Source organism: Arachis stenosperma, chromosome 9 (genome assembly GCF_014773155.1).
Source record: "Arachis stenosperma cultivar V10309 chromosome 9, arast.V10309.gnm1.PFL2, whole genome shotgun sequence".
NCBI lineage: Eukaryota > Viridiplantae > Streptophyta > Magnoliopsida > Fabales > Fabaceae > Arachis > Arachis stenosperma.
Genome location: NC_080385.1, coordinates 30,278,733 through 30,350,821, shown reverse-complemented (window position 1 = coordinate 30,350,821; position 72,089 = coordinate 30,278,733). Strand labels below are relative to the sequence as shown.

At 35.3% G+C, this 72,089-nt stretch overlaps 1 protein-coding gene across 1 annotated transcript; it reads left to right on the top strand.

Annotated features, from left to right (window-relative positions):
- Positions 1 to 45,929: 45,929 nt before the first annotated feature.
- On the top strand, positions 45,930 to 46,775 carry LOC130949326 (uncharacterized). The gene is made up of 2 exons (XM_057878077.1): positions 45,930 to 46,389; positions 46,447 to 46,775. The coding sequence occupies exons 1-2, from the start codon at positions 45,930 to 45,932 to the stop codon at positions 46,773 to 46,775; spliced, it is 789 nt and encodes a 262-aa protein (XP_057734060.1).
- The last annotated feature ends 25,314 nt before the right edge of the window (positions 46,776 to 72,089 follow it).

The window sequence follows — 72,089 nt, the reverse complement described above, 5'->3', positions numbered from 1 at the left end:
GAAGATTGCTATAATTCATATCTCAAAAAAGTGATAACCAGCAAACGATTTCTAATCGAATTATATATAAAACATGTAGTATAAATTTGTCTTTGTTTTCTAACAAGATAATTTGGCATTTGGTCTAAATTAAGAACCTTGTTTTTAAAATATAAAAATAAAATATTATTATATTATTAAAGAAAGTGAACACTCACTTTCATATTAAAATAGTGCATAGAATACAGAAGTCATTCATTGCAAGAAGAAAAAGAAAAAAGAAAGAAGAAGAAAGATCCTTTTAATAATTAATATATATACTCTCAGTGTTTTTTTTTTTTTTTGGATTTGTACTCTCAGTTTTAATATGTTTTTTTTTGGTCCATAGTTTTAATATGTATTTAAGAAATCCCCTATTAACAATAGTTTTAAAAAATGGCCCAAAACCATTAGCACAAAATACACGCAGCCCAATGTTTTAGTAGAAAAATCTAACGTAGGCCCTTCCCAAGAGGCCTAACCTGTCCCGCCAATACTCAACCCAATTCGCAACAGGTAGGATAAGGTGCGACGTGGGTAGGATTTTTGTGCGAATTAGGTTTCAATCTTATTTGACCAATCTGCACCTTATATGTATATAAATATATAAAATTATGTTTTAAGTGAATGTTGAATAAAAAATCTCTTAACCAAATACAAAAGATCTTTAACTACTTGTTTTATTCAAATTTTTGTTCCATTGTTAACAACAAATAAATCAACAATTTTCGAATTTTATTTCACAATCTTAATTCAAGGAGCGGAAACGACTCATTTTGTGGGTGTCTCGAGGTCTCAATTGTAGTTTCGAAAGTAAAATTAAAGATAAAAAAAAACATGCAAGGTGCCGGAGACAAAGTAAAATACAGAAATTAAAAGAGAAAGAAAGAAGAAGATGAAGAAGAACCAATAAAAAGTAAAGAACTTTGATTAAAAATAGAAAATAAAGTATAAGTTTGAGTTCAGACTTCAGAGGAATTACTTAAGATTATCAGTTTTACTCTGTGATGCCAGAGAGGTTGAGAGCGTTTTTGGGTCTCTCAGTGTTTTTCAAGAAGAACTGAACTAATTACAACGTGTTCCTAAAGCTCTATTTATAGACTAGCCTAATCTCAACGGGCAGTTACTCTTTGTACACCACTTGCAGAAAATTTGAATTTCTTGTAACTGTTCTCGCACTTCTTGCTTGATGTTAATTTCAAAATTTAAATAAATAACCAACTATCAAATGATCTAATTTAATTTAAAATAAATATAAATATTACATATAGGAACATTACCAAATAACTAATTATTTATTTTTATAATTTTCTTATAAAAATAATATTTTGTCAAACACTAAGTGATAATAATTTTTTGCCTAACAAGATGCCCCCAAAGATTTCTCACTTGAAGATATGCAATGATTGAAAGTGAGAAAACTTAGTTGTTTATTAACATTTTTCTTATTTTTGATATTGAAAATCAATTGACATTTTAGACACATCCGCTTGACAGATTAAATGCCTACTAGTAATAGACTTAACAGAATTTCTAAGTCTATAAAATTTTTACATTAATAATTTAACTGTCAACGGGGTCTATTCTTTTGTATGAAATTTTTAAGTGTGTCAAATGATATTTGTTCTAATTTCGGCACATTAAATGTGTATCAATTGACCTTTGTTTTGACCTTTAATATTTCAATTAAGAGTTTTTTGACACACACTTTCATTGTTTTAATTGACATAATTTTCCTAACTTCAGAAGTAACAGAATCTTAACTTCGTGAAGTCGTTTCTTTCATATGTTAAACTCTAGGTGTCAATTAAATTTGATAAAATTTCTAATCCTATAAAATCTCCACACTAACATTCTAATAATTTTGACTCCAAGCGCTAATAGACTCAACCGAATTTCTAAGTCAATTAGGTTTTTGTATTTATGAAGTACATACCCAAATGTCAAGAGAGATTATTTTTTTCCATTTCAATCTCTTTTTTCTGTACTAAGAAACCAAGAAAATTTCCTGCACTCAAACCAAAAGCACATTTTAAGGGATTCATTTTCAATTTATGCTTTCTCATTCTTTCAAATACTTTTTTTTAATTTTCTAAATGCTCTTTTTTAGCATTTGATTTGACAACCACATCGTCAACATAAATTTCCATAAAATTTTCAATAAAGTCATGAAAAATTTTATTCATCGCTCTTTGATAAGTTGCACCAGCATTTTTGAGCCCAAATGGCATCAAAACCCATTCAAAAGTTCTTAAAGCACCTGGACACATCTTCCTCAGCTATGTATATTTGATTATAACCTGAATATACATCCATAAAACTTAACATTTCATGACCAGCAGTAGAATCTATCAACATATCAGCTATGGGCATTGGATATTCATCTTTTGGTGTTGCAGAATTTAAATCTCTAAAATCAATGCAAACCCTTAATTTTTCATTCTTTTTCATGACAGGAACAATATTAGAAATCCAGTTGACATACCTTGCTGTTCTTATAAACTTAGCCTTAAGAAGTCTTTCAATCTCTTATTTAATCTTCTGCACGACTTTAGGAGCAAATCTCCTTGGTGGCTGCTTGACAGGTTTAACATTGGCTTTCAATGGCAATTGATGTTCTACTAATTCACGACTCAAGCCTGGCATCTCTGCATAATCCCATGCAAAACAGTCGCAATATTCCTTCAAAAATCTCCACCATTTCTTTTTTTGAAATCATCCGGCAGCATCTTGCTCACATATGTTGGTCTAGGATAATCTCCGTTACCAATATCTATTTCCTCCAGAGGATCCTGCACTTCAACCTTTTTTACAGTGTCAGTATTATTATTTTTTTCAAAACCTAAAGGACCATCATCATATATACAATCATAAGGTACACTGTCAATGAATCCTTCTCTGTCTGCCATATAGGCTGACAGCCGAGCCAGTTAGCTCGTCAAGCTCATCTAAGTTTCTTCTGAGGCCGCATCCGCCCCGGCCTTAAGGACTAAAATAAAATCATTCATATCTATTTTGCACATCTCAATATTTTTAGGATTAAATGCATTGGTGTCAACTGTCAGCGGCTTGCCTCCAGGATTATACATCCTGAACTCCACATGCATCTCATCGTAGTAATAGGTACTATTGTCAGCAAGAACTTCTTCCACTCCTCCATCTTCATTCCAGAAAATCAATTTTTGATGTAAAGTGGATGGAATAGCACCCATTCCATGAATCCAATCACGTCCCAAAAGTAAGTTAAAACCAGCCTTTGAAGGAACCACAACAAATAGAGTTGGCCTATTGACAGAACCAACCTCAATTGACAGCAGAACCACACCTCTAACAGAAGAAGTCTTTCCGTTAAAATCTGTCACCCCAATGCTACTTTTAATCAGATCTTTTTCAGTCTTTCCAAGCCTTCCCATCATTCTTTCAGGCATGAGATTAACAGCAGCTCCCCCGTCAACCAAAATCTTATTGACTATCCTTCCGTCAACACGAGCCTTAATATGCAGTGGACGCAAGTGTTCCTTATCATTTTCAGTAGGCTTCTCAAATAATCCTCCACCACACATATTGTCATCTAGCAATAAGCATTCGCTTCCAGGAAAGACATCATAACAATCATCTTCTAATGACTCTACTTCTTGGACTTGACTATACTCCTCAGACAGTATTGACACCACAGCTATAGGTTGCTTAACACCAAATATTGCTTCTAAGCTGTCATCAAAATCAGTGTCAAAATTATCAGTAATTAAATCTTCATCTTTTTCTTCCTTGTTTTCAACCATTACCCTCTTCCCAACAAGATTCTTCTTGACATTTTTATTGCATTTAGAGTGATTAGAAGAATTGCCTGTTTCTGCAGACTTGGCCATGGTTGGCAAAGGAGGAAAATCTACTCTGTGTCCCTTGTATGGATCCAAAGGAACATACTCAGGTATATTCTCCTTCTACTCAAAAGTTGTAAAAGGAGAATATTTTGAAATATTTTAACAATTTGGCCAAGGAGAATAATTAGGAGCCTGCTGCATGTTAGGATTATAACAAGAATAAATTGGCTTTGAGGGAATAGGCACAGTTTTTGGAATATATGTACTACCTCCGTCTTGTGCATGATTCATGTTCCATAACTGAGACTCATAGTACCTGGGCTTGAAAGGTCTAGGCTTCACCCACTTGTTTTTTTCTCTTGCAAAAGCAGTAGGTTGATTCTGCACATTTCTCACATTCTGGACCCATTTATTGTTTGAGATTTTAGTGGGAGGAACTCTTGTCTTTTGAGAAAATCCATCAGGTCTTCCATCAATCATGACCACAGTCTTCATCTTCTGGTTGACGGGTTGTACTCCAGTGTTGTTGACGCACTTGTTCAAAGGAGTTTGACCGCCCAACTTTTGTTTTCCCTCGGCTATCTTCCGCTTTAGCTCGTTAGTTTCATTTTCTTTTTCAGCAATCTTCTTTCTCAACTCAGCCTTTTCTTTCTCTTTAACTTTGTACTTTTCAAACTCTTTTGCAGCTTCCTTGTCAAAAACAGCATTGCACTTTGGGCACATGGCGATGGTGCTGTCAGATTCTTTAATTCTCAACAAAAAATCTAACAGATCCTCACCAGGACGAGGATAAACTGGCTTCTTATCCTGCTTAAAGACTCTCAGGTCTTTATTTTCATCTTTAGCACTAACCATTGTGGCATCAACTTATACCATGTTGACTGACAAATTGAATGGCTCGACATAATTTGAGTCAGCAGCAAATGGTTCAGTGTCTACCTTCATAGTAGTTTTATCCTCAAACTTCAATCTTCCCTCCTCAATTGCCTTTTGTATCAAGTTCCTGAAACGAACGCAATTGTTAGTGGTATGCGAAAATACCTGATGAAACTTACAAAATTTCTTATTCTTTATTTCATCAGTTGTAGGCATCTTTTTTCCTTCAGGTAAAATAAGCTGCTTATCTTTTAAAAAAACCTCAAATATTTGATCTGCCTTAGAAATATCAAAAGAATAAGTCTTATTTTCAACTTTAGAATAAGAAGAAACTTTTTCTTTTTCTTTAACAGGCTTCAAAGATTTGCATACATAAGGAGGACCTCCACGTAATTCGGCAATATAAATCTCTTTCTCATCTGAATCACTACTATTGGAAAAACAATCAACATATGCAACCTTTTTTGAACCCTTTTTAAAATTTTCTTTTTCTTTCTTAATTTGTTCTATCTGTCTTGCTCTCTCATCTAATTGGGAAAGATATAAAGTATGTTGATTAACAAGTTTCTTCCTAACTCCAAATTCTAGCCCATTAGTAGCCATTTTGGCAACTTCAGATTCTGGAATTGGAGTAAAAAATTTATTCCTCATGTTTCTAAACCGTGCCAAATAAGTGTCAATGGATTCTCCTTCTGCACGCTTGACAGAGAATAAATCTGTAAGACTAACTTTCAATTCACCTCGAAAAAATTGATCATGAAAATTTCTTTCTAACTGCGCCCAATAATGAATAGAATTTGGTCTCAAATTGGAGAATCATGTAAATGTATTTTTTGTTAAAGAAGAAGGAAAGTATCTCATCTTGAGATATTCATTTGAAGCTGCTTCCCCAATTTCAACAGTATATCGAGCAATATGCTCTACTGTAGACTCATTTTCTTCTCCAGAAAATTTTGTAAGAGATTTTGGAATTTTCCAGCCCCTTGGGAGCTCTGCTTGTTGGACACATTCAGGAAAAGCAGACACAAAATATGGCCTATTTAAGCAACCAACATTAAATCCCAAACAGTTTAAAACTTGTTCAACATTTCTTGCTAGATTATAATGCCCCCCTAAGTTGTTTTGCCTAAGTCTTTCTAACATATCATCAGCATTTTGACCATGTCTAGGAATATGGACATCATAATTAGGAATTGCTCCACCATTTTGATTGACATTATCAAATCTTAAACCCTGATTATCATTTTCTTCTAAATTTACCACAGTAGCAATCCTATTGACTTGCCTATTTAATTGTTCAATTCTAGTGTTTGTGTTTTCTAAAAGAGGATTTAAAACTGTCACCATTTGATGAGTTAACATGTTTACTAGATCATGGTGGCTTTCATCCATCTGTTGCCTAATATTTGCTAAAGATCCCATAGTTTGACTAGATTGGTTAACAGGCATTGCTCTTGACATGTCAGGAAATACAGGTCTGGAATTTTCTACCCTAGTGACAGTGGATGTAGTAGAATTAGATGCACTATTATTTCCTGTATTAATAGCATGTGAAAAATTTTGTTGTGATACATGTGAACCTAACACCCCAGAAACAGGTACATTTGACATGCCATATGGATTTTGATAAAGAGGATTTTGAAAAGTTGAGTAGAGAGGCACAGACAATCCTTGTATCACCATAGAGGGGACATATCCCGGTGGCAAGCCATATGGCGGGCACCCCACGGTATTTATGTGAGTTGCATTTAACCCTGTATGGGCATGGCCAACGCCATCATGCCTCACTGACATCAAGGTAGGCTCTGCGTTTGAAATCATAGGAGAATTCCTAGATTCATTTCCTCTAATCTCATCACTAGAAGTAGAAGAAGATGCTGCAGAAGTATTTGACATGTCAACTGACGCTGATTTCCTTGACTCTGGACGCACGAACTTACTACTGCGCAACCACATGCAAATTCAAAACTCTTGATTTTTCTTTTGACAAACTACAATCTATTGACAATGTCCCACCGGGCGTGCCAATTTGTTTTACTCAAATTTTTATTCCATTGTTAACAACAAATAAATCAACAATTTTCGAGTTTTGTTTCACAATCTTAATTCAAGGAGCGGAAATGACTCCTTTTGTGGGTGTCTCAAGGTCTCAATTGTAGTTTCGAAAGTAAAATTAAAGATAAAAAGAAAATATGCAAGATGCCGGAGGCAAAGTAAAATGCAGAAATTAAAAGAGAAAAAAAGAAGAAGATGAAGAAGAACCAATTGATTAAAAATAGAAAATAAAGTACAAGTTTGAGTTCAGACTTCAGAGGAATTATTTAAGATTCCCAGTTTTACTCTGTGATGCCAGAGAGGCTGAGAGCGTTTTTGGGTCTCCAAGTGTTTTCCAAGAAGAACTGAACTGATTACAACGTGTTCCTAAAGCTCTATTTATAGACTAGTCTAATCTCAACGGAGAGTTACTCTTTGTACACCACTTGCAGAAAATTTGAATTTCTTGTAACTGTTCCCGCACTTCTTGCTTGATGTTAATTTCAAAATTTAAATAAATAACCAACTATCAAATGATCTAATTTAATTTAAAATAGATATAAATATTATATATAGAAACATTACCAAATAACTAATTATTTATTTTTATAATTTTCTTATAAAAATAATATTTTGTCTAACACTAAGTGATAATAATTTTTTGCCTAACACTACTAAAAGAAAATCATGAATTGATAATTTAATACATTTTTCTTACATAAAAGTCAGTTCTATTTTAAATTATCATCAAGTTATATAATAATGTTGTATCTTTTTTGTAACGTGCAAATAAGATCGAGTGTCTACGAATTGGATTTAAACTCTATCCTATCCTACTTATTGCCATGCGTATAGGTGACATAATCTATTATCCACAAAGACCTGTACAAGAGTTCAAAACTTCAAATTCTGAGCAAGTTAAAAAAGTAAAATTAATGTGTGTGAGTGTGTATGTGTGTATTGTGTAAAACAACGAAAATAAAAAAGTCACAATGCAAAAATCTCTCTCTTATTTGAAAATCAAGCTTTCCAAACCCCGTAATTTGTAGGTACCACTCACATTCTTAGAAAGAGCTCCTAAAGATTGATTATGAACTCTTTTACTGCATCAAAGTCTTTACAGATATCTAATGTCCAAATTCATATCTTATGCATAAAGTCCAAATATTCCAGTTACAACAGCAACTGTAAAACAATCGTTCTATATATAAAAATTCAGTTATTCACATCCACAATGTGCTTTTGTCCATCAAGCGCGCGTGATTATTCAATTTACAGTGAGAAGGGCAGTAAATTTCTAGTTACTGCTGAGCTGTTTTCCATAACTACTTAATTGTTTTGGAAACTTATGGGTAGGGTTAAAAAAGAGTGCAAGACTAGGCACAAGAAGTCGCAAACCCAATTAATTTCTCTGTCCAAGTCTCAGATTTTTTTATAGAACCGTACCTTCTGCTATGAACATCATCTTTGGTTAGTTGAGCCGTTCATAAATTCCCCAACGGTAATAGTAAATCTTCATAAAAACTTAGTAATTACTTATGGTACGGCCCTTGTGCTACACAGTATATGATTTTGACTTAAGCTACAATAACAATATTACCCTCAAGCGAAGCGCCCCAATGTGCTCCCTGAACTAAGGACAAGAAAGGAACTTAGTTTATTTATTATGTTATATAACTTGACACCTGTGGCTGGCTGGAATCATGGACTTCAATGTACTACTAGCTCGTAGTAATTCTTCAAACAAGAATTTCCCATTAAACTTCATATCTTTATGTCCGTGTACATGATAGCGAGTGATACCTTGATAGAAAAAATTGTTACTTAACACAAACCTTGTTTTTACTACTATAACGACATTCTTCTTGACATTATATTCATAAATATGAAATCAATAATAACATATAAATTTTACACTTATTCTTTAAACAAAGATTTACATATTTCAACACCCATGTCTAATAAATTATACATAATAATTTTTTAGTAATTATCTAAATCAGTCCCCAAATATTATAAAAATAGACATTTTAGTTCTGAAAAAAATTAATACACAAAAATATTTCTAAAGTTTTATTTTAGTAGACAAATCAATCTCCAGTTTATTTTTCGGTAAAATAATTACTCAAATCAGTCTCTAAAAATTTTAAAAACGAACATTTTAGTCCAAAAAAATTAATACACAAATCAATTTCCAACATTTTTTCTGTCAAATATAATAGTATCCCATTCATAAAAAAAGTAAAATAAAACTATTATTATTATTATTATTATTATTATTATTATTATTATTATTATTATACTATACCATAATTTTTTATTTTTTTTGGACAAAAGTGATAATAAATTTATTCATTATATTTTTATGTATATATTTATGATATAAAAAGATTTTTTGTATAAATATATATATATATATATATATATATATATATATATATATATATATATAGTAGTAATATATTCACTCAATAATAATAATAGTAGTAATAATAATAATAATAAAATTATTAGAAACTATTCTGCAAGAAATTTAAAGTTAAAAATATTTAATATTTTGTATTTAATATAAGGAGATAGGCACTATAACATTCACCTTAATATAATCAAAAGATATCCTATTCTAAAAAGCATGTTTGTATAAAAAAAAGTAATTATCCAAATCAGTTCTCAAAAGTTTTAAAAATGAATATTTTAGTCCTCACAAAAAATTAATACACACATTAATCCCCAATTTTTACTTTGGCAGACAAATCAGTTTCCAATCTATTTTCTGGCAGAGTAATTATACAAATCAGTCCCCAAAAATTTTAAAAACGGGTATTTTAATTCTAAAAGAAAATTAATAAACAAATCAATTCCTAACGTTTTTCCTTGTCAGGCATAACAGTCCTCCATCCATTTTACTTTTTCTATATCTCAAGCTTTATTATTATTAGCTTAGTTTTGTGCATGTGGACGATGACACTAGCATATTAATACACTCTTTTCGTTAGAAACAAGTGAGGTGAATAATGATACTTTGAAATCTAAATTAAAATATTTTCTTTTAATACAAATATATTTTTTAAAATAGGACATCTTTTGATTATATTAAATACAAAAATATCAAATAATTTCAACCTTAAATTTTTTTGTAAAATAATCTCTAATAATTGTATTATTATTATTATTATTATTATTATTATTATTATTATTATTATTATTATTATTATTATTATTATTATATACTTTTTATATTTTTTATGCAAAAATTATTTTTATATTATAAATACATACATAAAAATCTAATGAATAAATTTATCATTACTTTTGTCTAAAAATGTAAAAAATTATGGTACAATATTATTGTATAAATAATAATAATAATAATAATAATAATAATAATAATAATAATAATAATAATAATAATAATTTTATGTTATTTTATTTTTATGGAGGAAAATTGTTATGTCAGATGGTAAAAATGTTGGGATGGAACTGTATATTAATTTTTTTTGAATTAAAATGTTTGCTTTTAAAATCTTTGAAAATTGATTTGGGTAATTACTGTGTCGAAAAATGAACTGGGGAATAAAATCTTGAGAATGTTTTTATGTATTAATTTTTCTGGACTAAAATATCCGCTTTTAAAATTTTTGGGGACAAATTTGGGTGAAAATATTTTAATTTGTATTTTAAAGCATCAGTATTTATCTAACGTGTTTCTAATGAAAAGAGTGTATCAATATGTTAGTATCATCGTTCAAATGCACAAACTTAAGCTAATAAGAATAAATATTAACATATAGTAAAAGTAAAATAGACGAAAGACTATTATATCTGAAAAAAATTAAAAATTAATCTATATATTAATTTTTTTTAGAAACTAAAATATGCATTTTTAAAATTCTTGAAATTGATTTGAGTAATTACTCATAATTTTTTTATGGTATCTCCTAGTTGGACTCTAGTTGGTTCTATAAAACAACATTTCTGTTAAATAATTTCAAACTTAACATGCCACTTAAAATGTTAAGTAGGACCACAGCATTGAAGACAAAGGCCTAAAGAGAGTTGTAGTCCTATAAAATGGGAGGAATGCATGTCTAACACTCCCATGCTCTCTCTACATCTCATATAACAATCACTCTTCGTACAAAACAGAAGAAAAACCATCAGTGCTTTACAATAATTAAAAAAAAAAATGGGTCAGAGAGTGACCAAGTTGATGGCGGTGATTTTGGCCATTATCATGGTGGTGGTGCTTGCTTCAGAAGTTGAAGGAGGAAGAAAACTCAAAGGTGACAAGGGAATAATGAAGAAGGACGATGAGAATATGGATCAGCCTCAGAACTTCGTTGGAGGCATGGGTGCGATTTTACCAAGCCCTAATGGTTATACTTTTACTGGTGTTGGGTTTGGTCCTAATGGGTTTTGCACTTTCCCTGGGGGCTGCACTCCAACAACACTACCCACCATCACTAACCCTCCTCCTGCTTTTCGTCTTAGGGTGCCGCCGCCACCCCATATATAGAGAAGCAGAAGGTTAGGGTTTGTTTGGTTTGACGAATTTTTTTTGTTTTTATTTTCAGTGTTTTTCTGTTTTTATAATTTTGTTATTTCGCTATTTTTTTTTACAAAATGATAAAAACAGATAACACTTGAACATAAAATCAAAAAATAAAAATACAAACCAAACACTACGTGTCTTTGTTCTAGTATTTTAGACTTCTAGTATTTTTAAGCTTTTAATTTAGGATGTGTGTGGTTTATGTTTTGGTATAGTCTGATTTCCAGAGTCATGTTAGTTTTTTGTCTGGTTTTTATATGGCTGGTGTATGCCTGAATGTCGTTACAGGATAATTATATTGTAGACTTTCTATGCATACTATATTGTGGTGTAATATCTGAGATCCTATTAGAAGCATGCAATGTCTCAAGCTCCTGTCTCTTTTGTTAATAAGTTTATAATTTTATTTCGTAGATAACGATTGAGTTACTTTAATTAATTAATTGATAAGCCTAGTATTTAATTTGTATCGCTGCGATATGATTATTACGTATGTGTATTCCGTGGTTCTATTTTACTGCGCGTTCAAGCTGATCGCAGAAACTCAGACCATTAATTTGGTTAATAATGCAAAATATATATGGATATGGAATAACATAAAAAACAAAACAAACAAACAATCGGAATTAAGTGAGACTAGCTCACCCAAAACAGTCATGTTAGGTAAACAAAAAAAAAAAAAATAGTTAGAACTTGTTTTATTTAACTTTTAAATAAGATAAGTTATAACTGTTTTTTGTTTTTTTTGTTTTTTTTTTATCAAATATTTCCATGCTCCAAAATACCACAAAACAGAGCTACCCTATGCTACCTATATCTCCACCAACAAAAGACCTTGTCATGACGATCCGAAAGGTGAAAATGGAAAACATGAGTCTTGAACGTTGTTTAAATTTGAGCTCATTCAATCGTTAACAAATCTGTGTGATAATCGGTTTTTAGAAATAATTTTGTATTTGTGCAAAAATACTTTTTCTTTCGTCTTTTCTCACTGCCTGTTGGTTTTAATCAATTGCCTCTTTTAAACCCCAACTAACCCTAAAAGATTCCACTCTCAAATAATAATAATAATCATGGACTTAGACACAAATGTTTGTGTTTTTTTTTAGTAATTTTATATGACCAAAATTTATTATCTTTGTCAATTTTAATTAAAAAACTATTAGAAGGCTATTAGAATTTATTATTTTTATCTATTAATTAGTTATTAATATTTAAAAGTATGGGTTAAAACATGTTAAATTACAAAATTAAAAAATTTGGATTGATAAATAATTAAAAGTGATAGCAAAAAATAATAAATTTTAATGACCTTTTAATATTTATTTTTTAGCTAGATATTAAAAATTAAATTTTAAACCATTCAGTTCTAATAATATAAAAATAAAGTATCGATTCAAAATATTAGTATTACTATTGATAAAAATATTAAACTATTAGTTTTTTTTTCATATAAAAGGGAGCCCAAGTAAACATGTATGCATCCAAAGTAAAATGTAGCAGTAAATTGGCAAATGAATTAAGAACGAAACATGCTTTTAAACTGTTCATTTATTTGAATTTTGAGCACGTAAAAGATTCTTACAAGTTGCTGACCGAAATAACATTAACTACTTAAATCAATTTGGCATCCTTGTATGTGAGATTGTTTTAATTTTTTCAGATGCAATAAGGTTTAATTTGTTTACTAAAATACTTGTTTTGGGAGGGGGGGGGGGGGTTGAACATAGAAAGAAAAACACACGTGCGAGAACTACATATTAATGAATAAATTCGTAGAATTAAGTGGCTTTCAATCATCATGGCATAATCTAGCTCAAGAGATTAAGAATATCTATCTTTGATAGATATGCAACCTATATTACAGACAAGTTCATTATATAAGTTTCACACCTTTTTCAAAAACATGAACTTCGGATAATTTATAAGAATAAATAGTCAAATTAGTACTTAAAAAATTATTTAATTTATTTTTTAAATTAATTTTAAAAATTTTTTAATTGAATTTATCTTTTAAAATTTTTAAATTAGTTATTGTAGTTTTTCTGTTATTTCCATTATTAACGATATCAAAATTTGTTGATGTGATACATTAAGTAATATCACAATATATATTTAGTAGTTCTAATTAACAGTTAATGTACATGATAAGCTTATCAAATTAGATCAAATCAAATCCGGATTGAGAGATTTCAATGTCTCAAGTTCTCTCCTCAATTAAATTTTGATTTGATCTAATTTTATAAACTTATTATGCTAATAGTCAATTAAGACTACTATATTTGTGTTACAGATTAACGTACTACATTAACAAATTTTGACATCGTCAACAAAAAAAATACCAGAAGAATTAACACGATTAATTTAAAATCTTTAAAGGATGAATTCAATTAAAAAAATTTTGAAAACTAATTTAATAAATAAGTAATTATTTAGAGACAAATTTGACTATTTACCCTCATTTACAAGTTTAAAGCATCTTTTTTCTCAAGAGTTAATGTAAGGAATTGAGTTAGATGGACTATAAAAAAGAAAAATTATAATAAACAATATTAGTAACGTGCATGCGATAAAAAATGATGCCTAAAGTATATTTTTTTGTTCCTGAAATTTGGTAAAATTTTTAAAAATATATACAAATTATGCTTGATTTGCTTGTTGATACACGAAATTATGATCACTACTTTTCACAACTCAAATAATCCCCGGTAATGAATCCAAAAACTTGGTGCTCAATACCATGGTATAAACACAACTTCGCACAACTAACCAGCAAGTGCACTAGGTCGTCCAAGTAATAAACCTTACGCGAGTAAGGGTCGATCCCACGGAGATTGTTGGTATGAAGCAAGCTATGGTCATCTTGTAAATCTTAGTCAGGCATATTCAAATGGTTATAGATGATTTATGAATAAAGCATAAAACAAGGATAGAGATACTTATGTAATTCATTGGTGAGAACTTCAGATAAGCGAATGGAGATGCTTTGCCCCTTCCGTCTCTCTGCTTTCCTACTGTCTTCATCCAATCCTTCTTACTCCTTTCCATGGCAAGCTGTAAGTTGGGCATCACCGTTGTCAGTGGCTACAGTCCCGTCCTCTCAGTGAAAATGTTCAACGCACCCTGTCACGGCACGGCTATTCAGCTGTCGGTTCTCGATCATGTCGGAATAGAATCCAGTGATTCTTTTGCGTCTGTCACTAACGCCCCACAATCGCGAGTTTGAAGCTCGTCACATTCATTCAATCATTGAATCCTACTCAGAATACCACAGACAAGGTTTAGACCTTCCGGATTCTCTTGAATGCCGCCATCAATTCTAGCTTATACCACGAAGATTCCGGTTAAAGAACCCAAGAGATAAACATTCAAGCCTTGTTTGCTTGTAGAACGGGAGTGGTTGTCATGCACGCGTTCATAACTGAGAATGATGATGAGCGTCACATAATCATCACATTCATCAAGTTCTTGAGTGCGAATGAATATCTTGGAATAAGAACAAGCTGAATTGAATAGAAGAACAATAGTAATTGCATTAATACTCGAGGTACAACAGAGCTCCACACCTTAATCTATGGTGTGTAGAAACTCCACCGTTGAAAATACATAAGAACAAGGTCTAGGAATGGCCGAATGGCCAGCCTCCCAATGATCTAAGATAGCATAAAACTACTCAAAGATAGCTACCCCCATGAGAATACAATAGTGAAAGGTTTTATTTATAAAGAACTAGTAGCCTAAGGTTTACAAAGATGAGTAAATGACATAAAAATCCACTTCCGGGCCCACTTGGTGTGTGCTTGGGCTGAGCATTGAAGCATTTTCGTGTAGAGACTCTTCTTGGAGTTAAACGCCAGCTTTTGTGCCAGTTTGGGCGTTTAACTCCCATTCTTGTGCCAGTTCCGGCGTTAAACGCCGGGCAGTTTTGAGCTGATTTTGAACGCCGGTTTGGGCCATCAAATCTCGAGCAAAGTATGGACTATTATACATTGCTGGAAAGCCCAGGATGTCTACTTTCCAACGCCGTTAAGAGCACGCCAATTGGGCTTCTGTAGCTCCAGAAAATCCACTTCGAGTGCAGGGAGGTCAGAATCCAACAGCATCTGCAGTCCTTTTCAGTCTCTGAATCAGATTTTTGCTCAAGTCCCTCAATTTCAGCCAGAAAATACCTGAAATCACAGAAAAACACAAACTCATAGTAAAGTCCAGAAAAGTGAATTTTAACTAAAAACTAATAAAAATATAATAAAAACTAACTAAAACATATTAAAAACATACTAAAAACAATGCCAAAAAGCGTACAAATTATCTGCTCATCACAACACCAAACTTAAATTGTTGCTTGTCCTCAAGCAACTGAAAATCAAATAAGATAAAAAGAAGAGAATATGCAATGAATTCCAAAAACATCTATGAAGATCAGTATTAATTAGATGAGCGGGGCCTTTAGCTTTTTGCCTCTGAACAGTTTTGGCATCTCACTCTATCCTTTGAAATTCAGAATGATTGGCTTCTATAGGAACTCAGAATCCAGATAGTGTTATTGATTCTCCTAGTTAAGTATGATGATTCTTGAACACAGCTACTTTATGAGTCTTGGCCGTGGCCCAAAGCACTCTGTCTTCCAGTATTACCACCGGATACATACATGCCACAGACACATAATTGGGTGAACCTTTTCAGATTGTGACCCAGCTTTGCTAGAGTCCCCAATTAGAGGTGTCCAGGGTTCTTAAGCACACTCTTTTTTCCTTGGATCACAACTTTATTTCTTTCTTTTTCTTTCTTTTTCTCTTTCTCCCTTTTTTTTCGTTTTTTTCTCTTTTTTTTCGCTTCTTTTTTTTTCACTGCTTTTTCTTGCTTCAAGAGTCATTTTTATGATTTTTCAGATCCTCAGTAACATGGCTCCTTTTTCACCATTCTTTCAAGAGCCAACATTCATGAACCACAAATTCAAAAGACATATGCACTGTTTAAGCATACATTCAGAAAACAAAAGTGTTGCCACCACATCAAAATAATTAATCTGTTATAAAATTCAAAATTCATGTAATTCTTCTCTTTTTCATTTAAGAACATTTTTTTAAGAAAGGTGATGGATTCATAGGACATTCATAACTTTAAGGCATAGACACTAAGACACTAATGATCATAAGACACAAACATGGATACACATAAGCATGAAAATTCGAAAAACAGGAAAATAAGGAACAAGGAGATTAAAGAACGGGTCCACCTTAGTGATGGCGGCTTGTTCTTCCTCTTGAAGATCTTATGGAGTGCTTGAGCTCCTCAATGTCTCTTCCTTGCCTTTGTTGCTCCTCTCTCATGATTCTTTGATCTTCTCAAATTTCATGGAGGAGGATGGAATGTTCTTGGTGTTCCACCCTTAGTTGTCCCATGTTGGAACTCAATTCTCCTAGGGAGGTGTTGATTTGCTCCCAATAGTTTTGTGGAGGAAAGTGCATCCCTTGAGGTATCTCAGGGATTTCGTGATGAGTGGGATCTCTTATTTGCTCCATCCTTTTCTTAGTGATGGGCTTGTCCTCATCAATGAGTATGTCTCCTTCTATGTCCACTCCAACTGAATAACAGAGGTGACAAATGAGATGAGGAAAGGCTAACCTTGCCAAGGTAGAGGACTTGTCCGCCACCTTATAAAGTTCTTGGGCTATAACCTCATGAACTTCTACTTCTTCTCCAATCATGATGCTATGAATCATGATGGCCCGGTCTATAGTAACTTCAGACCGGTTGCTAGTGGGAATGATTGAGCGTTGGATGAACTCCAACCATCCCCTAGCCACGGGCTTGAGGTCATGCCTTCTCAATTGAACCGGCTTCCCTCTTGAATCTCTCTTCCATTGGGCGCCCTCTTCACAGATATCTGTGAGGACTTGGTCCAACCTTTGATCAAAGTTGACCCTTCTAGTGTAAGGGTGTTCATCTCCTTGCATCATGGGAAAGTTGAATGCCAACCTTACATTTTCCGGACTAAAATCTAAGTATTTTTCCCGAACCATTGTAAGCCAATTCTTTGGGTCCGGGTCCACACTTTGATCATGGTTCTTGGTGATCCATGCATTGGCATAGAACTCTTGAACCATTAAGATTCCGACTTGTTGAATGGGGTTGGTAAGAACTTCCCAACCTCTTTTTCAGATCTCATGTCGGATCTCCGGATATTCACTCTTTTTGAGTTTAAAAGGGACCTCGGGGATCACCTTCTTCAAGGCCACAACTTCATAGAAGTGGTCTTGATGCACCCTTGAGATGAATCTCTCCATCTCCCATGACTCGGAGGTGGAAGCTTTTGCCTTCCCTTTCCTCTTTCTAGAGGTTTCTCCGGCCTTGGATGCCATAAATGGTTATGGAAAAACAAAGAGCAATGCTTTTACCACACCAAACTTAAAAGGTTTGCTCGTCCTCGAGCAAAAGAAGAAAGAAGAGAGTAGAAGAAGAAGAAATAGAGGAGATGGAGATGGCTTTGTGGTTCGGCCAAAGGGGGAGAAGTAGTGTTTAGGTTGTGTGAAAATGAAGGAGTGAAGATGGGTTATATAGGGATGGAGAGAGGGGTAGGGTTCGGCTATGGGAGGGTGGGTTTGGGAGGGAAAGTGGTTTGAATTTGAATGGTGAGGTAGGTGGGGTTTTATGAAGGATGGATGTGAGTGGTGAAGAAAAAGATGGGATTTGATAGGTGAGGGGTTTTTGGGGAAGAGGTGTTGAGGTGATTGGTGAATGGGTGAAGAAGAGAGAGGGTGGTGGGGTAGGTGGGGATCCTGTGGGGTCCACAGATCCTGAGGTGTCAAGGAAAATTCAACCCTGCACCAAGTGGCGTGCAAAAATGCACCCTTTGCCAATTCTGGCGTTAAGCGCCGGGCTGGTGCCCATTTCTGGCGTTTAACGCCAGCTTCTTGCCCTTTCCTGGCGTTTAACGCCAGTCTGGTGCCCCTTTCTGGCGTTAAACGCCCAGAATGGTGCCAGACTGGGCGTTAAACACCCATTTGCTACCCTTACTGGCGTTTAAACGCCAACAAGGTCTTCCTCCAGGGTGTGCTGTTTTTCTTTCTGTTTTTCATTCTGTTTTTGCTTTTTCAATTGATTTTGTGACTTCTCATGATCATCAACCTACAGAAAACATAAAATAACAAAGGGAAATAAATTAAATATAACATTGGGTTGCCTCCCAACAAGCGCTTCTTTAATGTCAGTAGCTTGACAGAGGGCTCTCATGGAGCCTCACAGATACTCAGAGCAATGTTGGAACCTCCCAACACCAAACTTAGAGTTTGAATGTGGGGGTTCAACACCAAACTTAGAATTTGGTTGTGGCCTCCCAATACCAAACTTAGAGTTTGACTGTGGGGGCTCTGTTTGGCTCTGTTTTGAGAGAAGCTCTTCATGCTTCCTCTCCATGGTGACAGAGGGATATCCTTGAGCCTTAAACACAAAGGATTCTTCATTCACTTGAATGATCAATTCACCTCTGTCCACATCAATCACAGCCTTTGCTGTGGCTAGAAAGGGTCTGCCAAGGATGATGGATTCATCCATGCACTTCCCAGTCTCTAGGACTATGAAATCAGTAGGGATGTAATGGTCTTCAACCTTTACCAGAACATCCTCTACAAGTCCATAAGCTTGTTTTCTTGAATTGTCTGCCATCTCTAGTGAGATTCTTGCAGCTTGTACCTCAAAGATCCCTAGCTTCTCCATTACAGAGAGAGGCATGAGGTTTATACTTGACCCTAAGTCACACAGAGCCTTCTTAAAGGTCATGGTGCCTATGGTACAAGGTTTTGAAAACTTCCCAGGATCTTGTCTCTTTTGAGGTAATCTCTACCTAGTCAAGTCATCCAGTTCTTTGGTGAGCAGAGGGGGTTCATCCTCCCAAGTCTCATTACCAAATAACTTGTCATTTAGCTTCATGATTGCTCCAAGGTATTTAGCAACTTGCTCTTCAGTGACATACTCATCCTCTTCAGAGGAAGAATACTCATCAGAGCTCATGAATGGCAGAAGTAAATCCAATGGAATCTCTATGGTCTCATTCTGAGCCTCAGATTTCCATGGTTCCTCATTAGGGAACTCATTGGAGGCCAGTGGACGTCCATTGAGGTCTTCCTCAGTGGCGTTCACTGCCTCTTCCTCCTCTCCCAGTTCAGCCATGTTGATGGCCTTGCACTCTCCTTTTGGATTTTCTTCTCTATTGCTTGGAAGAGTGCTAGGAGGGAGTTCAGTAACTTTCTTACTCAGCTGACCCACTTGTGCCTCCAAATTCCTAATGGAAGACCTTGTTTCAGTCATGAAACTTTGAGTGGTTTTGATTAGATCAGAGACCATGGTTGCTAAGTCAGAGGGGTTCTGCTTAGAATTCTCTGTCTGTTGCTGAGAAGATGATGGAAAAGGCTTGCCATTGCTAAACCTGTTTCTCCCACCATTATTGTTGTTGAAACCTTGTTGAGGTCTCTGTTGATCCTTCCATGAGAAATTTGGATGATTTCTCCATGAAGAATTATAGGTGTTTCCATAGGGTTCTCCCATGTAATTCACCTCTTCCATTGAAGGGTTCTCAGGATCATAAGCTTCTTCTTCAGATGAAGCATCCTTAGTACTGCTTGGTGCATTTTACATTCCAGACAGACTTTGAGAAATCAAATTAACTTGCTGAGTCAATATTTTGTTCTGAGCCAATATGGCATTCAGAGTATCAATCTCAAGAACTCCTTTCTTCTGATTCGTCCCATTGTTAACAGGATTCCTTTCAGAAGTGTACATGAATTGGTTATTTGCAGACATTTCAATGAGCTCTTGAGCTTCTGTAGGCGTCTTCTTCAGATGAAGAGATCCTCCAGCAGAGCTATCCAAAGCCATCTTGGATAGTTCAGACAGACCATCATAGAAAATTCCTATGATGCTCCATTCAGAAAGCATGTCAGAGGGACACTTTCTGATCAATTGTTTGTATCTTTCCCAAGCTTCATAGAGGGATTCTCCTTCCTTCTGTCTGAAGGTTTGGACTTCCACTCTAAGCTTACTCAATTTTTGAGGTGGAAAGAACTTTGCCAAGAAGGCATTGACTAGCTTTTCCCAAGAGTTCAGGCTTTCTTTAGGTTGTAAATCCAACCATATCCTAGCTCTGTCTCTTACAGCAAAAGGGAATAGCCTAAGTCTGTAGACCTCAGGGTCAACCCCATTAGTCTTGACAGTGTCACAGATTTGCAAGAACTCAGCTAAAAACTGATGAGGATCTTCCAATGGAGGTCCATGGAACTTGCAATTCTGTTGCATTAGAGAAACTAATTGAGGCTTAAGCTCAAAGTTGTTTGCTCCAATGGCAGGGATAGAGATGCTTCTCCCATAGAAGTCGGGAGTAGGTGCAGTAAAGTCACCCAGCACCTTCCTTGCATTGTTGGCATTGTTGTTGTTTTCGGCTGCCATGGGTTCTTCTTCTTTGAAGATTTTTGTTAGGTCCTCTACAGAGAGTTGTGCCTTAGCTTCTCTTAGCTTTCGCTTCAAGGTCCTTTCAGGTTCAGGGTCAGCCTCAACAAGAATGTTTTTGTCTTTGCTCCTGCTCATATGAAAGAGAAGAGAACAAGAAAATATGGAATCCTCTATGTCACAGTATAGAGATTCCTTGAGGTGTCAGAGGAAAAGAAAAATAGAAGGAAGAAGTAGAAGAATTTGAACTTATCAAGAGAGATGGAGTTCGAATTATGCATTAAGGAATAGTGTTAGTCCATAAATAGAAGGATGTGAGAAGAGGGGAAGAAATTTTCGAAAATTAAGTAAAAGATTTTAAAAACATTTTGAAAAACACTAATTGATTTTCGAAAACCAAGAGTGAAAAAGAAATCAAGTGATTTTTGAAAAAAGATTTTGAAATTAGAAATAAAAAAGATATGATTGAAAACTATTTTGAAAAAGATGTGATTAAAAAGATATGATTGAAAAGTTATGGTTTTAAAAAAGATGTGATTGAGAAGATATGATTTGAAAAACAATTTAAAAAGATTTGATTTTGAAAATTAATGACTTGGCTAACAAGAAAAGATATGATTCAAACATTAAACCTTTCTCAACAGAAAAGGCAACATACTTGAAATGTTGAATCAAATCATTAATTGATAGCAAGTATTTTTGAAAAAGGAAAGAAATTGATTTTGAAAACATATGATTGAAAAGATATGATTTGAAAAAGATTTGATTTTGAAAAATTTTGAAAACTTGAAAAAAATTTTGAATTAAAAACAGAATCTTCCATCTTGTGCCATCCTGGCGTTAAACGCCCAGAATGGTGCACATTCTGGTGTTTAACGCCCAAAGCACTACCCTTTTGGGCGTTAAACGCCCAGCCAGGCACCCTGGCTGGCGTTTAAACGCCAGTTTGCCTTCCTTACTGGGCGTTTTGAACGCCCAGCCTTTTTCTGTGTAATTCCTCTGCTGTATGTTCTGAATCTTCAATTCTCTGTATTATTGACTTGAAAAGACACAAAGTAAAATATTTTTGGATTTTTAATAATCAAAATGCAACAAAAAGCAAATGACAATGCATGCAAGACACCAAACTTAACAGTTTGTATACTATTGACACTAACAAAATGAGAATGCATATGACAAAACACTCAAGTCAAGAAAATTCAAAGATCAGAGCAAGGAAATCATCAAGAACATCTTGAAGATCACTTAAGACACATGAATGAATACAAGAAGAACAAAAACATGCAATTGACACCAAACTTAGAATGAGACACTAGACTCAAACAAGAAATATACAATATTTTTGGTTTTTATGATTTTGTAATTTTTTTTGGATTTTTCGAAAATTAGGTGGAAAAGACATAAAGGTATCAAAATTCTTAATGAGAATTCTAGGAATCATGCAATGTTAGTCTAAAGCTTTAGTCTAAAGGAATTAGACATGGCTAGCCAAGCTTCAGCAGGACATAGCATTCAAGAGCTAAATTGATGAGAATCAATCAGCTTTGGTGATGATAAGAACATCACCTTGAAACACTAGAATTCATTCTTAAGAACTCTGAAGATAAATACCTAATCTAAGCAACAAGATGAACCGTCAGTTGTCCATACTCGAAACAATCCCCGGCAACGGCGCCAAAAACTTGATGCACGAAATTGTGATCACTACTTTTCACAACTCAAATAATCCCCGGTAATGAATCCAAAAACTTGGTACTCAATACCATGGTATAAACACAACTTCGCACAACTAACCAGTAAGTGCACTAGGTCGTCCAAGTAATAAACCTTACGCGAGTAAGGGTCGATCCCACGGAGATTGTTGGTATGAAGCAAGCTATGGTCATCTTGTAAATCTTAGTCAGGCATATTCAAATGGTTATAGATGATTTATGAATAAAGCATAAAACAAGGATAGAGATACTTATGTAATTCATTGGTGAGAACTTCAGATAAGCGAATGGAGATGCTTTGTCCCTTCCGTCTCTCTGCTTTCCTACTGTCTTCATCCAATCCTTCTTACTCCTTTCCATGGCAAGCTGTAAGTTGGGCATCACCGTTGTCAGTGGCTACAGTCCCGTCCTCTCAGTGAAAATGTTCAACGCACCCTGTCACGGCACGGCTATTCAGCTGTCGGTTCTCGATCATGTCGGAATAGAATCCAGTGATTCTTTTGCGTCTGTCACTAACGCCCCACAATCGCGAGTTTGAAGCTCGTCACAGTCATTCAATCATTGAATCCTACTCAGAATACCACAGACAAGGTTTAGACCTTCCGGATTCTCTTGAATGCCGCTATCAATTCTAGCTTATACCACGAAGATTCCGGTTAAAGAACCCAAGAGATAAACATTCAAGCCTTGTTTGCTTGTAGAACGGGAGTGGTTGTCAGGCACGCGTTCATAAGTGAGAATGATGATGAGCGTCACATAATCATCACATTCATCAAGTTCTTGAGTGCGAATGAATATCTTGGAATAAGAACAAGCTGAATTGAATAGAAGAACAATAGTAATTGCATTAATACTCGAGGTACAGCAGAGCTCCACACCTTAATCTATGGTGTGTAGAAACTCCACCGTTGAAAATACATAAGAACAAGGTCTAGGCATGGCCGAATGGCCAGCCTCCCAATGATCTAAGATAGCATAAAACTACTCAAAGATAGCTACCCCCATGAGAATACAATAGTGAAAGGTCTTATTTATAAAGAACTAGTAGCCTAAGGTTTACAAAGATGAGTAAATGACATAAAAATCCACTTCCGGGCCCACTTGGTGTGTACTTGGGCTGAGCATTGAAGCATTTTCATGTAGAGACTCTTCTTGGAGTTAAACGCCAGCTTTTGTGCCAGTTTGGGCGTTTAACTCCCATTCTTGTGCCAGTTCCGGCGTTAAACGCCGGGCAGTTTTGAGCTGATTTTGAACGCCGGTTTGGGCCATCAAATCTCGGGCAAAGTATGGACTATTATACATTGCTGGAAAGCCCAGGATGTCTACTTTCCAACGCCGTTAAGAGCGCGCCAATTGGGCTTCTGTAGATCCAGAAAATCCACTTCGAGTGCAGGGAGGTCAGAATCCAACAGCATCTGCAGTCCTTTTCAGTCTCTGAATCAGATTTTTGCTCAAGTCCCTCAATTTCTGCCAGAAAATACCTGAAATCACAGAAAAACATACAAACTCATAGTAAAGTCCAGAAAATTGAATTTTAACTAAAAACTAATAAAAATATAATAAAAACTAGCTAAAACATACTAAAAACAATGCCAAAAAGCGTACAAATTATCCGCTCATCACTTGTGTTGAGGGGTTGTGAAGATTGTAGTAGACTTAAAGAAGGGGGGTTGAATCTATGCCTTTCTTTTAAGTTACTGAACAGACCCTTTTAAAACAAACTTGCAGTCTGATTCTGTTTGAACTCAATAGCGAAAATTTATGAGACAATTTATTTTTGTCTCATGAATATCAGAAAACAGAACAGTGCAGAGAAGAGAAAAGCTAACACCACCATGTATCCTGATTCGGTTGCCTTGTGCTATGCAACCTACGTCCAGTCTCCACCACAACAGTAGTGGAATTTCCACTAAAGTTAAAGTATTACATACACCAATTCCACAAAAGTGACACAATCGGCTCACACTCAAGTTCTAACCTAACTTGACATTGGCTATGCTAATACCTAACTCTTCATTCTTAGTGCTCACCCAACTAAGAAAGGGGTACCTCACTGGTACTAGATACAAGACACAATTTGCCTAAATAAATTTGAAATAACTCTAGACTTTTCTCTCAAGTGTATCACTCAACCTCTTTCCACTCATTTGGCTTTTACATGAGTTCTCACAATATTGCCTTTTCACTCAAGAAGTTACAGAAAGATAAACATTGAAAAGTAAATTACAATCTGTAAAACATAAAGGAGATTGAGTCTTTCAACAGCCTCTTTGCTATGTGATAAACCAAATTTGTATGTCTCTGATTCAGTTCTTCCTTTTTGGCGGAATGCTTTTTTGAAAGAAAGCACTGTCCAAGTAGATGAACTTCTTCAGAGAGCTTCTTCACAGAACAAAACCTCAATATACTGGGTTATCTCTCTTTATTTTCAAACTGAAGTGATTTTCCTATTTGCATGATTTCAATTTTTTCACACCACAGGCTTGCTTCACATAGTTGACTTCTTCTTCTCACAAAAACAGCAACAGCTACGCAGAAGAGTAAAGATGGGACTGTGACAGAGATTTTAGATTTCATGCATTCATACCTTCCATATTCTCTTTCATCCTTTTTTCAATATCTTCAAAGATCTGAACTATTTATTTTTGCTTTGGCTCCAAGTTCCTTTCTTGACCGTTAATCCATAGCAGAACTGCATAACATCCATTTTCTTCATTTTACCAGAAATGGGTATGAGGGGAAAGGAAACTTCAGCAAGTTACTTTGGGGTACCAATAATAGAAAGATCTTTTTGATTTGCCTAAGATCTGATTTTGCCCTAGTTTTTTATTTCTTCTTCTTTCTTCTTTGTAGCTAACCTTTTTTTTAAGACGTGAGCCATGGCATGGCCATCTCTGACATAGCTTAGCTTGCTTTGATTAGGGTGATTAGACATTAGCTTTTTGTGATTTACCTTTCTCTCTCTTTCTTTTCTGATGAAAGAACAAGAAGAGCAAAGCTCTCTCTTTCTCTTTTGTTCTGATGGTGACCGAAGCAAGTAGAGAGAGGAAAGTCTTCAATCTTGGATGAGAAGCTTGATGGAGTCAACTTGGACTTGGGTTAGATATGTTTCCATTCATCCCAACAGATTCTATTGCTTAACAACCTTGGGCTTTTAGTGCTTTGTAGCCCACTTTGTTTCTGATTTAATTTTTCTTCCTATTGGGATGCTGCAATATTCTTTCTTTGTCCTGCAACACTTTATCAAGCACAATTATTAAAAATTAATTGAGTGTTTAACCTACTAAAAATAATATTTGTCATCATCAAATTAATTTAGTTAATTTCTTAACTCAACAGGTTGTTCTTATGAAATTGTTGTTGAATCGGTCTTAAATTTTTTGAAAAATTAACTGTTAGGGATATATTTGACGCAAATCGAAAGCTTCTTGGACAAAATTGAAACAAAATAAAATTTATAGATATTTTTAAAATTTTATTAAACTTCAGAAACAAAAAATATATTTTATTCAAAATTATAATAATTATATTAATGTCTAAGTCATCAATAATATCAATTAATAATATTTAATTATTTAGTTTGCTGTTGATAACGAAATTGGTAGCATGAAATAATAGTTATATTAGATTAATATTAAAGATTATATTTAATAATATATTATATAATTTTCTACTATCTAATTATTAAATCTATATTTAAAATACCAAACTATTCTAATATAATGAAAAATAAATTGGTAATTTCAAAGAGTATATCTAGGGTTTCAGCCCAATTGATTTAATCTATTATTAGACAATTCAAATATTAAATCATCAACTAAATAATTCGTAAAGTATTTTCTATCTACAAATCATTTTTTTATAAAAGTCTATACAAGTTATTTATATTCACATGCGCACATTTTTTTTATGCTGTTACTGTACATTCTTCTTTTTTTTTGTTATTTTTTTCTTTTGTCATCGTCGTCACCAATGCCACCTCCCCTACCTCCTCCTCTTCCTCCTTTTTTTATTGGAATTTCGTCTCCTCCTTCTTTTTCCTCCTTCTTCTCCATCATCAATTTGGGTGTAATTGATGAGCGGATAATTTATACGCTTTTTGGCATTGTTTTCATATAATTTTTAGTATGTTTTATTCACTTTTTAGTATATTTTTATTAGTTTTTAAGTAAAATTCACATTTCTGGACTTTACTATGAGTTTGTGTGTTTTTTTGTGATTTCAGGTATTTTCTGGCTAAAATTGAGGGACCTGAGCAAAAATCTGATTCAGAGGCTGAAAAAGGACTACTGATGCTGTTGGATTCTGACCTCCCTGCACTCGAAATAGAATTTTTGGAGCTACAAAAACCCAAATTGCGCGCTCTCAATTGCGTTGGAAAGTAGACATCCAGGGCTTTTCAGCAATATATAATAGCCCATACTTTGCCCGAGTTTAGACAATGCAAACTGGCGTTCAACGCCAGCTTTCTGCCCTATTCTGGCGTTAAACGGCAGAAACAAGTTGCAAGCTAGAGTCAAACGCCAGAAACAAGTTACAAACTGGTGTTTAACTCCAAAGAAAGTCTCTACATGTGGAAGCTTCAATACTCAGCCCAAGCACACAAAGTGGGCCCTGGAAGTAGATTTCTACATTATTTACTTATTTCTGTAAATCCTAGTAACTAGTCTAGTATAAATAGGACCTTTTACTATTGTATTAGACATCTTTGGAGCTTTTTGAACATCTTTGGACCATTGTTCACGTTTTGGGAGGCCAGCCATTCGGCCATACCTTCCCTATTTTCACTTATGTATTTTCAACGGTGGAGTTTCTACACATCATAGATTAAGGTGTGTAGCCCTGCTATTCCTTGAGTATTAATGCAAAGTACTATTGTTCTTCTATTCAATTCATGCTTATTCTTATTCTAAGATATTCATTCGCACACAAGAACATGATGAATGTGATGATTATGTGACACTCATCACCATTCTCACTTATGAACGCGTGATTGACAACCACTTCCGTTCTATATGGAAACAAGCTTGAATGTATATCTCTTGGGTTTCTAATCAACAATTCACATTGACTCCCCTCTGACAATGGGGCATATGAATCCGAGATTAGAATCTTTGTGGTATAGGCTAGAATTCATTGGCAGCATTCTTGAGATCCGGAAAGTCTAAACCTTGTCTGTGGTATTCCGAGTAGGATCTGGAATGGGATGACTATGACGAGCTTCAAATTCGCTATTGTAGGGCATGGTGACAGACGCAAAAGGATGGCAAATCCTATTCTTATACGACCGAGAACCAACAGCTGATTAGCCATACGATATCTGTGCATGGTATTTTTCATCTAAGACGAGCAATCCAACAGTTGATTAACCGTACAGAAATCGTAGAGGACCATTTTCACTGAGAGGATGGAAAGTAGCCATTGACAACGGTGACACCCAACATACAGCTTGCCATGGAATGGAGTATGAAGGATTAGATGAAGGCAATAGGAAAGCATTCAGAAGGAACAACGCATCTCCTACGCTTATTTGAAATTCCCACCAATAAATTACATAAGTATCTCTATCTTTATTTTATGTTTATTTATCTTTTAATTATCAAAACTCTATAACCATTTGAATCCGCCTGATTGAGATTTACAAGATGACCATAGCTTGCTTCAATCCGACAATTTCCGTGGGATCGACCCTTACTCACGTAAGGTTTATTACTTGGACGACCCAGTGTACTTGCTGGTTAGTTGTGCGAAGTTGTGAAAAAGAGTTGAGATTACAATTGTGCGTACGATGTTGTTGGCGCCATTGAGATCACAATTTTGTGCACCAGTAATCCTGTTTTGTTCCTTAAGGTTTAAAGTGTGCTATTTGAATCGAAAAAAGTTTCATTTAGCTTCAATGTAGTCCCATTGTGAAGTCAAAGTAAAATAATTAATGAAATGTTCTACATGACAGCAGTAAAAGAACAAGGTCGATAATCTGGAGAACAAGTACAAGTTTCAGAGGTACAAAATCAACCGTGGATGCATCAATACATTTATTTATCATTCTCCTTAGTTCTATAGAAAATATTTATTATTTAAATTGTAAAAAAATGGTAAATAAATGTATTAATGTATTAACGGTTGATTTTGTGCCTCTGGAGTTTGTACTTATTCTCCAAATTATTGACCTTGTTCTTGTAATGCTATTATGTAGGACATTTTGTTAATTATTTAACTTTGACCTCACGGTGAACATTGAAGCTAAATGAAATTTTTTTAGATTTAAATAGGACACTTTAAATCTTAATAACCAAAACAAGATTATGCTAAAACGTAGATGACTAATTTTGTACTTTACCCTAATGAATAATTCAAGTTTAGATTGTCAATCGAACCAGAACGAAATTGATTATTGTTTTGAATCCAATTAAGTAGATGAGGTGTGGTTCAATTCTAGTTAATGTTTTCGTTAGTAGTTTATGATTCTATAAGTGAATAATATTTTTGTTTGTGAAAATTGTTGTTCATCGTTGATAGTTTGAATTGAATGCAATGCAAAAGTTTTGTATTAAAAAAATATTTTTTTTTGTATTTGTAGCAAATTTGAGTGTAGGTAACACGAAGTTATTTGGGTGTAACACGAAAATCTTTTAGTGTATTGTTTAAAAATTTTCAGTGTATGTGTGCTGATAAGTTCTTCATAATTTAAAACTCTTCTTCTCCCTCCTCCTCATCTTCTGCTGTTGCTTCTTTTTCTTTTTCAACATCATTATCATCATCTTTTTTTTAGAAAAGAGGACAAATAGGTCTCTAACTTTTTAATTTGAAGACAAATTCGTTCCTCAACATTGAAAAATACAAAATCATCCCTCACCTTACAAAATGCGTAACATTTAGATCCTTCCGTGTAATTACCTGGTCAAAACATAATGGAATGAGTTGATGTGTCGTCCATATGTCTGTTACGGTGATTATGTGGTCCGTTGTAAAAAAGTTTGCGGACGAATAAGTCCCCATCAAAACGATGTTATTTTGCGATAAGTCTTCCTCGCTTGGCTTCTTCATTCCCCCCTATCTGGAGCATTTTTAAAGTCCCTTTGTCGTTGAAGCTTTGTTCATAAATGAAGAAAAAGATAAATTACCATATCTTAAATTTCCATTGAAGAACAACTTGAATTAATGGGATCTTTTCTTCATATCTCCATTTCCATGAAAAACGTAAATTTTCAAAAAAAAAAAACTCAAAGTTCAAAGTAAATCAAATAATAAACTTATCCACTATCAAAATTACACGGGAATTAATTTGATTTAAGTAGTAAGCATTGGCAATGTGATTTGCTTACATTTGAAGTTGGTGATAGGTATTGATGGAGTTAAACTGAGAGATGGGATTCTGGTGCTTGCTTATAATATAGTATAAGGGGGTGTGCTTAAAGTTGCAATATCCGAGGATGATAGTGATTCATGGCATGAAGTTGTTACATTGGAGGATACTTTATGAATGGAATTCTCATATCCTGCACTTATTCAAGCTAGCGATGGGAGAGTACATGTTGTTGGAAAAAATAATTTTATTAGCCCAGATCATCCATATTGAATCACCAAAAATATAACATAATGCGGAAGCGTACCTTTACTCATAAGAGTCAGAAATTAATGGAAGAATTTGGATCTTGTGGTTCTTTCGATTTTCCTCAACCAAAGCCTTCTGTATTCCTAGGCGGCTGAACTGCAACTCTTCTGATGGGGAAAGAGCAACAAAGGCGGCTTTAGTATATTGGGAACCGAAACCCTGAAGGTCTATCTATATTTGAGCATGGCACCCATTAAACTCTAAAGCCCAAATAAAATAGTATCTAAAGTCCAAAAGATAATATATTTAAAATCCAAAAGATAATTATCTAATGAACAAAAGATAATATCTGGTTTTATTTTGATTTAATTTCAAATCAAAAAATAATAATGACTTATTCAATTTAGTATTTATAACAATAAATAAGATCACCATTATATAAGTCATTTAATTTGAAATAGCATAATTTGTGATTATAATTAATATATGTATTGCCCAAAAATAAATTAGAAAATTAAAATAATTTCCTAACAATCTCCCACTTGGGCTATACATATCTTCTTTCTTGACATAATCACACTTTATAAACTTTATGCGCGCATCTGAATGCTATTTCTCTCATTACTTTAACAATCTGGTCTGTCTCATACATTAGATATAGAACTACCACAGCTTTTATCACATTAATATCGTGACTAAACCACGACAATCACCATCCTAATATACTTAATGACATAGATCAAATTTAGATGAGTAATATGGAAATTACATGCCAAGTGATCTCATGCATATCTATTTCCAGCTGGTCCAACTTTATTGAGATCAAACACAAAACAAATATTGCAAAATGAACATTTCATACAACATGAAATAAACCATCAACTTAATTCTGCAGAAAAAATAATTCAATATCTGTCATAGGACATATAGTATAAAATAAACTCCTACTAAACCAAGGCATCTCAAATATTGACACCCATCCGAGCAGTGTGCTCATGAAAGACTTTAGAGATCAATTCCTTGGTTATTGAGTCTGCTAGCATATACTCTGTTCTTATATGTCCTATGGAAATCTGTTTTTCTGAAACTTTCTCCTTGACAACTAAGAACTTGATGTCTGTATGTTTCGATTTTGTTAAGCTCTTATTGTTATTGGAGTATAGTACTGCTGACTTATTGTCACAAAATATCTTTAATGAACGTTCAATGTCATCTACTATACGAAGCTCAGTGACAAAGTTTCGCAACCATATGCCATGAAATCAAAATCAGAGTACCTAATGATCTCCAAAATTTTCTGATCTCTGATAAATAAGCATGTAATCCTTTGTTCTCTTTAGATAACGCATTACGCGTTTAACAGCTATCCAATGATCCATGCCCGAATTACTCAAGTATTTACCCAACACTCCCACTATAAATGATATATCAGGACGTGTGCAGACTTGAGCATACATTAAACTCCCTAGTGTTGATGCATAAGGTTTATCATGCATTGTTGTCCTCTCAATATCATTTTAGGGCATTGCTTGAGACTGAACTTGTCTCCTTTAGCTACGGGTGTGTCTTTTGGTCTATAACTTTCCATGCCATGTCTACTTAAAATCTTTTCGATATAGTTCTTTTGTGATAATCCAAGAATACCTTGAGAACGATCTCTTAGTATCTCGATTCCTAATACAAAGAGACATCACCAAGAATTTTCATTTCGAATTTGTTCGATAGAAATTTTTTAGTTTCATGCAACAAGCCTATATTGTTACTGGCAAGAAGAATGTCATCAACATATAAGACCAAAATATGCATTTACTCCCACTAAACTTGCGGTATACACATTCATTTATAATATTTACCTCAAAACCATGAGGTAATGACTTGATGAACTTGTGATACCATTGACGGGAAGCTTGTTTGAAACCATAGATGGATTTTCTCCTTTCTCTATTGGATCTCCTTAGTGACACTTCTTTAGGTTGTTGAACTTGCTGTATGGATTGGGATTGAGGAGGATTCTCATTATTTTCCTGTGCTGTAGCAGTATCGTGAGAAACAATGATATTCTCATTGTTCTCTTGTACTGTAACTGGATTTATAGTAAAATTCTCATTGTGCTCTTGTACTATAACTGTGTTTTGAACAATAATAGGTACAAAGACTAGATCATTGTCAGTTACAGAATCCTCATCAAAAGCAACATTCCTAATATCTCCTTCCCCCCAAACTCAACATCCTCAAGAAATCTCGCATTTCCCATTTTAATAATAGACCTTGATGCAGGATTGTAAAACTTGTAACCCCGTGAGCGTTCAGCGTAACCAACAAAGTAGTAACTAATTGTCCTTAAGTCCAATTTTCTTTCATGCGGCCTATAAGGTCGTGCCTCAGCTGGACATCCTCAAATATGTAAATGCTTTATACTGGACCTTTTTCTAGTCCAAATTTCATATAGGATTTTGTTAACTGCTTTGCTTAGCACCCTATTAGGTATATGCACTGCGGACTTTAAGGCTTCTCCCCAGAGTGATTCAGGCAAGGAAGAATGACTAATCATACTTCTCACCATGTCCTTAAGAGTTCGGTTTCTTTTCTCTGCAACACCATTCATGCTAGGTTTACCTGGCATGGTGTATTGCAGAACAATACCACACTTCTCTAAGAAAAGAGCAAAAGGCTTGGGACATTGCTCACCTGAACCATCATATCTTTCATAGTATTCACCACCACGATCAGCTTTGACAGCTTTAATTTTCTTTCCAAGTTGAAGTTCAACTTCAGCTTTGAAAGACTTGAAAACATCCAAGACTTGAGACTTTTCATGAATTAAATATAGATACCTGTAACGAGAGTAATCATCTATGAATGTAATAAAGTACCGTTGTCCATTTCAAGAGACAGTAGGGAATGGGCCACATATATTGGTATGTATCAGTTCTAAGACATCTTTAGCTCTCTCGGCACCTAATTTTCTTTCGTTTGTCCTTTTCTCCTTTATGCACTCAATGCAGACTTCAAAGTCCGCCAAATTTAGGGGTCCAAGAATTCAATCCGATACGAGCCTCTGAATTATCTTTTTAGAGATGTGACCTAGGCGTTTGTGCCATAATGATGCCAAATTCTCATTTAGTTTTTGTTTTGTACCCGTTTGCAGTATTTCATTATTATAGGAATTTAAGTCAAGCCTATATAGACTATCCACCAAATTACCAGAGCAAATATTATTTGAATTATAAAAGAGACTGACTTTATTATTTTTGAATGAACAAAATAACCTGATTTGTCCAAACGAGAAACAAAAACCAAATTTTGTCTAAATGACGGTACATAAAATGTCTCTAATAAATCCAAATAAAATCCACTCGTGGAACATAATCTAAAGGTTCCTATAGCTTCGACTGCAACTATATTGCCGTCTGCCACATAGATGTATCTTTTAGCATCACTTGGGAGTCAGCTCCACAGGCAACTCTGCATATTAATACTTACATGAGTAGTAGCAGCAGAATCTACCCACTAAGTATCAACAGGTGCATAACTTAAACTAGCCTCGGAACAAACGAAAGTAAGAATTATACCCTTTTTTACACACCATGTGGCATATTTGGTACAATCCTTTTTCATGTGTCCCACCTTCTTACAGAAGAAACAGGTTAAAATTTGATTCTGTTTCTTAGCATTTTTTCTGCTGAGAAGGCACATTCGCAGTAGTATCATGCTTTCTTTTATACTGAGAAGATAAAGCCATGTGAGTACTTTCAGTCTTATGTTGCTGTAGCCTCTCTTCTTCTTGCACACAGTGAGATATAAGCTCATTTAAGGACCAAGTGTTCTTCAGAGTGTTATAACTCACTTTGAATTGCCCAAAGTGTCCAGGAAGGGAAATCAAAATGAAATGCACGAGTAAATCTTCAGACAACTCTAACTTTAGTGCTTTCAATTTTGAAGCAAGATGAGACATTTCCATAATGTACTCCCTAATGTTCCCTTTACCTTTGTACCTCATGGAGACAAGTTTGCTCAAAAGACTACTTGCCTTCGCCTTTTCATTCTTAATAAAGAATTTTTCAACACCTTTTAGGAACTGTTTGGTGTAACACCCTAATATCCAAATCCTTATGCTCGAGTCATAAGTCAATGATATTATGGTGGTATGACTCTCAGGTGAATTTTTAATATATAAATATAGGTAAATTCGAAAGGAATATTAATTGAGAAGCCTGAAAAGAGTAGAAATAAAATCGCGAAGACGTATCACTCACGTTTTGACAACAAAAAGATAAACCGTGAAGCTGAAAGCGATATACAGGCAAGGCATAAAGGAGATTAAGAGATAGATAACAGATAGATATATATAACATAAGTAAACAGCCACTAGTCGCGACCCGCGAAGTTTAGGCCGGCTAGGGTACAGTATGAAAGTAGTTGGCAACAGTATATCCTAATCTCTCCCAAAGGAAACATAAAAACCTCTATAGGCAAGTTCAAAAGAGTTCAATACATAATATAATCTTTTCAAAACAAAGGTGAAGAGATTCTAAGCAAAACACAAAGTAGAGAAAATAAAGATCTTCGCCGTCTCTCAGACGAACCACAGCTCACTTCTGAGCACCTGGACCTGTATCTGAAAAACAAGAGATATATACGGAATGAGAACCCCGGGCCCATGGGTTCCCAGTACGGTAAAAGTGCCAAATAAATAAATGCACTACAATAAAAACTCGTTAAGCATCCTAAACTCCTTTTCACCAAATATCCAGCCTAGATTCTCACTAATCCATGAATAGGCAACTGTCGTAAGGGGATACTAAATCTAGTTCATGTTACACATGTTTCCCAACTCGCTGATTCTTCCACGAATCAGACTCAGAATCATAAGTAAAACCATCACCAGTTGTTCTGTCTCAGCAACTCTGTATCAATACATCATACCCTCGCCTGGAGCTAGTAAAATCACACCACTGCGTCTACCCAGGGGGCTCAAATTATCTCATTCAAAAATCATCATCATCATGCAATCGCATCATCAATTCATCTCATCAAGAACAGCCCTCAACATCCACCGACACCAATATGAGGGATCTCTCAGTTATACAAACACAAGCAATACAGACAAGTAATACACAAATAAGGTACAAGTAGAACAAGTAGCACATAATCAGGTAACATAGCATATATGATGTAGAAATCCAAAACAAATAGGCAAACCCAAACAATTCAAACATATGCAAATGATGTATACCTGCCCTATGGCTGATGATATCATCTGTCTGTTATATAGCCAACCCGACATGTCCTGGTAGCTAACCATTGGACAGAAACACCCCTTGTGGAGCAAGTAGGTTTGAGCTACAACCCTCTTACTACTACCCGCTCAACCCAGAGCCAGTGGAATAACCACTACTGCGGCTACTATCCAGGCGGGTGTTTAAAAGCTCAACCTGGAGCGAGTGGATTCACCACTACTGCCGCTACTACCCAGGCGTCACAATCTCTGACCTGGAGCAAGTGGGACGAACCATAACCCTTGCTACTGCCCAGGATCTCAAAACATACATTCGTTCAGTTTAAAAGCAATCATCATTGTTATCAAATCTCAAACATTAACCTGGAGCAAGTGGGACGAACCACAACCCTTACTACTACCCAAGTATCAGAGCTACATTCATTCAAAACTCCATAATTAACTCATTTATCATAAACATCCTTTTCCGTCTCATACCCGGAGCGAGTGGACAACGCCACTGCCTACTACCCGGGGTTACACATCACATTTCAACATTTTCCATTATTATCCATTTAACACATTCATTCATTAATCATATATGCATTTATACTCAGCCATAATCAGTAATGGCTTTGCCGTAACCCGACAATAACTCAGCCATCCGGCTCATGGTTCAATCAAGAACCAGCCATTTATCAATAAATATAGCCCTTCGGCTCATGGCATACACGGTACTTCCACCGTCATCCTCCATATCTCATATAATCATCGTTGATCATCATTGATCATAACTTTTCCCCTTGCTTCACTCGCAAGTTACCACATCCCCTAGCTCCTTTCTCATTGCTAGGTATATCATAATGATTTAATACATAAGGGGTGAGATCGGAGGCTTAGAAGTATGAAATTTGGCTTTTAAAACTCAAAAATAAACTTTGGCATGAAAACAGGGCCACGCGTACGCGTACTCCACGCGCATGCGTGGATGGCCACAGAACTCATCGACGCGTATGCGTCATACACGCGGACGCGCAGATTGAAACACAGCCAGATGATGCGTACGCGTCAGCCACGCGTACGCGTGGGTGCATTTGCGCCCCAAGCACATAACTGGCACAACTCTTGCACAACTCTCGGGAAAATGGTTGGGCATTGGGTGCAGCGCATCGACGCGCACGCACACACCACGCGCATGCGTGGATGGTGCCTTCTTGAAGAACGACGCGTACGCGCCAAGTGCGCCTACGCGTGGAGGGTCATTCTGCTAAAAATTTTCTAAGTTAAAAGCTGCAGAATTCACAGATTCAACCCCCAATCTTCTCACGGACATAACTTTCTCATTTTAAATCATTTTTCACCCGTTCTTCAAACGACACGGACATCCCGGATCCAATTTCATTTCTAAACAAGTTTGGCACAAAACAGAAATTCGCAGTCCAAGTTATGTCCCGTCAAAGTATGTCCAAAAAATCATGTTTTCACTCAAAACCACAAAGTGCCATTTTCAAAACAAGCCATTTTCAACTCTTTTCAAAATCAACCAAAACATGCCAATTTCAACCCTTTTTGAAATCAATCAAAATATACCAAAATCAACATCAAGCCTCCTCAACTCATACATTAACACTTTACCAGGATTCACAAAACCGCCATATAACTATTTTTACCCATTTCAAACAAATGGCTAAATTACAAACACATCAACATGTCATACATCCTTCCTCATCCCAATTTCCAACAATATTATTTCCAATCAACCATCATTATACATAATCAATATCATACTCACTATAACGTGGTTTCACCCCCAAATCAACCTTAATCATTCCTCAAGCATATATCACAACATACATATCTCTCATGCATTATCATACCATCAAGGCATCAATAATCATACTCACATATATGACCACATAATATATCTCAACCAAAATCAAGCATACCTCATCTACATAATTTCACCCAAAATTACCAAATTCCACACTTCAACTCCTCAAACCTTATTATTCAATAACCAACCCAATCATTCATATATTCATTATCTGAAATTCATCCAATCACTTGTGTCATCATACAATGCACACATCAACTTACCTTACTTACCTCTTTCTGGCCTCCGGCCCAAAATTCACGGCCTCCGGCCCAATTTCATAATTTAAATACATAAACCACAAATCAATACTCATTACCCAATGCATCAAATTCTCAATACACCAAGCATACAAGGCCACACAATTCTCAACCCAATCATTAATTCACATTACATACCAACTATGCATATTAGTACCAACCATTTACACAATCCAAACTTAATCCTAGGGGCATCTAGCCTAGGAATTCTCATCACACCACACGGTACTTAAATGAAACTTAAATCGTACCTCTTGTAGCCAAACCAATTGAGCCTCTTCTTTAGAAGTCTCCACCAACCTTAGCCCCAAGCCTCACCAAAGCTCCTCAAGTAATACCAATCTCCCAATTGTGCACCACGATCATCAAATACACTAACATAACCAATATCACATACATACATCAACTTAGGGCTCATAAAAATGACAAATCACAAAGGTTTGAGTACTTCTTACCTCAGCCCATATGAAGTAGGGATAGAACCCACTTGGAATCCATGTTGGAGTATCCCTAAACACCCAAAATCACAAGATTTCAACACTAACTACCCAAAAATGTGTAATAGTGGGGAATATAAAAAACTGGACAGAGATGAATGGAATACTCACCACAAAACTTAGACAAAATTGTAGAGGATGAGAAGAGCGACGCGTGGCCGTAAACGACTCGTCAATCGGAGCTCCGTAGCTCAAGTTATGGTGGTTTGAAGATCAAAGAGAGTTAGGTTTTCTCTCTTCTCTTCTCTCTTCTCAATTTCAGCGCCCCAACCCTTCCTTTTAGGGTAAAATGAGCTGAAATGCTCATAACTAATGTTTATATATGTTGGGTCTTGTGCCCACTTAGACCCGGTTCACTTATTTTTGTCCATTGGCCCAATTTTGGACCAAAACTTTTAAGATTAGCGCTCTAAATCGCACTTCAAATATTTCTACCTCCCCTAATTATAATTCCTCATTTCTTAATCTTATTTACTCATAATCATTTTTCTCAACTGCAGTACCAGACAAGTCTCAACCAGTACTGCCGGTCAAAATTCAACTGCGTGCTTTTACGCAGAAAACTATGTTTTCCGACTCGAAAAAATTCACTGAATCCAAATATCATATTTAAATCATAAAATTCCAATTGCCAAATCTTCCAACCATATTCGCTCCTATTTAACTTATTATTTAATTAATTTTGGTTAGACCGGGTATTACATTTGGCATCTTTATCCTCAGTAATTGAGCCCTGAAACGTCTCAGGAATTGAGCGTTTCATGATCATAATGCTCATTCGATTGGATCTCTCTCACTTCTCTATTTTAATCTCATTGAGATTTTCTAGAGTGGAAGTGAGTTTTTCCTCTCGAAGAGCTATATCTAGATCTATACAACCGAGGACAATCTCCACGATATCCTTCCAAACTTTAAAGTTTGAACCATTCAGCATAGGGATACTGCTAATTTGTGCAGAAACATTGGTAGCTGAAGCCATAGTTTCTGGATTAGAACAAAAAAAAACATGCAGTAACATTAGTTAATTAATGGGAAAAAATCCATATTGAGATATCTAGCACAACATTAATTTTCAATCTTTGGATTGAAAAATTAACTGTAAGTAATACTCTCATTACAGTAATCAAATATTGTCAAAATTCCTGTCACACATTAAGCTTTTCTTTGGACCGACCTAATGCACACATGAAAACTTAAACTTCGCAACCTATTTATTACCGCATATATTTTCTATTAATTGGCCAAACAATAACCTTCCTTTGGGCAGATTATTGACCGCATAATTAATAGAAAATAAACAAAAGTGTGCAATGCTTATTATTTGGCCAAACAATAAACTTCCTTTGGGCCGATTATTATCCGCATAAATAATAAGCATTACTTTATTCTTAATTAATTACCCAAACATGTGTTTACTATCAATATATGTATATAACTCGGCCAAATATAGACCTTCCTTTAGGTTGACCAATATTCGCATGAATTATATAACACCATATTCCTAATGTTTTGAATAAATCAATTTTCACAAAAGATGCTACTTTAACAGTATAATGTTCAATCAATTTATTCCAAAACCAAATTTTTATAATAGATGGGTATAATAATCCAAATTGTTACTAGTTTTCTTATGTAACATTTAAAAATATTTAAATTACAAAAAAATTTAAATCTTAATGGTATCTTTTCAGACTTTTTAAAAAAAATAATTATAACTGAATTCATGTGCCAAAAAGAATTATATATATATATATATATATGTTCTCTACTTTTCTTTTTTTTTTCTTGTAATATATATATATATATATGTTCTCTACTTTTCTTTTTTTTTCTTGTAATTATTTAAATTTATTTTAGCATCACCAGTTTATAGTGGTGGTGGTGACTGTCGTCGCCAAAAAAATTTTTTTACGGTAAACTCACAAATCCATCAACAAGATGCAAGTACGTATACCTTAACGTATAACCAAATAATGATAATATATATCAAATATCCATACATAATGATACACATATATATGCATATAAGGAATTGCAATCCACGCCATTAGCATAAAAAAAATTAATCTCTGTGTTCGTCCAACAGTAGCAGCTATATATACGACGCACACACAAAATAAAAACATATATGTGTGATAATAATAAAGAATCACAGAAGATTATTCATAATTTACAGTTCTGCTGCACAATAATATTAAACGTAGATAGCGCATATATACACATATGTCGATCCAAACTAACAACGAGATATTTTTTATGACTAAATTATAGATGGCTCTGATATCACTTGTTGAAAAAAATAATTTTATTAGTTCAGATCATCCATATTGAATCACAAAAAATATAACATAATGCGAAAGTGTACCTTCACTCATAAGAGTCAGAAATTAATGGAAGAATTTAGATTTTGTGGTTCTTTCGATCTTCCTCAACCAAAACCTTCTGTATTTTTAGGTGGCTAAACTGCAACTCTTTTGATGGGGAAAGAGTAACAAAGGCAGTTTTAGTATATTGGGATGGAAACCCTGAAGGTCTATTTATATTTGAGCATGACACCTATTAAACCCTAAAGCTCAAATAAAATAGTATCTAAAGTCCAAAAGATAATATATCTAAAATCCAAAAGATAATTATCTAAGGAACACAAGATAATATCTGGTTTTATTCTCACTTAATTTCAAATCAAAAATAATAATGACTTATTCAATTTAGTATTTATAACAATAAATGAGATCACTATTATATAAATCATTTAATTTAAAATAGCATAATTTGTGATTATAATTAATATATGTATTGCTCACAAATAAATTAAAAAATTAAAATAATTTCCTAACACATGTCACCTATACATATAATAGGACACAAATTAAGGTACATCCTTCAAAATTCAAATTGCATTGCACTTTGCTTCTTTCTATGGCATTAATACTATTATGCCATGTCCTTGTGTGTAACTTTCCTTGTTTTTTTATTTGGACAGCATGTTATTTTAATCCAAGATGATGCAGATTAATTTCAGATTAGATTATTGAAAACAAGAGAAAACAACCCTTTATGCTTCTAATTAGTGTTTCTTTTTGAGTTGGAGAAAAATAATGAATCTTTGATTTAATTCTGTTTGATTTAATTTTATTTTTGAAATTGAGATATGAAAAAAAATTTCATTGATTCAAGTTGTTTATTAATGGAGAATTTGAGATATGAAAATTAATCATTTTCTTTATTTATGAACAAAACTTCAGTGACAAAAATTTCAGAAATGCTCCAGATAGGAAAAAATGAAAAAGCCAAGCAAGGAGGACTTGTCGCAAAACAACATTATTTTAAAGTCTGGGGACTTATTCGTCTTCAAACCTTTTTACAACGGACCACGTAAGCACCATAACGGACATATAGATGACACATCAGCTCATTCCGTTACATTTTGACCAGATAATTGCACGGAAGGATTTAAATGTCACGTATTTTGTAAGGTGAGGGATGATTTTGTATTTTTCAAATTTGAGGGACGAATTTGTCTTCAAATTAAAAAGTCAGAGATCTATTTGTCATTTTTTATTTTTTTATTCATCTTTTTTTCTTATTTTATCTTCTCAAGTTTCTTCTTGTTTTACTCTCTTAACAAGAATAAAACAAAAAAATCAAACAAAGAAGAAGAAATACATACATAATAGTACAAAATTACTTGGAAGATGATGAACTTATATTTATTCAACTAAAAGAAGGAAAGAAATAAGGAAAAAAAAAGAAGAAAAAAAGGTTACATTAGAAGAAACATTTTTCTGTATTTGCAGTAAATTTGGGTGTAATACGAAGATATTTGAGTGTATTATTTAAGAATTTTTAATGTATTTGTGCTGATAAATTCTGTATAATTCAAAACTCTTTCTCTTCTTCCTCCTCAATTTCTGCTGCTTCTTCTTCTTGTTTTCATCATCATCACCATCTTCTTTTTTTTTTCTTATTCATCTCTTTCTTTTTGTTTTACTTTCTCAAGTTTCTTCTTGTTTTACTCTCTTAATAAGAATATAAACAAAAAATCAAATAAAAAAAAGAAATACATAATGCTGTAAAATTATTTGAAATATGATGAACTTACATTTATTCAACTAAAAGAAAAAAAGAAATTAGAAAAAAAATACAATATTAAAAGAAATATTTTTTTTATTTACAACAAATTTGAGTGTAATACAAAGATACTAATACTTAAAAATAATTAAATCATTTGATTTAAATTTAGTTAACTCATTCTTAAATTTAGTGACTGTAATTCCTACATTTTCAAATAGTTAAATCATTTGATTTAAATATTCGTGACTACACTATAGATACTAATACTAATATCATTAACTGCAAATAAACACATCTTATAAATTGAATTGTTGTCAAATTTAACATGTTAATATTAAGAATACATTTTATTCCTCTATGATAAAATCTTATAATAAGAATAATCTAAAAACTCACTTTCTAGAAAACGCTTTCTAATCATCATCATCATCATCATCGCGTCATCTTGACAAAGAGGCAGAAATTATTCCACTTACATTTGTCATTATAATAGGTTGCTAGCATATTTTTACGTGTAGAAAGTTTGTTGCCTTGTACACCAGAGTTATGGTCTTCAGAGTAGTGTTAGATGAATAAGTATTGTTAGTAATGATTTGATTATTAAAAATACTTGGTTGCTCAAAATCGGATATTATAAACACTTATAAAAATATTAATAAATTATTTATTATCAAATAAACCCAAAGTAGTAAGTATGTAATAAGAGTGGGTATTATAGTAATAGGATGAATAATGATTGTGTCACTAACTCTCCGACTATCACTCAGATTCAATACCAACTGTCCTCCACTCAGTTTCATCCAACGGTCAAGCTAAGCCTTCCCTTCGCCTTACACGTGGCATTACATTATTATTTATGTTTTTTCTTTCCTAAGGACTAAGGAGTAAGGACCCTGAATCCGCTATCACAAAGGAGTTTCAAGCAAATCCCCAAGACAGTTATTAGTTGGAGATCCTCTTAAACGGTTAAATTCAAGGTTTGTTGTGTGTCAATTACTCAATACCCAATAATATTAGGGTAATGTTACGGTGATGATGCCATTTTTTTTTTATATGTGATGAAACTTGTTAGCATAGCTGTGGGGATGACACATTTTCTATTCTTTGCAGGTTAGTGAAGTATAGAATCAGTTAAGTCAGGTTTGGAGTCAGATTTAAATTACTCAATGTCCACGGATTTTTAGATAGAGTCAGATTTAAACATAGATGATGATGGCATTGATAAAATAAATTAACTACCAAATTAAAGAATTTTTATTAAATAAATTAATTGTACGCACTACAAGAAAAAAAAGAGAGCTATTTTAACATTATCTTTTTTAACAACTTTAATTAAATATAAAAATTAATATATATTTTTGACAAATATTACAAATATCAATTTTTTATATTTTCTTGATGAATAATTTGACTGTAGACTCCTCAATTTTGACACTCATTTATTTTCAATTTACTCCACTGTTCTTCTTTTTCTTTGAGCTCCATCAATTTTGGCATCACATTGCTCTCAGTTTGGGATAATATTTTATTTTTTAACACCATAATTAAATGTCAAAAATAATATATATTTTTGACAAATATCACAAATGTCAAATTCTCTATATTTTTTGATGAATAATTTGACCGTAGAAAATTATTTCTTAATTTTGACACTCATTTGTTTTCAATTTACTCTATTTTTATTTTTTGTTGGGTTCAATTTTGACATCACACTGCTCTCAGTTTAGGATCATACTACTCATTCTTTATCTTCAAAATCTCAGTTTATTCTACGATTTCAAGATCTCGTCTCATTCTTTGTTGAAAATTTTTTTATAGTCAATAAGTGTCAAAATAAATAGTATTTTTGGCGGTTAATAAGTATCATAAAAAATATATTCTCAAATTTTTTTAACATTATTTTTGACAGCCAATATTTATTAAAATAAGATTTAACCTTTTTTCACAATTACTTATATGTTAAAAATACTATTTTTGACAAAACTTTTTTTTAACATATTTTCATAGTTAAAATAGTGTCAAAATTTATTTTTTTGACGAATTTTAATTCTTTTTTTTTACACATATAACTCTAAAAAATAATCTATATTGTTGTAGCGACGTTCTATTTATTAAAAAAGCATTTAATTTTTTAAATAAATTAATTAAATATTTTCTATTTTAGAATACTAGCACTACAAGAAAAAAGAGCTATTTTAATATTTTATTTTTTAATACCATAATTAAATATAAAAAATAATATATATTTTTGACAAATATCACAAATGTCAAATTCTCTATATTTTTTGATGAATAATTTGACCGTAGAAAATTACTTCTTAATTTTGACACTCATTTATTTTCAATTTACTCTATTTTTCTTTTTCGTTGGGTTCAATTTTGACATCACACTGCTCTCAATTTGGGATCATACTACTCATTCTTTATCTTCAAAATATTAATTTATTCTTCAGTTTCAAGATCTCATCTCATACTATTTCAAATTTTTCTAACAAATTATTTTTGACAGCCAATATTTATCAAAATAAGATTTAAACTTTTTTCACAATCACTTATATGTTAAAAATACTATTTTTGACAAAACTTTTATTAACATATTTTCATAGTTAAAATAGTGTCAAAATTTATTTTTTGACAAATTTTAATTCTTTTTTTACACATATAACCCTAAAAATAATTTATATTGTTGTAGTGTAAAAAACAATAATTTTTTCTAAAATATATAAAATTTAAAAAGTATTTATTAATTTATAAAATATTATTTATCTTATTTATAATACAAACGAAAAAAATTATATTACAAATACTAATTTTTTAGTTGTTTTATGGTCCAATTGTACACATATTTAGTTACGGTAAAAGAAATATATTTTTATTTTTACTTTTTTTAATTTTTAATATTTTATTTACAAATTAGATTTAGTCAATTAAAATTTTACTTATTTCATTTACACTCGATATAAATTCATACTACTTATTTTATTGTTATTGTAATAAAATGTGAATAAAGTGTAAAAGTATAACTTCTCTTAAAATTATATATATTAATAAATAGATATATAAAAGAGATATATGAAAGAAAAATAAAATTTAAATTTAAATTAGACTAAAATTTGGGAAAGAGAAAAAGTTAGCCATTATTAAAATAGTTGGAAGGTTAATATTAATTTTTAATTTTATCGAAAGTTTCTAAAATATTAAAATGGGTGGACACAAATTTCGATAAAATTAAAAAATAATATTAACTTCTCAACTATTTTAATAATTATCCAACTTTTTCTCTTTTTTAAATTTTTGTCTAATTTAAATTTAAATCTCATTTTTTTTTCATATATCTCTTTTATATTTCTATTTATTAATATATATATATATATATATATATATATATATATTATATAATCTTAAGAGAAGTTATATTTTTATACTTTATTACACATCTTATTTATAGTGATAATAAAATAAGTAGTATGAATTTATATCAAATATAAATGAAATAAGTAAAATTTTAATTGACTAAATCTAATTTGTAAATGAGATATTAAGAGTTTAAAAAAAATTAAAAATAAAAACATATTTTTTGTATTGTAACTAAATATGTGTATAATTATTGGACCAAAAAAAAAAACTAAAAAATTAGTGTTTGCAATATGATTTATCTCGTTTGTATTATAAATAAGATAAATAATATTTTATAAATTAATAAATATTTTTTAAATTATATATATTTCAAAAAATTTATTGTTTTTTAGTATTCTAAAATAGAAAATATTTAATTAATTTATTTAAAAAATTAAATGTTTTTTTAATAAATAGAACGTGCAATTAATTTATTGAATAAAAATTCTTTAATTTGGTAGTTAATTTATTTTATTAATATCATCACCTATGTTCAAATTTGACTTTATCTAGGAATCTGTGGACATTGAGCAATCTAAACCTGACTCCAAACCTAACCCAACTGATCCTATACTTCACTAACCTGCAAAGAACAGAAAATGTGTCGCCCCCAGGCTGATTTTTTTCTGCACCGCATTTTTTGGAGCTTCTATCTGTGTATTGTAGCATTCAGACACTGCAAGTCACTGGTGCAGGTTGATGGCACGCACCTGTACGGAAAATATAAAGGTGCACTTCTGGTAGGTGTTGCACAGGATGGGAATCAAAACATTGTGCTTATTGCATTTGCGATTGTCGAGGGTGAGACAGCAGACGCGTGGGAGTTTTTCCTAACCAATTTGCGGAGATATGTTGTTACCATTGATGGTGTGGGTATTATTTCTGACTGCCATACCTCTATCGACGCTGCAATGGCTCGCAGTAACGGTGCATGGTCACCACCAAGGGCCTGGCACATGTACTGCATCAGGCACATCGGGTCCAACTTCTTAAAGAGGTTCAAGGCTCCATATTTGCATAAACTCGTGGTCAACACAGTTATTTCAACTTGCTATTATGGTTCTATTTATAGCAAATTTGTGGCACCTACTTATGATTAAATGGTTTGTTCAACAGGCTATTATAGGACGGAGCAGGAGTATAATAAAAACTACCAAAGGCTTAAAGAGCAGGGTGAGGCATATACTCAATGGTGCGATGAGATCGGTGTTGAGAGATGGGTGTTGACATTCGATGGTGGTCATCGTTGGGGACATATGACAACAAACTTGGTAGAGTGTATAAATTCTGTCCTGAAGGGTGCACGCAACCTTCCTGTGACTGCCCTTGTCCGGTCAACTTTCTATCGGCTGAATGAGTTGTTCACTCGGAAGAGTACTGAGGCTCATGACCGTCTCCACAACGGATTCACGTATTCAGAATTTGCAACGAAGAGAGTTGAATAAAGCTTCCGACGTGCAGGAAACATTGTGGTCAACCGGTTCGACAGGCGCAACGAGATGTTTGAGGTCCGCGAAATGCAAGATGGTACCATTTACACTGTTAATCTTGCACAACGACACTGCAACTGTGGCCACTTCCAGGTTGAGCGACTTCCATGTCGCCACGTGCTTGCATGTTGCGCCAACCAGCGTCTTGATTGGCAAGTGTACGTGCACGATGTGTACAAGATGTCTCAAATTTGCAAGGTGTACAGGAGCGAGTTTGTTCCGATGGGTGACCCATCTACATGGGATAGATACGAAGGAGCGAAGGTGATCGCCAACTGGACATTGAGGCGCGCGACAAAGGGAAGACCGAAGTCAACCCGCTACTTGAATGAGATGGATTCGCGGGATATGCGTGGTCCTCGCCGGTGTACGGTTTGTGGACGCGAGGGACATAGCCGCAACCGGTGTCCTCAGCGCGCAGGTCCAAGCTCCGCTGGAGGACATTAGTGGCTAAGCTTTTGTGTAACTTTATTATCCCCTACGTCACAGTTGTATGTGGCTTTTATGTAACCTGGTCCTCTATTTTAAATTAGAATAACAAATTAATAAAAATGATAATAATAATAATAATAACAATAATAACAATAATAGTAACCAAAACAGAATAACAATACGAATAACAATAAAAACCAATAATGTCGCGTAAGTGGAATACCAACATCGCCGAGCTGATCGCGGGGTATAGGTGCCAGGAGCGGCATACGCTCCCACGCCCAAACAAAAAGCAATATCAGGGGGCCATCCATCTCTTTGCATCTGTATCGTGATGCACGACATAACGATCTGTACAGGTGTGCCAGACAGGCTGCTCCCCAACTGTATGATGAAATGCGGTCGAAATCTCGAAGTAGCGGTAGAAACTTCGAGTTCAATGAAGTAGTCGACTTATCCGGAAACACAACTGTTTCGAGCACGCAGAAAATGTGCGCTCGAACGTACCGCTCAACAGACTGCTGAGTATCACACCTCTCGGTGTCTCTGCACCGTCGCACCCATGCAATATTAACCTTCCCCGACACGTGATCTTGCTGACCGGGCTCCCGACCAAAACACGCCATGCAGTTCTCCACCAAAAACTGGTGACTGCTGTCTGATCTACCTGTAACGGCCTCCCCATTAATCGGGAGACCAAGAATATAGCTCACATCTTTCAGCGTCACCGTCACCTCACCGACCGGAAGATGAAATTTGTGAGTCTCCGGCCTCCAGCGTTCTACCAAAGCACTCAGTAATGCAGAATGACCTCTCATTTTGCCGACTCGCGAAACGAGTTGAAACCCAATCAATGCCAGTGCCGCAACAGCTACCTCGTTAAAGGTATCTGACGGATCAAGTTTTCTGGACAACAAATTCCTGATACCTTGCAACAAGAAAATTGATAGCTATTAGAATTCTAAATAATATCAGTTAATAATTTATTCAAAAAAAGAGTTAGCAATAATAATTATTAAGTATTATTATTACTATCTTAAAAAATAATAATAAATTATTAAAAATTCATAAATACTGATTACTCATAATAGCCAGTATTGTAAACAAATAATAATAAACTAATCATAATAATAACAACAAATCACTAAAAAATAATAATAACTTAATACACTACACAGTATTACCACAAATAATAAACAGTATTCTGTTATTAAATATTATTATTTATTATTACAATATACTGCCTAACTATTAAAATTAGTAAAAAAAAATTTTCAAACAGTGTTAAAAAAATTCGTTTACTAAACAGTAGTATTATAAGTTATTCTCACTATCATAACCAATATTATAAACAAATAATAATATACCGATCATAATAATAATTACTCAAATATAACAATAATAACCATAACAATAACTATTTATTATATTGACATTTTTAATGACAATAACAATAACAATTAATAATTTTTTTAATTAAACAAACATTGTTAAAAAAAAACCGTTGAGTACAACATTATTATCATTATCATGAAAAATAACAACAAATCACTAACAAATAATAATAACTTAGTACACTAACATAACAAACCAGCATTATAAACAAATAATAATATACCAATCATAATAATAATTACTCAAATATAACAATAATAACCATAACAATAAATATTTATTATATTGATTTTTTTAAAAACAATAACAATAACAATTAATAATTTTTTTTAATTAAACAAACATAGTTTAAAAAAAACTGTTGAGTACGGCATTATTATCATTATCATGAAAAATAACAACAAATCACTAACAAATAATAATAACTTAGTACACTATCTGATTTATTATTAAAAAATATTATTAAATTATTCTCATTGTCATACCCACTATTATAAACAAATAATAATGTAATATTAATAATAATAATAATAACAATAATATTAATAACATAATAATAACACTACCAAAAAAAATTAAACGGTTATGAGAAATAAATAATAACATAATATTAGTAATAGTAATATTACTAACCACAGTACTAATTACAAACAAAATTTAAATAAATATATATTAAAATAAAAAATTTACTTACCCATTGAGGATGATCCAAATATTCAATAATGTGATCTTCAGGTTTAGTAAAATTACAAACCATTTTTCAAATGATGGTCTTCACTCTAACCAGCACCATTTTGCTCTTCTTCTTCCTCACTAAACCACTCAGCAAGCCTCCGAGGGTACCCCTCACGATTGCCTCTTTCTCTCAACAAGCCTTTCACTTTACAAAATTTTCTTCCTGCATTTTACATTGCACTCGCGTTTATAGCCCCTGGAACTGATATCCTGAACACGTGTCGTGCATGCAGCAGGGGAGCCTTCAAAACGCAACCTGCGTTTTTCCCTGACAGCTTCAAAACGCATCTTCCGTTTTGCTTCTCCAATGCGGTCAAAAAAGCAGTCTTGGTCTGTGATGAGCGGATAATTTATACGCTTTTTGGCATTGTTTTTAGGTAGTTTTTAGTATGATCTAGTTACTTTTAGGGATGTTTTCATTAGTTTTTATGTTAAATTCACATTTCTGGACTTTACTAGGAGTTTGTGTGTTTTTCTGTGATTTCAGGTAATTTCTGGCTGAAATTGAGGGACCTGAGCAAAACTCTGAAAGCAAGGCTGACAAAGGACTGCTGATGCTGTTGGATTCTGACCTCCCTGCACTCGAAATGGATTTTCTGGAGCTACAGAACTCCAAATGGCGCGCTCTCAACGGTATTGGAAAGTAGACATCCAGAGCTTTCCAGAAATATATAATAGTCCATACTTTATTTGGGAATTGATGACGTAAACTGGCGCTCAACGCCAGTTCCATGTTGCTGTCTGGAGTCAAACGCCAGAAACACGTCACGAACCAGAGTTGAACGCCCAAAACACATTACAACTTGGCGTTCAACTCCAAAAGAAGTCTCAGCTCGTGGATAGATCAAGGTAAGCCCAAACATACACCAAGTGGGCCCTGGAAGTGGATTTATGCATCAATTACTTACTTCTGTAAACCCTAGTAGCTAGTTTATTATAAATAGAACTCTTTACTGGTGTATTATACATCTTGGAACGTTTGGTTCTCAGATCATGGGGGCTGGCCTCTCGGCCATGCCTGAACCTCTCTCGCTTATGTATTTTCAACGGTGGATTTTCTACACACCATAGATTAAGGGTGTGGAGCTCTGTTGTACCTCAAGTTTCAATGCAATTACTACTATTTTCTATTCAATTCTCTTTATTCCTATTCTAAGATATTCGTTGCACTTCAACTTGATGAATGTGATAATCCATGACACTCATCATCATTCTCACCTATGAACGCGTGTGACTGACAACCACTTCCGTTCTACTTTAGACCAGGCGCGTATCTCTTAGATTCCTTAAACAGAATCTTCGTGGTATAAGCTAGATTGATGGCGGCATTCATGAGAATCCGGAAAGTCTAAACCTTGTCTGTGGTATTCTGAGTAGGATTCTGGGATTGAATGACTGTGACGAGCTTCAAACTCCTGAAGGCTGGGCGTTAGTGACAGACGCAAAAGAATCAAGGGATTCTATTCCAACCTGATTGAGAACCGACAGATGATTAGCCGTGCTGTGACAGAGCATTTGGACCTTTTTCACTGAGAGGATGGGATGTAGCCATTGACAACGGTGATGCCCTACATACAGCTTGCCATGGAAAGGAGTAAGAAGGATTGAAGGAAGAAGTAGGAAAGTAGAAAAAGAAAGGGCAGAGTATCTCCATGCGCTTATCTGAAATTCCCACCATTAATTTACATAAGTATTTCTATCCCTTTATTTTATTTATCTTTTAAATATCTAATCCAATTACATTTGACTCTACCTGACTGGGATTTACAAGATGACCATAGCTTGCTTCATACCAACAATCTCCGTGGGATCGACCCTTACTCACGTAAGGTATTATTTGGACGACCCAGTGCACTTGCTGGTTAGTTGTGCGGAGTTGTGAATTGAATTTTAGACACCGTGATACTGAGTACCAAGTTTTTGGAGCCATTACCGGGGATTGTTTCGAGTTGGAAAAGAATGAATCACAATTTCGTGCACCAGTCTGCATGCAGGGGGCACAGGGACACGTTTCGCTTGTTGGAGCTACTCCCCTTCAAAACGCATCCTGCATTTTGTAGCATGCTAATAGCTTTCAGAATTCCTCATGCAGGTAAAACGTTTCCTGCGTTTTGCTTTTCCTGCCACTTGCAGATCCACATTCCAGTATTACACGCCATGCAACAATATACTTGAACATCACCATTTTTTCCCCATTCATTAATTAATTTCTGTCACCCCCACAGCTATGCCAACAAGTTTCATCACATATAGAAAATAAATGGCATTATCACCGTAGCATTACCCATGTCTTTGCATATACATTTCATCTCCTGTTTTGTTATGTGCTTCTTTCATGTCATTTTGAATTTGGCAGTTTTTTTGCTTTGGTCCTACTTGAATAGAAACTATAATTGTACTGTTATGTTATCATTTTTGTACACTAAATTTATTACTTTTAGATTGTAGTTTCCGTTCTTCTTTATATGTCTCATCTATTTTATTTTTACTTGAAGTTACGGTCTCAATTAGACAATAATTTAAGTGTATAAATAATATTGTGGTTTAATTACTCTGTTGGTTCCTATAGTTTCACGAAATTTTCAATTAGGTCCCTATACTTTTTTCTTTTTAATTGGATCCCCATACGTTTTTTTTTCAATTAAATCCCTACCGTGACAAAAACGTCTAAAATAACAGAATATTCTCTTAAAAAAATGAATATTCTCTCTTTTAGGATAGCAAAACACTCTTATATTTTTAAAATTCCAAAACAACCCTTCTCACTTCCACACTCACATATAGCTCTCTCTAAATTCCGTTGTTCGCAATTTATATATAAACCCGAACAATAGGGGCGCGTGAGCTCCACATCCTCAGCGGTCTCACTCTGACACACTCTTTCCTCTTTCTTGTTCTTCTTTTTTCTGTTTCTGTTTCACAGTAATAGGGTTTTAGGGTTCATCTTCTTCCCGCACATTTCAATGTCAGAGAAGTCCAGGAAGGTACCTTTCACGGTCTCCTCCGGCAACGTCTCCTCCAGCGGCGTCTCCTCCAGCAGCGACCTCCTTCTGCGACGTCTTCTCCAGTGACGGTCTCCTTCGGCGACGTCTCCTCCTGTGACTTCTCCTCCAGTGATGTCTCTTCCAGTGGCTTCTCTTCCAGCAACGATCTCCTCCTATGGCATTCTCCTACGCTGGCAATCTCGTCAATCGAGCTATTGAGCTACGAGTTTCGTTTTCGGCAGACTCACGAGTAGGTTCTTCTCTCTCTTTGCCTTTGTTCTCTTGAAAATATTTCATTCTAATGGATGGTCTTAGGCTTTCCTTAGATTAGATGAACAAATTTAATTAAAATTGGTTTGAATCTCAGTATAGTAGTCAAAATGTTTCTCGTTCTTTATTCTCAGCATTTATGTGCTCTATTTTGTTGTTTAATTTCCATAAAAGAAAAGAGGAAAACACTCATTGTAATTATTATATTCTTGTGATTTGCTATAAAATTATATCATTGCTTTGCTTTTCTGGATGAGTTATGATTTGAGTACGACAGAATACTCTTAAAATTAACTTTCTAAGAGATTATATTTAGTTTATTGAACTATAGCAATTTCACATGTTAGTATACTCATCTTTGTCAGGGCTTTGTCCTGTCTGATCCAAAGAATATGATGTTCCTTTGCAGTTTTCTCATTGTGATATCATTGGTTTGTGGTGCTTATTTAGTTGGCAATGCATTCACCACCAAGGAGTATAAACAAGTAAGTACGAATTTCTATTCCAAACTTCTAACTTTGAAATCTGAATTGCTAGACAGAAAGAGAGAAGATTGTTATAGCGTAACTTTTTATGGTCGTGGTGTTGTAGAGCTTTCTTTTTCTTTTCTTCATCCTGTTCTTTTTACTTCAAGTATAAGAATGAAACCTCTGCCTCACTGCAATCTGTAACAAACAAAACTTAGTGTGCTTTAGTTAGATTTTACACCATTGGTACTCAAATTTCTTCTATAATACATAAAATGAATAATATTAAATTTTATTATGTATATAAGTGGTGCACGAAATTGCAATCACACTTTTGCAATCCGCACAACTAACCAGCAAGTGCACTGGGTCGTCCAAGTAATACCTTACGTGAGTAAAGGTCGATCCCATGGAGATTATTGGTTTGAAGCAAGCTATATTTATTTTATTATTCTTAGTCAGGATATCAATCAAAATTATCAATGGGAATTATTGGATTGGAAAAATAAAAGAGAATAAAATCGTTACTTGTTGTGCAGTAATGGGGAATATGTTGGAGTTTTGGAGATGCTTTGTCCTCTGAATTCCTGCAATGTAATATTCAACTCAATTGTTTGTAAAGCCCGTCTATGGCAAGCTATATGTAGGGTGTCACCATTGTCAGTGGCTACCTCCCATCCTCTCAGTGAAAACGGTCCAGATGCTCTGTCACAGCACGGCTAATCAGCTGTTGGTTCTCGATCATGTTGGAATAGGATCCATTGATCCTTTTGTGTTTGTCATCACGCCCAGCAATCGCGATTTTGAAGCTCGTCACAGCCATTCAATCCTTGAATCCTACTCGGAATACCACAGACAAGGTTTAGACCTTCCGGATTCTCAAAAGTGGCCGCCATCAATTCTAGCTTATACCACGGAGATTCTGATTAAGGAATCTAAGAGAAGCTCATTCAGTCTGATGTAGAATGGAGGTGTTTGTTAGGCACACGTTCATGGATTGAGGAAGGTGATGAGTGTCATGGATCATCACCTCCTTCATAATTAAGCGCGAATAAACATCTTAGATAGGAACACACACACGTTTGAGTGAAAGAAAAACAATTGCATTAATTCATCGAGATGCTGCAGAGCTCCTCACCCCCAACAATGGAGTTTAGAGACTCATGCCGTCAAAGTGTATAAAATTCAGATCTGAAAATGTCATCAGGTACAGGGTAATCCTCTAAAAGTTGTTTAAATAGTAAACTAGTAACCTAGGTTTACAGAAATTAAGTGGACTAAGATAATTAGTGCATAAATCCACTTTTGGGGCCCACTTGGTGTGTGCTGGGGCTAAGACTAAAGCTTCTCACGTGCTTGGACTGTTTCTGGAGTTGAACGCCAGGTTGTGACGTGTTTTGGGCGTTGAACTCCAACTTGTAACCTGTTTCTGGCGCTGGACGCCAGACAGCAGCATGATACTGGCGTTGAACGCCAGTTTACGTCGTCTATCTTTGCGCAAAGTATGAACTATTATATATTGCTGGAAAGCCCTGGATGTCTACTTTCCAACTCCGTTGAGAGCGCGCCAATTGGACTTCTGTAGCTCTAGAAAATCCATTTTGAGTGCAGGGAGGTCAGAATCCAACAGCATCAGCAGTCCTTTTTCAGCCTAAACCAGATTTTTGCTCAGCTCCATCAATTTCAGCCAGAAATTACCTGAAATCACAGAAAAATACACAAACTCATAGTAAAGTTCAGAAATATGATTTTTGCTTAAAAACTAATAAAATTCTATTAAAAACTAATTAAAACATACTAAAATCTACATGAAATTACCCCCAAAAGCGTATAAAATATCCGCTCATCACAACACCAAACTTAAACGGTTGCTTGTCCTCAAGCAACTAGATAAATAAAATAGGATGAAAAGAAATTAAGAAGCAATAATATCTCAGAGTTTTAAGTGAAGCTCAGATTCTTATTAGATGAACGGGACTTGTAGCTTTTAGCTTCTGAACAGTTTTGGCATCTCACTTTATCCTTTGAAATTCAGAATGGTTGGCATCCATAGGAACTCAGAATTCAGATAGTATTATTGACTCTCCTAGTTTAGTATGTTGATTCTTGAACACAGCTACTTATTGAGTCTTGGCCGTGGCCCTAAGTATGTTGTTTTCCAGTATTACCACCGGATACATAAATGCCACAGACACATAACTGGGTGAACCTTTTCAGATTGTGACTTAGCTTTGCTAAAGTCCCCAATTAGAGGTGTCCAGAGTTCTTAAGCACACTTTTTTTGCTTTGGATCACGACTTTAACCACTCAGTCTCAAGCTTTTCACTTGGACCTGCATGCCACAAGCACATGGTTAGGGACAGCTTGATTTAGCCGCTTAGGCCTGGATTTATTTCCTTGGGCCCTCCTATCCATTAATGCTCAAAGTCTTGGATCCTTTTTACCATTGCCTTTTGGTTTTAAGGGCTATTGGCTTTTTCTGCTTGCTTTTTCTTTCTCTCTCTTTTTTTTTTTCAAAAAATTTTTTTTCACTGCTTTTTCTTGCTTCAAGAATCAATTTCTTTTGATTTTTCAGATCATCAATAACATTTCACTTTTTCATCATTCTTTCAAGAGCCAACAATTTTAACATTCATAAACAACAAGATCAAAAATATGCACTGTTCAAGCATTCATTCAGAAGACAAAAAGTATTGCCACCACATATAAATAATTAGAATTTTTCTTATTAAGAACTCGAAAAAAATATTGCCTCTTTATTCTAAAAATCTACTATTTTATTCATGTTTGATGATGATGAGAAAAATAAATTATAACTTAATTGGAATTAAAATCAAAGTAGAGATACTAATTACTACTACTAATATATAACTTCTAAGGTAAATTTCTAATAAGAACAGTTATCACAGAGTTAAGGCAAAGATTAGAACTCAACGACCTTTATTTTGGGAAGTGGATGTTCCTCTAGTCTGTGGGGTGCTTGGTCCTTCAAGATATAATTTCTGACGCTTCAGTTCCTTCAAGTCACATCCTTGCTCTTCCTGTTCCCTTAGGTGCCATGATCTTGATGAGTTTTAGCTCCGTGATCATGACAAATCACACCAAACTTAGAGGTTTGCTTGTCCTCAAGCAAAAGAAAGGATAGGGGAGGAATAGAGGGAGAGGCAATTTCAAAATTCAAAAGATATGATGAGTTTGAAAAAGATTTGAAAAAGAGTTGGATTGGAAAAAGATTTGTGTTTATGGATTAAGATATATTTGATATTTTTGAAAAAGGGATTTTAGAAATTAGGATTAAATTTTTTTTTTAAGGGATGACATTTTGAAACATGTTTATGCAAGAAATCATGAATTGAAACATAAAAATTTAGAAAATTTGTGAAGAAAAATGAATTTTACCTCCTCCCCACCATCCTGGCGTTAAACGCCCAAATGCTGCATGTTTTGGGCGTTTAACGCCCAATTGCTGCTTCTCCTGGGCGTTCAACGCCCAGCTGTTGCTTCTTTCTGGCGTTGAACGCCAGGAAGTCCTTTGTCACTGGGCCTTTTTCTGAACGCCCAGGACGCTATCAATCCGGCGTTAAACGCCCAGAAGGTGCTTCTTTCTGGCGTTCAACGCCCAGAAGATGCTCCTTTCTGGCGTTTAACGCCCAGATGGCTACCCTTACTGGCGTTGAACGCCCAATGGGTGCTTCTTTTGGGCGTTCAACGCCCAAAACGTTTCTTACTGGCTTTTTCATGCCAGCAAGCTTCCAAATTTCCCTGCAACTCTGTGAATTCAATCAATTGCTATTTTACCTTTTGAAGATACTCTGACATATATCTGTAAAAATCAATTAATTAGCAAAAACAAATAAAATTAAATTTTGTGAATGGCTGGGTTGCCTCCCAGCAAGCGCTTCTTTAGTGTCGTTAGCTGGACTATTACTGAGATTTTAATCAAGTCTCAGTTTTGAGCATTCTTGCTCAAAATTGCTTTCAAGATAATGTTTAACTCTCTGTCCATTAACAATGAACTTTTTGTTAGATTCATTATCCTGAAACTCTACGTATCCATATGGTGATACACTTGTAATCACATATGGACCTCTCCACCGGGATTTTAATTTCCCAGGGAATAATTTGAGCCTAGAATTAAATAGCAGAACTTTCTGCCCCGGCTCAAAGACTCTGGATGACAATTTCTTATCATGCCATTGGTGCACGAATTTGCAATCACACTTTTGCAATCCGCACAACTAACCAGCAAGTGCACTGGGTCGTCCAAGTAATACCTTACGTGAGTAAGGGTCGATCCCACGGAGATTATTGGTTTGAAGCAAGCTATGTTTATTTTATTATTCTTAGTCAGGATTTCAATTAAAATTATCAGTTTGAATTATTAGAAAAATAAAAGAGCGTGAATTAATTACTTGTAATGTAGTAATGGAGAATATGTTGGAGTTTTGGAGATGCTTTGTCTTCTGAATTTCTGTAATGTAATATTCCATCCATGAAAAAGTGCAAAGTTCCCTCCATGGCAAGCTGTATGTAGGGTGTCACCATTGTCAGTGGCTACCTCCCATCCTCTCAGTGAAAACGGTCCAGATGCTCTGTCACAGCACTGCTAATCAGCTGTTGGTTCTCGATCATGTTGGAATAGGATCCATTAATCCTTTTGCGTTTGTCATCACGCCCAGCAATCGCGAGTTTGAAGCTCGTCACAGCCATTCAATCCTTGAATCCTACTCGGAATACCACAGACAAGGTTTAGACTTTCCGGATCCTCAAGAGTGGCCGCCATCAATTCTAGCTTATACCACGAAGATTCTGATTAAGGAATCTAAGAGAAGCTCATTCAATCTGATGTAGAACAGAGGTGGTTGTCAGGCACACGTTCATGGATTGAGGAAGGTGATGAGTATCACGGATCATCACCTTCTTCATAATTAAGCGCGAATGAACATCTTAGATGGGAACACACACGTTTGAACGGAGAAATAAAAACAATTGCATTAATTCATCGAGACGCTGCAGAGCTCCTCACCCCCAACAATGGAGTTTAGAGACTCATGCTGCCAAGGAATATAAAATCCAGTTCTATAGACGTCATGAGATGCAAAGTAAATCTCTAAAAGTTGTTTAAATAGTAAACTAGTAACCTGGGTTTACAGAAAATGAGTAAACTATGATAGATAGTGCAGAAATCCACTTCTGGGGCCCACTTGGTGTGTGCTGGGGCTGAGACTTAAGCTTCTCACGTGTCTGGGGCTGTTTTGGGCATTCAACGCCAGGTTGTAACCTGTTTTTGGCGTTGAACTCCAGCTTGTAACCTGTTTCTGGCGCTGGACGCCAGACAGCAGCATGATACTGGCGTTGAACGCCAGTTTACGTCGTCTATCTTCGCGCAAAGTATGGACTATTATATATTGCTGGAAAGCCCTGTATGTCTACTTTCCAACGCCATTGAGAGCGCGCCAATTGGACTCCTGTTGCTCCAGAAAATATATTTCGAGTGCAGGGAGGTCAGAATCCAGCAGCATCAGCAGTCCTTTTTCAGCCTAACTCAGATTTTTGCTCAGCTCCCTCAATTTCAGCCAGAAAATACCTGAAATCACAGAAAAACACACAAACTCATAGTAAAGTCTAGAAATATGATTTTTGCCTAAAAACTAATAATATTCTACTAAAAGCTAATTAAAACATGCTAAAATCTACATGAAATTACCCCCAAAAAGCGTATAAAATATCCGCTCATCACAACACCAAACTTAAACTGTTGCTTGTCCCCAAGCAACTAGATGAATAAAGTAGGATAAAAAGAATTTAAGGAGTAATAAAATCTCCGAGTTTTAAGTGAAGCTCATATTCTAATTTAGATGAGCGGGGCTAGTAGCTTTTTGTTTCTGAACAGTTTTGGCACCTCCCTTTATCCTTTGAAATTCAGAATGATTGGCATCCATAGGAACTCAGAATTCAGATAGTATTATTGATTCTCCTAGTGTAGTATGTTGATTCTTGAACACAGTTACTTTATGAGTCTTGGTCGTGGCCCTAAGCACTTTGTTTTCCAGTATTACCACCGGATACATAAATGCCACAGACACATGACTGGGTGAACCTTTTCAGATTGTGACTCAGCTTTGCTAAAGTCCCCAGTTAGAGGTGTCCAGAGCTCTTAAGCACACTCTTTTTGCTTTGGATCACGACTTTAATCACTCAGTCTCAAACTTTTTACTTGGACCTGCATGCCACAAGCACATGGTTAGGGACAGCTTGATTTAGCCGCTTAGGCCTGGATTTACTTCCTTGGGCCCTCCTATCTATTAATGCTCAAAGCCTTGGATCCTTTTTACCCTTGCCTTTTGGTTTTAAGGGCTATTGGCTTTTTCTGCTTACTTTTTCTTTCTCTCTTTTTTTTTACTGCTTTTTCTTGCTTCAAGAATCAATTTCATGATTTTTCAGATCATCAATAACATTTCTCTTGTTCATCATTCTTTCAAGAGCCAACAATTTTAACATTCATAAAATTCAATATAAAAAATATGCACTGTTCAAGCATTCATTCAGAAGACAAAAAGTATTGCCACCACATATAAATAATTAGAATTTTCCTTATTAAGAACTCGAAAAAATTAAATTGCCTCTTTATTCTACAAATCTACTATTTTATTCATGTTTGATGATGATGAGAAAAATAAATTATAACTTAATTGGAAATAAAACCAAAATAGACATGCTAATTACTACTACTCCTATATAACTTCTAAGGTAAATTTCTATAATAATACTATCACAGAGTTAAAGCTTAAAATTAGAACTTAACAACCTGTATTTTGGGAAGTGGATGTTCCTCTAGTCTGTGGGATGCTTGGTCCTTCAAGGAATAGCTTCTGACGCTTTAGTTCCTTCAGTTCACATCCTTGCTCTTCCTGTTCCCTTAGGTGCCATGATCTTGATGAGTTTTAGCTCAGTGATCATGGCAAATCACACCAAACTTAGAGGTTTGCTTGTCCTCAAGCAAAAGAAAGGAAAGGAGAGGAATAGAGGGAGAGGCAATTTCGAAATCCAAAAGATATGATGAGTTGAAAAAGATTTGAAAAAGATTTGGATTGGAAAAAGATTTGTGTTTATGAATTAAGATACATTTGACATTTTTGAAAAAGGGATTTTAGAAATTAGTGTTTTTAGAAATTAGGAATAAAATTTTTTTGGAATTGAAGGATGATATTTTAAAACATGTTTATGCAAGAAATCATGAATTGAAACATAAAAATTAGAAAATTTGTGAAGAAAAATGAATTTTACCTCCTCCCCACCATTCTGGCGTTAAACGCCCAAATGCTGCTTGTTTTGGGCGTTTAACGCCCAATTGCTGCTTCTCCTGGGCGTTCAACGCCCATCTGTTGCTTCTTTTTGGCGTTGAATGCCAGGAAGTCCTTTGTCACTGGGCGTTTTTATGAACACCCAGGACGTTGTCAATCTGGCGTTAAACACCCAGAAGGTGCTTCTTTCTGGCGTTCAACGCCCAGAAGATGCTCCTTTCTGGCGTTTAACGCCCAGATGGCTACCCTTACTGCCGTTGAACGCCCAGTGGGTGCTTCTTTTGGGCGTTCAACGCCCAAAATGTTTCTTACTGGCTTTTTCACTCCAGTGAGCTTCCAAATTCCCTTGTAACTCTGTGAATCCAATCAATTGCTATTTTACCTTTTGAAGATACTTTGACATATACCTGTAAAAATTAATTAGCAAAAACAAATAAAATTAAATTTTGTGAATGGCTGGGTTGCCTCCCAGCAAGCGCTTCTTTATTGTCCTTAGCTGGACAGTGAGCTCTCATGGAATCTCACAGATAATCAGAGCAAGGTTGGGACCTCCCAACATCAAACTTAGAGTTTGAATGTGGGGGTTCAACACCAAACTTAGAGTTTGGTTGTGGCCTCCCAACACCAAACTTAGAGTTGGACTGTGGGGGCTTTGGTTGACTCTGCAGTGAGAGAAGCTTTTCATGCTTCCTCTCCATGGTTACAAAAGGAGAACCTTGTGTCTTATAGTTTGCAATGTCTGCAAACCACAGAGCTTCCTGAACAGCAAACAATTGCTCATCCGGAAAGGTTTCAGAGATCTCAGTAGGAGGGAGGGATGCTCCTGCTACTGGTTCTATCCGGGACAGGTGATCAGCTACTTGATTCTCTGTTCCTTTTCTGTCTCTTATTTCTATATCAAACTCTTGCAGAAGCAACACCCATCTTATGAGCCTAGGCTTTGAATCCTGTTTTGTGAGTAGATATTTAAGAGCAGCATGGTCAGTGTACACAATCACTTTTGATCCTACTAAGTAGGATCTAAACTTGTCAATGGCATAAACCACTGCAAGTAATTCTTTTTCTGTGGTTGTGTAATTTTTTTGGGCATCATTTAAAACACAACTAGCATAATAAATGACATGCAGAAGCTTGTTATGCCTCTGTCCCAATACTGCACCAATGGTATGGTCACTGGCAGCACACATTAGTTCAAAGGGTAATGTCCAGTCTGGTGCAGAAATAACTGGTGCTGTGACCAGCTTAGCTTTCAGGGTCTCAAACGCCTGCAGACACTTTGTGTCAAACACAAATGGCGTGTCAGCAGCTAGCAGATTGCTCAGAGGTTTTGCAATTTTTGAAAAATCCTTTATAAACCTCCTATAGAATCCTGCATGCCCCAGAAAGCTTCTGATTGCCTTAACATTGGCAGGTGGTGATAATTTTTCAATTACTTCAACTTTAGCTTGATCCACCTCTATTCCCTTGTTTGAAATTTTATGCCCAAGGACAATCCCTTCAGTCACCATAAAGTACATTTTTTCCAGTTTAAAACTAGGTTGGTCTCTTGGCATCTTTTCAGAACAAGTGCTAAATGGTTAAGGCAGGAGCTGAATGAGTCTCCAAATACTGAAAAGTCATCCATGAAGACTTTCAGAAACTTCTCTACCATATCAGAGAAAATAGAGAGCATGCACCTTTGAAAGGTTGCAGGTGCATTGCACAAGCCAAATGGCATCCTTCTGTATGCAAATACTCCAGATGGGCATGTGAATGTGATGAGCGGATATTTTGTACGCTTTTTGGGGGTAATTTCATGTAGATTTTAGCATGTTTCAGTTAGTTTTTAATAGAATTTTATTAGTTTTTAAGCAAAAATCATATTTCTGGACTTTACTATGAGTGTGTGTATTTTTCTGTGATTTCAGGTATTTTCTGACTGAAATTGAGCAAGCTGAGCAAAAATCTGAGTTAGGCTGAAAAAGGACTGCTGATGCTGTTGGATCCTGACCTCCCTTCACTCGAAATGGATTTTCTGGAGCTACAGGAGTCCAATTGGCACGCTCTCAACGGCGTTGGAAAGTAGACATCCAGGGCTTTCCAGCAATATATAATAGTCCATACTTTGCGCGAGAATAGACGACGTAACTTGGCGTTGAACGCCAAGTACACGCTGCTGTCTGGAGTTAAACGCCAGAAAAACGTCATAACCCGGAGTTGAACGCCCAAAACACGTCAAAACCTGAAGTTTGACGCCAAGAAAGGCCTTTACACGTGGAAAGCTTTAGTCTCAGCCCCAGCACACACCAAGTGGGCCCCAGAAGTGGATTTCTGCACCAATTATCTTAGTTTATTCATTTTTCTGTAAACCTAGGTTACTAGTTTACTATTTAAACAACTTTTACAGACTTATCTTGTACCTCATGACACTTTTCAGATCTGAATTACATACCTTGTGACGGCATGAGTCTCTAAACTCCATTGTTGGGGTGAGGAGCTCTGCAGCGTCTCGATGATTTAATACAATTCCTTTGTTTTCCATTCAAACACGCTTGTTCTTATCTAAGATGTTTATTCGCGCTTAACTGTGAAGAAGGTGATGATCCGTGACACTCATCACCTTCCTCAACCCATGAACGTGTGCCTGACAACCACCTCCGTTCTACATCAGATTGAATAAATATCTCTTAGATTCCCCAACAGAATCTTCGTGGTATAAGCCGGATAGATGGCGGCATTCATGAGAATCCGGAAAGTCTAAACCTTGTCTGTGGTATTCCGAGTAGGATTCCGGGATTGAATGACTGTGACGTGCTTCAAACTTTAACCTGCTGGGCGTTAGTGACAGACGCAAAAGAGGGATTCTATTCCAGTAGGAGCGGGAACCAACCGGTGATCAGCCGTACTGTGACAGAGTGCGTTAGCATAGTTTTCACTGCGAGGATGGGAAGTAGCCACTGACAACGGTGACACCCTACATAGAGCTTGCCATGGAAGGAACTTGCGTGTGAGAAGAGGATTCCAAGGAAGAGTTGAAGTTCATAGGACAAAGCATCTCCAAAACCCCAACATATTCCTCATTACTGCCTAACAAGTAACGCTGTCCTCCTCTTTTATTTTTATAATCAAATCTAGTAATTTCACTTTTAATCCAAATAACCCTATTGACATCCTAACTAAGACTAATAAAATAAATATTGATTGCTTCAAACCAATAATCTCTGTGGATTCGACCCTTACTCACGTAAGGTATTACTTGGACGACCCAGTACACTTGCTGGTTAGTTGAACGGAGTTGTGCCCACAATTCTACAAATAATACATTGATGCTATATTGATGTGATCACAATTTCGTCCACCAAGTTTTTGGCGCCGTTGCCGGGGATTATTGAGTTTGAACAATTGAAGGCTTATTTTATTTCTTAGATTAGTAATATAGTATTGATGTCACAGAGTCATTAAATTTGAGTCTTTTATTCCCTTTTCAAAAATATTTTTCGAAAATAGTACTTTTTCCTTATTAACTGTTAGTTTTTCGTGAGTTAGTGTCTTGTTTTAAGTTTGGTGTTAATTGCATCTTTCATATTTTTCTTTGAATTTTTCGTGTGAGTGTCCTTTGTTTTTCCTTAATCTTCAAGTTGTTCTTGCTTATTTTTCTTGTTTGATCTTGAGTTTTCTTGCTTTGTGTCCTTTCTTGTTTCACTTGTGTTCTTTTTAAAGCATAAATTGGAATATTTAAAATAAGTGTTATATTTAATCCAATTGGGTTTACGCTTTGGAACCTTTCTTTCAAAAACAATTTTTCTTGATTTAATCTTGTGCCAAACTCTAAGTTTGGTGTTTTCTTGTTAATTTCAATATAATTTTCGAAAATTTTATTAAAGTTTTCTAAAAATTTTAAGTTTGGTGTTCTTCCTTTTGTTCTTGGTGTTCTTGTGAATCTTCAAAGTGTTCTTGAGTTTTTCTTGTGTCTTGATCTTAAAATTTTTAAGTTTGGTGTTCCTTGGTGTTTTCCCTCCAAAAATTTTCGAAAATAAGGAGCATTAGATCTAAAAATTTTAAGTCTTGTGTCTTTTGTGTGTTTTTCTCTTTCATCATAAAATTCAAAATTCAAAAAAAATTTTATTTTCTAACTAATTTTGAACTACTTTTTCGAAAATTTTTAATATAAAATTCATTTTTCAATTTCAAATTTTTCGAAAAAAAAAAAATTTATTTTCACAAAATATTTTCAAAATATTTTTTTTTTATATATTCCATTTTTATATATTCCACAATCCTTTATAAACAAATAACTCTACTGTTCAATCCAACATGGAAGCACCTATGAATGAACAGTCCAAGAGAACTTTGGGGTCATATGCTAACCCCACTACTGCTTCATATGGGAGTAGTATCTGTATACCCTCCATTGGAGTTAGTAGCTTTGAGCTGAATCCTCAGCTCATTATCATGGTGCAGCAAAACTGCCAGTATTCTGGTCTTCCACATGAAGAACCTACAGAGTTTCTGGCACAATTTCTGCAAATTGCTGATACAGTACATGATAAGGAAGTAGATCAGGATGTCTACAGATTATTACTGTTTCCATTTGCTGTAAAAGATCAAGCTAAGAGGTGGTTAAATAACCAGCCTAAGAACAGCATAAAAACATGGAAACAGCTGTCAGAAAAATTCCTGAATCACTATTTCCCTCCCAAACGGATGACACAGCTAAGGCTAAACATCCAAGGCTTCAAACAAGGAGATCATGAATCCCTTTATGATGCTTGGGAGAGATACAGAGAGATGCTAAGAAAATGCCCCTCTGAAATGTTTTCAGAATGGGTGCAATTAGACATCTTCTACTATGGGCTTACAGAAAAAGCTCAGATTTCTCTAGACCACTCAGCTGGTGGATCTATACATATGAGAAAAACAATTGAAGAGGCTCAAGAGCTTATTGATACAGTTGCCAGAAATCAGCATCTGTACCTAAGCAGTGAATCCTCTATGAAAGAAGAAGCTAAAACAGTAACTGCAGAACTCAGTCCAGTGGATCAGGCTAATGAATTCAATTAGCAATTAGATTTTCTAACTCAGCAACTAGCCGAATTCAAGGAGATATTACAGGAAACAAGAATGGCTAACAGGAACATGGAAGTGCAATTAAAGCAGACAGAAAAGAAACTGTCAAAACAAATAACAGAAGAATGCCAAGCAGTTCAATTAAGAAGTGGGAAAACATTAAATACCTCACTTCAAAGCAGCAAGAAGACAGGAAATGAACAAATAGCTACTCAAAATCCCTCTGAGAACAATCAGAGCCCAGAGAGGAACAAAGCTGGCGCTGAACGCCCAGACCATGCTCATTCCTGGCGCTCAACGCCAGAAACAAGCATGGATCTGGCGTTGAACGCCCAAAAGGGACATGGTTCTGGCGTTCAAACGCCAGTAACAAACAAGGAGATGGCGTCTAACGCCACTCCAGCTTCCACTCCTAGCACTCAAATGCCAGTGGGTGATCAGTCACATACAAGTGCTGACCTTTCTAAAAAGGCTTCCCAACCCACTTCTGTAGGTAATAAACCTGCAGCAACTAAGGTTGAGGAATACAAAGCCAAAATGCCTTATCCTCAAAAACTCCGCCAAGCGGAACAGGATAAGCAATTTGCCCGCTTTGCAGACTATCTCAGGACTCTTGAAATAAAGATTCCGTTTGCAGAAGCACTTGAGCAAATACCTTCTTATGCTAAGTTCATGAAAGAAATCTTAAGTCATAAGAAGGATTGGAGGGAAACTGAAAAAGTCTACCTCACTGAAGAATGCAGTGCAGTCATTCTGAAAAGCTTACCTGAGAAGCTTAAAGATCCTGGGAGCTTTATGATACCATGCACATTAGAGGGTAACTGTACCAAGCAAGCTTTATGTGATCTTGGGGCAAGTATCAACTTAATACCTGCATCTACTATCAGAAAGCTTGGTTTGACTGAAGAAATCAAACCAACCAGGATATGTCTTCAACTTGCTGATGGCTCCATTAAGTACCCATCAGGCGTGATTGAGGACATGATTGTCAAGGTTGGGCCATTCGCCTTTCCTACTGACTTTGTGGTGCTGGAAATGGAGGAGCACAAGAGTGCAACTCTCATTCTAGGAAGACCTTTCCTAGCACTGGCCGAACCCTCATTGATGTCCAAAAAGGGAAGTGACCTTGAGAGTCATGAGGAGGAGTTCAAGTTGAATGTTGTCAAAGCAATGCAACATCCAGACACCGAAAATGACTGCATGAGTGTTGATATTATTGATTCTCTGGTAAGAGAAGTCAATATGGCTGAGAGTTTGGAATCAGAGCTAGAGGACATCTTCAAAGATGTTCAGCCTGATTTGGGGGAGTCAGAGAAGATAATAGAACCTCTGAAAATCCCTCAAGAAGAGGAGAAACCTCCAAAACCTGAACTCAAACCATTACCACCATCCCTGAAATATGCATTTCTGGGAGAAGGTGATACCTTTCCTGTAATTATAAGCGCTACCTTAGAGCCACAGGAAGAGGAAGCACTAATTCAAGTGCTAAGGACACACAAGACAGCTCTTGGGTGGTCCATCAGTGATCTTAAGGGCATTAGCCCAGCCAGATGCATGCATAAAATCCTATTGGAAGGTGACGCCAAGCCTGTGGTCCAACCACAGAGGCGGTTGAACCCAGCCATGAAGGAAGTGGTGCAGAAGGAGGTCACTAAATTACTAGAGGCTGGGATTATTTATCCTATTTCTGACAGCCCCTGGGTGAGCCCTGTCCAAGTTGTCCCTAAGAAAGGTGGCATGACAGTGGTTCACAATGAAAAAAATGAACTGGTTCCTACAAGGACAGTTACAGGGTGGCGTATGTGCATTGATTACAGAAGGCTCAATACAGCCACCAGAAAGGATCATTTTCCTTTACCATTCATAGACCAGATGCTAGAAAGACTAGCAGGTCATGAATACTACTGCTTCCTGGATGGATATTCAGGTTATAATCAATTGCAGTAGATCCCCAGGATCAGAGAAAACGGCATTCACATGCCCATCTGGAGTATTTGCATACAGAAGGATGCCATTTGGCCTATGCAATGCACCTGCAACCTTTCAGAGGTGCATGCTCTCAATTTTCTCTGATATGGTGGAAAAATTTCTGGAAGTCTTCATGGATGACTTTTCAGTATTTGGAGACTCATTCAGCTCCTGCCTTAACCATTTAGCACTTGTTCTGAAAAGATGCCAAGAGACTAACCTGGTTTTAAACTGGGAGAAATGTCACTTTATGGTGACTGAAGGAATTGTCCTTGGGCACAAAATCTCGAACAAAGGGATAGAGGTGGACCAAGCTAAGGTAGAAGTAATTGAAAAATTACCACCACCTGCTAATGTTAAGGCAATCAGAAGCTTTCTGGGACATGCAGGGTTCTATAGGAGGTTTATAAAGGATTTTTCAAAAATCGCCAAACCTCTGAGCAACCTGCTAGCTGCAGACACGCCATTTATCTTTGATACAGAGTGTTTGCAGGCATTTGAGACCCTGAAAGCTAAATTGGTCTCAGCACCAATCATCTCTGCACCAGACTGGACATTACCATTTGAATTAATGTGTGATGCCAGTGACCATGCCATTGGTGCAGTGTTGGGACAAAGGCATGACAAGCTTCTGCACGTCATTTACTATGCTAGCCGTGTTCTAAATGATGCACAGAAGAATTATACAACCACAGAAAAAGAGCTACTTGCAGTGGTTTACGCCATTGACAAATTCAGGTCCTACTTAGTAGGATCAAAAGTGATTGTTTACACTGATCATGCTGCTCTTAAATATCTACTCACAAAGTAGGATTCAAAACCCAGACTCATCAGATGGGTGCTGCTTCTGCAAGAGTTTGATATAGAAATAAGAGACAGAAAAGGGACAGAAAATCAAGTAGCAGATCACCTGTCCCGAATAGAACCAGTGGAAGGGGCGTCCCTCCCTCTCACTGAAATTTCTGAAACCTTTCCGGATGAGCAACTGCTGGCCGTCCAGGAAGTGCCATGGTTTACAGACATTGCAAATTACAAGGCAGTAAGATTCATACCCAAAGAATACAGTAAGGTGCAATCAAAGAAATTAATCACAGATGCAAAGTACTATCTTTGGGATGAACCATATCTCTTTAAGAGATGTGCAGACGGAGTAATCCGTAGATGTGTGCCTAAAGAAGAAGTACAGAAGATCCTTTGGCATTGCCATGGATCACAGTATGGAGGACATTTTGGAAGTGAACGAACAGCCACAAGAGTCCTCCAAAGTGGCTTCTACTGGCTTACTCTCTATAAAGACTCCCGAGCATTTGTGCTTAACTGTGATAGTTGCCAAAGATCAGGTAACTTGCCTCACAGTTATGCCATGCCTCAACAAGGAATCTTGGAGATTGAGTTGTTTGATGTATGGGGCATTGACTTCATGGGACCTTTCCCACCATCATACTCAAACACCTATATTCTGGTGGCAGTGGACTATGTATCCAAATGGGTGGAGGCTATTGCAACACCCACCAATGACACTAAAACAGTGTTAAAATTCCTCCAGAAACACATCTTTAGCAGATTTGGTGTCCCTAGAGTGTTAATCAGTGATGGGGGCACTCATTTCTGTAATAAACAGCTTTACACTGCTCTGGTACGTTATGGAGTCAACCACAGGGTGGCTACTCCATATCATCCACAAACTAATGGGCAAGCTGAAGTCTCAAATAGAGAACTCAAAAGAATCCTGGAACGGACTGTAATTAACCGTAGAAAGGATTGGGCAAGAAGCTTGGATGATGCTCTGTGGGCATACAGAACAGCATTTAAGACCCCTATAGGGACCTCTCCATACCAACTTGTGTATGGAAAGGCGTGTCACTTGCCAGTGGAACTGGAACACAAGGCCTACTGGGCAACCAGATTCCTGAACCTTGATGCCAAGTTAGCTGGAGAAAGACGATTGCTCCAGTTAAATGAGCTAGAGGAATTTAGACTCAATGCTTTCGAAAATGCAAAAATTTACAAAGAGAAAGCAAAAAGATGGCATGATAAGAAATTGTCATCCAGAGTCTTTGAGCCAGGACAGAAAGTTCTGTTATTTAATTCAAGGCTCAGATTATTCCCTGGGAAATTAAAATCCCGGTGGAGAGGTCCATATGTAATTACAAGTGTATCACCATATGGATACATAGAACTTCAGGATAGTGACTCCAACAAAAAGTTCATTGTTAATGGACAAAGAGTCAAACACTATCTTGAAGGAAATTTTGAGCAAGAGTGCTCAAGACTGAGACTTAATTAAAAACTCAGTAACAGTCCAGCTAATGACATTAAAGAAGCGCTTGCTGGGAGGCAACCCAGCCAATCACAAAATTTAATTTTATTCGTATTAATTAATTAATTATTTCTTTACAGGTTTGAGTCCAAATATCTTCAAAAGGTGAAATAGCAATTGGTTGAAGTCACAGAGTTACAGGGAAATTTGGAAGCTCACTGGCATGAAAAAGCCAGTAAGAAATACTTTGGGCGTTAAACGCCCAAAAGAAGCTCCCACTGGGCGTTTAACGCCAGTAAGGGTAGCCATCTGGGCGTTAAACGCCAGAAAGGAGCATTTTCTGGGCGTTAAACGCCAGAAAGATGCACCTTCTGGGCGTTTAACGCCAGTTTGCTAGCATCCTGGGCGTTTAACGCCAGGATGGTGGGGAGGAGGTAAAATTCGTTTTTCTTTCAATTTTTCTAAATTTTTAAGTTTCAATCCATGATTTCTTGCATAAACATGTTTCAAATTATCATCCTTCAAAATCAAATTGGTTTTCTAAGAACCCTAATTTCTAAAATCCCTTTTTAAAAAAAAAATATCAAATGTATCTTAATTTATAAACACAAATCTTTTTCCAATCCAATTCTTTTTCAAATATTTTTAATATCTTTTTCAACTCATCTTATCTTTTTATGAATATACCTCTCCTTCTACTCCTCTCCTTTCCTTTCTTTTGCTTGAGGACAAGCAAACCTCTAAGTTTGGTGTGATTTGCCATGATCACTGAGCTAAAACTCATTAAGATCATGGCACCTGAGAGAACAGGAAGAGCAAGGATGTGAACTTAAGGGAGCTGAAGCATCAGAAATTAATTCTTGAAGGCATCCCACAGACTAAAGGAACATCCACTTCCCAAAATACAGGTTGTTAAGTTCTAATTCCTGCTTTAACTCTGTGATAATTATTCCTTTTAGAAATTGACCTTAGAAGATATTTAGTAGTAATTAGGATGTCTATTTTGATTTTATTTCCCATTAAGTTATAATTTATTTTTCTCATCATCATTAGGCATGAATAAAGTAGTAGAATTTTTTTTAGAATAAAGAAGTAATCTATATTTTTCGAGTTCTTAATAATAAAATTTATAATTAATTATATGTGGTGGCAATACTTTTTGTTCTCTGAATGAATGCTTGAACAGTGCATAATATGTACTTTGAATTTGATGAATATTGGCTCCTGAAAGGATGAGGAACACGAAAAATATTATTGATGATCTGAAAAATCATGAAATTGATTCTTGAAGCAAGAAAAAGCAGTTCAAAAAAAAAAAATTTACAATCAAAAGGAATAAAAGCCAAGCAGCCCTTAAAACCAAAAGGCAAGGGTAAAGAGGATCCAAGGCTTTGAGCATCAATGGATAGGAGGGCCCAAGGAAATAAAATCCAGGCCTAAGCGGCTAACTCAAGCTGTCCCTAACCATGTGCTTGTGTCATGAAGGTCCAAGTGAAAAACTTGAGACTGAGTGGTTAAAGTCGTGATCCAAAGCAAAAGAGTGTGCTTAAGAGCTCTGGACACCACTGACTGGGGACTCTAGCAAAGCTGAGTCACAATCTGAAAAGGTTCACCCAGTTATGTGTCTGTGGCATTTATGTATCCGGTGGTAATACTGGAAGACAAAGTGCTTAGGGCCACGGCCAAGACTCATAAGTAGCTGTGTTCAAGAATCAACATACTATACTAGGAGAGTCAATAATACTATCTGAATTCTGAGTTCCTAAGGATGCCAATTATTTTGAAATTCTAAAGATACAGGGAGATGCCAAAACTGTTCAGAGACAAAAAGCTACAAGCCCCGCTCATCTAATAAGAATCTGAGCTTCATTTAAAACTCTAAAATATATATTACTTCTTAATTTCTGTTAGAACCTATTTTATTCATCTAGTTGCTTGAGGACAAGCAACAGTTTAAGTTTGGTGTTGTGATGAGCGGATATTTTGTACGCTTTTTGGGGGTAATTTCATGTAGATTTTAGCATGTTTCAGTTAGTTTTTAATAGAATTTTATTAGTTTTTAAGCAAAAATCATATTTCTGGACTTTACTATGAGTGTGTGTATTTTTCTGTGATTTCAGGTATTTTCTGACTGAAATTGAGCAAGCTGAGCAAAAATCTGAGTTAGGCTGAAAAAGGACTGCTGATGCTGTTGGATCCTGACCTCCCTGCACTCGAAATGGATTTTCTGGAGCTACAGGAGTCCAATTGGCACGCTCTCAACGGCGTTGGAAAGTAGACATCCAGGGCTTTCCAGCAATATATAATAGTCCATACTTTGCGCGAGAATAGACGACGTAACTTGGCGTTGAACGCCAAGTACACGCTGCTGTCTGGAGTTAAACGCCAGAAAAACGTCATAACCCGGA

What these genes read in the sequence shown, in the direction of transcription:
- LOC130949326 (XM_057878077.1), top strand. Translation starts at nt 45,930, where the DNA reads ATGTGTCGCCCCCAGGCTGATTTTTTTCTGCACCGCATTTTTTGGAGC. An exon ending in TATTTCAACTTGCTATTATG is followed by an intron (nt 46,390 to 46,446) that starts GTTCTATTTATA and finishes TTTGTTCAACAG; the next exon opens with GCTATTATAGGACGGAGCAG.